The sequence below is a fragment of the Miscanthus floridulus genome, chromosome 9 (assembly GCF_019320115.1).
Source record: "Miscanthus floridulus cultivar M001 chromosome 9, ASM1932011v1, whole genome shotgun sequence".
Classification (NCBI taxonomy): domain Eukaryota; kingdom Viridiplantae; phylum Streptophyta; class Magnoliopsida; order Poales; family Poaceae; genus Miscanthus; species Miscanthus floridulus.
The window spans coordinates 94,359,306-94,431,394 of record NC_089588.1 but is presented as its reverse complement, the minus strand read 5'-3'; the positions used below and the strand labels follow the sequence as shown (position 1 = coordinate 94,431,394).

Here is a 72,089-nt window from a genome sequence, read left to right as displayed (position 1 = left end):
CACATTAGTTGCTAACAAAAGATGCGAAAGTAGGCAATGTTCTCTTTGGTGCACGAACTAGGATATTGCTAATTTCTTATTCATAACATAGAACCACTACCACAAAAATAATTTTAGGAGACAAGCCTTTTAATTTTCAGAGGCAGACAACAATTCTATGTGTCCCCTAAAATAGTTTGGCATTTTAAGCGCCATTTTACTCATTTATGGAGACAGTCCGCCTCCTAAAATCGATTAACAGTGGCGGGCCTCATAAGGCGTCCACCTTTGAAAATGGGAGTCATTTTTAGAGACGGATGCCTTATTAGTCCCGCCTCTGTTAGTGGATCCGGAGCCCAAGGCCCATCTTAATGTCTAGAATCGTGTCTGGGTATACAAAATGGCTAGTGTTTCTGCTCCACCAGCCTCTCCCACCTGCCCCATTTGTTTCTCCCACCCACCACCCCCAATCTCCCACCCGCCCCTTCTCCTCTTACTTCTGTTGCGTGGAGCACCACTCCCCCACCCCGCACTAGGATCGAGTGCCTCGAGGCCATCCCTGCTGGGATCCATCGACAGATTGTCATCCCAACAAGATTCGGTGCCTAAAGGTCATCCCCACCAAGATTCGGCGCCTGGAGGTCATCTTGGCCAGGATCCAGAGCATGGAGGCCCCCACTGTAGCCACAGCGCACCTCCGGTACCCCTCCTCTGGTCAGCGTGGAGTGCTGCCCCCAAGGCCCACATCGCACTCTCCAGCCACAGCGACTTCGACAGAGACGTGGCCAAAGTCTAGCAGCTCCCCATCATCGCTTCCTCCTCCAACCTGGGCGGCCATAGTGTGGATCTCGTGAGCGAACAAGAAGGCAAGGCAGGAGAAGCATGACGTGACATGGCCGGGTCTCGCTGTGATCTGGCCGGCTGTGGTGTTAGAGCAGCGGTGCTGGACAACGGAGGAGGCCGACGACGAGCGCTAGCGGTGGCTCCATAACACCAGGGTGATGGGCTCGGCAGCAGGCTCAGGAGTGTGCTCCGCGGCGGGCTCAGAAGTGGTGTTGTCGGCGGGGCCATTTTTTATTTTTTTTCTGATTTTTAGGGGTGGGTAATGGCCCGTCTCTGTTGTATGGGATTAACAGTAATGTTGGTATGGAGGCGGACAGTGCTGCTGCCTTCAGAAACTGATTTCGACCGTTTCTGATTTTGTTTATAGTAGTAGTGAACATTACATTTTCTTACACGCCAATAACAAGAGATAATAAATAGCATCCTGCATGTCTTCACTAATGAGACCAAATATATGCCATAGAGAACACGAAGCAAATGACAGGCAAACAATTAGTTGTTGACGATAATGATGAAGGATATATTTTACCTTCTTTCTCATGGCTTGTGCAACGCTGTAGGTAGATGTTTTGATTACGACATATTCAACATCGATGTAGTGCATAAGACCAATAATGATATCAAAAGTCTAACATTAAGTGCATGTCGGTAGAGCTCCTAGAGCAAACTCCTTCAGTGAGCAAACTCCTTCAGTGGTTGCAAGGTAGCTTTACCGGATGATAGTGTGCAAAGAAACCACTCGCGTAGCTAGTGCATTGGGACTGTTTCTTCTAATTCATTTATTCCAAATAGTTTGTCATACATTATCACGTTCAGCTTGGGGACTCGCGCATAAGGTGCCCTCCAACCTCCTCCCCGACCTTGGAAGGCTTCTGAAATTTGACTTATATTATGCATTTTTCATGAGGTGCCATAGACGAGTTAGGCGGACTTTATAAAATATTAGAGCCCACGACGTTTATAATAGCACACTGTATCCTTCTCCGATGTATAAATACATGGCCTTGGGATCCAAGACGCACTAGTAGAAAAAGGACTTGTAGTCTGGATGGGAAAGGGCTTTAGTCCCGGTTTTCCAACCAAGACTACGGATCAGGACTTTTAGTCCCCGTTCTCTGGAACCGGGAATAAAGGTCTCTGAGGCTAAAAACATAATTGGGGCACAAGCCTTCCCTACCCCTGTGACTCGAACCCAACACCTCATCCATTGCCTCGTGCGTAACTTTTCACTCAACCTACACAGCACAGGTGACTTCTGATGGAATGCTTTCCTTTTGAACTAACCCGTCGGAGGACATTTAATCCTAGTTGGTAACACTAACCGGGACTAAAAGGGTCAAGACCTTTAGTCCCGGTTGGTAACACCAACCGGGACTAATGTAGACCCTTTAGTCCTGGTTGGTCAACCTGGACTAAAGGTCCTCCGACGTTCATCAAACTTGGACCTGAGATTAATGCTCACATTAGTCCCGGGCCCAATTTTAGCCAGGAATAAAGGGTTGAACCGAAGGTCTTATTGACTTTGGATTGAGACCCAAATCACACAACAACATGGGCTAGCACGCCCTAGGTTGCAATCAACCTATCACACTCCGTAAGCAACTCTAGGGATCGATGAAACCGATCTAGAGATTGATTAGGCCGATCTAGAGCCCGTTCTTCGCTGCAAAAGCCTGCGAACACCTCCCGCGGGGATCCGTTGGGGAGTAGCACGCTTAGGATTGTTCTAGGGTCGGCAAGGCCACCTAGAACGCCGATGAATCTCGTGGGGAGATGCAACCAACAGCAGGAGGGATGCAAAAGGGTAAAAGTTGGGTAATAGATGCAAAAAAGATGATTGAGTGTTGGATCCTTCAATCGTCCATGATCGTCTGATATATATAGGGGGAGTGGTCTTATCCCAATATGAAACAAGTCCAAATCATAATCTCCACGTATTCTATGCCAAAACACGTCCAAAAACCAACTTGGTAGGTAATCAGTTCGGACTTGAACAGAGGAACCGGCCTAGCCGGGTCCCAAACCGACTAGGCCGGTTTTGTCGTGGCCCAGCCACCCCAACCAACAGCCAACGCAGGGGAACTAGCCTGGCTGGGTGCCAAACCGGCCAGGCTAGTTTGGTAAAGAGGCGCAAGGAGGCTGACTTGGCTAGGTCCCAAACCAGCCCGGCCGGTTTCATGGGCCAACACGGGGAAGCCCAGCCTTGGGCGCGTAGGGTGCAGGCCAGCCAGCCTGGCTGGCTTGAGGACTGGCCAAGCTGGTTCAACAGGGGTGGCGCCGCCCTTTCCCTTCTTTTGTTCTCCGGACCTCAATGCGATGATCCAAAACATGTTCTAGGACTCCTTCGTTATAAACATCATTGCAAAGCCCTTGGGTCATTTTTATTGTCAACATATGCCCCTCTATTTTTAGGTGAAGCTTTAGGTGAACTTGAAAACATAAGAAACTAAATCGTAACGATGTCCTACTCTTTGGCTATCTAGTGACTAAGGATGACGTATACATTGGCCATATTTCTTCTAAGGGCGATACATGTATCGACCATTGTTTGGACAACACTTTAGGCATCTTGCTAACAGTTGGAAAGTATTTTTTTCAAATACCTCCCGTTGATTGCTCTAGGGAGACGCTCACCTAGCAACATCTCTAGCATATATGAATTTGCAAACGCCAATTTGATCACTTGCAATGGACCCTCCTAGCTAGGGGACCACTTGCCAAACTTGTCGTCGTTCCAAGAGGTAGAAGAGTCTTCCACACTAAATCTCCAACTCGGAAGGATTTGCTTTTCATTTTCTTGTTATAAGCCTGAGCAACTCTAGCTTTATCCTTCTCAATCTCCTTCAAAGCTTGTATCCTCTTGTCAGTCACCTCATCGACATTATCCATCATAAGATCATGATACATAATAGCAGATAAATCATTTTGCGTTGCAAGTCTATATGCGTCCATGTTCACTTCGACAGGCAACATGTCCTCTTGACCATAAACAAGCTCAAAAAGGAGTAACTTTGGTAGCACCATGTCTAGAGATATGATGCGCCCATAGAGCCTTAGACAGGACCTTATGCCATCTTCTAGGATTGTCCTCAATCTTTTTCTTAATCAACTTGATCAAAGTCTTATTGCTCGATTAAGCTTGGCCATTAGCTTGAGCATAATAGGCAGATGAATTGAGCAACTTAATCTTATATAATTTGGCAAGATCTTTTACCCCCTTTGACACAAAAGAAGTTCCTTGATCTGTGGTTAATGTTTGAGGAATGCCGAATCTATGTATTATATGTTCAGTAATAAACTCAATCACCTCTCTATGTGTCATATTCTTCAAAGGAATCGCCTCAGTCCATTGCATACATTTATGTAAAAAAAGACAAAAAGAAGAAAGGATGCTTCAGCATACCCCATGTGCCCCGCTAGTAGAACCACCAACAGTGACCCTGTTTGCACGAGCCATTGTCTGCAGCTAAAAATAATTTTTTTTTGTTAGTAAAAAATCATACTGATTCAGAAATACAGCACCAGTAAAAGACATGTGTTATCGAAATACTACTCAGGAAAAATAACACAAAAACAAGATAGCAGCGAAAGCACTACTTGAAGGAGAAATTAGAACTGCTGGATGAACTATTGGTACAATTGTTCCATGGTACACCACGAACACCTTAAACATCCAAGATACAACATACCAAAAAAGAAACCTAAGTATCCTGGCAGCAGTAGATGTACAGGAAGTAAGCCCTAGACAAGTCAACAAAAAGCACACTTGATCATACAGATTAGTAGCTCAAGAAAGAAATGCTAAGTAATCAGGCAAACAAGATCATCCCTAATAGCCTTAGTTCAAGTATATGAGCAAGTCAATTTGAAGCAATTGAGCCTATCAGGAAAAAGTTCACGCTGATATGCGACAGATATATAAAAGCAATAAAAATGCAGCATCATAACAAACTTCCTCATGTAGAAAATTGCAACCTATGAGCATTTCGGTTATATAATTTCAGCCTATGTAGAAATTACATGACTGACTCTAATTGTTCTGCTAGAACCAGAACTATAAAACCACACGCATATAACAAACACTACCTCGGACCAAGGCTTCAGAGGCGGTTCAACACCCCTTCAGTGGCGGTTTTTGAACCGCCAGAACGAAAAAGGCATTGATGAGCCGGCAGAATCACTGCCGCTTTAGAAAAGCCGGCAGTGATCACAACTTTCACTGATGGTTGGCCTAAAAACCGGTTGGTTAATAAACCCAGCAGTGATCATAACTTTCACTGAGCCATCACTGCCGGTTGGTTAATAAACCCGGCAGTGCTGTTGGACTCAACACTGCCGGTTAGTTTTACAAACCGGCAAGTTTTACAAACCGGCAGTCTTTTGCCAGTGAGTACTGCCGGTTTTGAAAATGAACCAGTTGTGCTTTGTCTATCAACACTGCCTGTTTTTTAGTGAACCGGTTGTGTTTTAATTTGAGTATTTTGTTATTTAATAATTTATTTTATTATTTTCGTATTTTGTTATTTAATAATTTATTTTATTATTTTTGTATTTTGTTATTTAATAATTTATTTGAACCGGTTACGGTAATAATGTAGGCTACACTAACATACATAACATCACAAATCCATCAAGATTTACATTACAAACGTTACAGTTACAATGAAAAAGTACTTATCAAAGATGTCACAACAATATTACGTAGAACCCGCATTCGGCATTGCCCATCGGCTGTTCTAGGGTGTATTGCTGTTATGACCGGCATCCCCTATGCCAGGCGTAGGCCCAATAGTGGCTAGGGGGCCGGTCTGTTAAGGGGCTTAGAGGCCAATTTATTGCTTATTTGGTATTTTCTTAGAGATGGATATAGTTCCTTAATTATAGCATCTATAGGGAAGGATAAATACTTGTTATCGGGGATGATTGGAATTAAGAAGAAAGCAACAATTAAGTTGCTGGCTTCCCTTGGGAGTTAGCCGTCCCTGCCCTCTCCCTCGCGTGAACAGTACCTGCGTTACTGTAGTGCTGCGGAACTCTAGGGCTGCAGCAGCAGCCGCCGCTCTCACCGCCACGGCCCCTCACCGACGTCGAGAGTATAGACCACGTCCTCCCCTCTTCCACCCCTATAACCTGCGCAGCAACACCAGTAGGGCATCAAGCCCTATCAGTTGCGTTGACATATAATCAACCATGAATGAGGCCTTATCTATGCCCTCTTCCATTTCTCCCTTGACACTGTGACACGTTATAAAGTGTGAAAGGCGGCGACATCAGAACGCACTATGTGACTAGAAAGTAATATGTTATTGAATTCACTCACCTATTAAGCACTGCCAGTAGGGGGTCGATTAGAGAAAGTTCCCTTCTCTTCGAGTCCCACACCTCGATACGTGATTCTTGAATATCGATATCCACGAGGATGAAATGGGCGCTGCAATCACAAAGTCCTAGTTAATGAATAATCTTGAAGAAAGGAATAAGAAGCACAGAAATAAGGTCCAAGAACACATACCTGCAGTTGTAGGGTAGGAGCACAATAAATTTTCCATCTTGCAACAACTTTGTGAATATGTCTTTAAGTTGTTTGATCAGATGTCCCACGTCACTACCTTCATCGCCTCTGCAAGTTTTCTCGTTAACTAAACAAGCGTCCAAGAAGGCTATATCATGTACCTCCTTCCCTAAGCAATAGTCTGAAAACAGCCTGCATAAAGCATGGGATATGTTACAATGTCCAAGACATAGTTGACATAATATCCTGCAGATAGTGTACTTACAAAGTGAAGATCATCATAATTTGGGTGTCAAGGTTGCGCCTCTGGAAGAGCTGAAAGAAGGCCTCATATTCGACATGGTACAACCTTTCTTCTTCGTAATTAAAAACTGATCCGCGGGGGATAACAACTGCGACACTATTACTTCTCGTTTTACTACTATCAGTCATGTAAAATTTATGCAGACGACACATATATGTTGGCAAATCATTTAACTCAGCTCTGGTGGCCACCAATGTTTTGCCTAGTTCAAACTGGTATGCGACGGGTGCATTCTGAAATTCCTACTGGCCATGAAAGATACCCGAGGCTTCCTCAAAGGTTAAGCCCAATTCTTCGCACATCTTATTTATCTGTATCAGATTTATAGTTTCTTGTTCTATGGCTCTTTGTTTATTCTGCAAGTGTCTTGCTTGCCTTTGGAATTCGAAGGTAGATCGTATTCCTATTACTTTCAAAAATGAAAGTTGTGCCTCTTTGCTTGTGACCGGAGGCTCTTTCTTATCCATCAAATCTGTAATGCTCCTGCTCATCGTCTTCTTTCTTTTTTTTGAGCTGTTTTGGGAGCATTACCTACCGAAGTCGATGACCTCTTGTGCGTGGATGACGTTTATCTTGTTGCAGGATGAGATTGCACTTGTTTGGATTTTGGCGGGGGAAGAGGATACTTCTCCCTTCCATGGGCTAATGAAGAGGGAGGTAGAGGAGGAGTCTTCCCTTTTCGAGGGTGTGATGAAGTGGGAGGAGGAGGTGGTGGTCGTGGTCGTGAATATTGAGAGTCGTCTCCTCTGGGGGGAGATGGAGGCGGATAACCTCTGGGTGGACTGTGGCCTGTCAATTCTTCATCGTTATCCTCATCCGAAGATGGCTGGTCATCAAGCTTAATGAAGCGTTTGCGCCAGGCCACATGAGTCCCTTTGTTCTAAATAAGACAAGGTCTATCTTTCTCTACGGGACAATCGATGTGTACCTTGTTGTACCTCCTATCTCATATGGTATCACTAGAAACCCTGGCATACCCTGGTGGAATTGCGTGGCCATGAATGCTCCTGTCTGGGCAAGGCCATGCCTGGCCGATAGCCACCTTGATGGTTGTCCATTGCTTGCGGATGTACAGTTTGACATTAACGGCCTCGGTGATGTTGTCCACCGGATGAGGTGCATTCTCCTCCCCATCGTCAAGCGGGGTCGATCCGCAGCTACTGCGACCCCAGATCAATGGGCTCATGCTAGTTGGAATGGGTTGGACTTGTGTCGTCGGTCTCATTCCAGATAGAATTTGTTCGTACTGTGCCATTCGGTCTTCCATTTCCTTCAACCTTTGTTCGTATTGTGCTTGTACTGCTGCTTTGCTCCTCACGCGGCTCTGATATGAGGACTCTTCGTCCTCAAATGCTATTTTCCATGGAACAACACCGGCTCCTCTTGTGCGACCATGGTGTTCAGGGTTTCCGAGAGCTTGGGTAAGCACGTCCTTCTCACTGTCATACTATTGGGACCCTTGCCTCACCTCCTCAGTTATTGAGGACACCCTCTGGAGGAGACCACTCACTAATGAACTTGGGGCAGAAAGGGTGCCGTCATTGTTGTAGTGTGCCCCCCTCACGAGAAGGTATTGTACCGATCTAAGCTACCAGTCGTTAGTCTGAGGCATAACCCTGCGGCGCTTCCTAATGTAGCCTTGCGAGCCGAGCGGATGATGATATGTGGCCTTTAGCGAGTTCGCCTTATTCTTAGCGCTTGCGGATGTGGTAAAATGGTCACTTATACCTGAGTCGTGGTTATTTGTTGTTTATTATTGTAATAATATTCTCTAATTTTTTTATTTTTCTCCGCATACAGATTGCGCTATAGGACCTTACCTATGCTGCAGGTGGCTTATGGGCCGTTCTAGACAAAGCTACGGAGCAACTCGGGTACGATTGGGACTCCAGCAATAGAAACCTCAGCTAGCTCACTATAGAAGGACGCCAGTACTGCAAAAGGATTACTAACAGGGGCAGTGGTCGTTCAGTATGTTACATCTATGGCCGACCATTCTTTCGGTATTGTGAGGCACGAGAGAGTGCACTCATATGGGTATTAGACTTCATTGATACAAGCGGATACATAATTCGTGGCATCAATTACCATATATGGCTACAGAGGCATGTTAGTGTGCGTGGCCCAATCGATCCCGGTAGTGATTCTGATAGTAATTAATGTCTATTTAGCTAGGTTTTCAAGGTCGTAGTTTAATTGGGTTCTAATTTTAATATGTACGGCTTTGTGTGTTTAATTATTGTCATGCATGTAATTCATGTAACATTTGTTGGGCAACTAGAAATATACATTCCGGTATCGTATTGGTCTCAAAATTATTCTCAGGCTTGCATGTGCCACGTGTGAAGGAAACAAGTTTGGGATTTTCCAGAGATGGTTTGCTACTTTCTGAGGTTTAATTGAATTTTCGCGCGACGACACCTATTAATTATAGGTTGAATTGAGTCTACGCACAAAAAGATCCGGAATGGTGCCAAACTTTTACGCAGGCTCTAATGTGCCCTAGAGATAAGAATTTATGGAGGTGCATGAAAAAATCTATTGGGTCCAAGATGAAATTGGTGTCTCATTGAAAATATAATAAATAAAAAAATAATAAAAAAACATAAGATCCTATGTGGGGTCTTAATTTGGGTGTACATGCTTGCCAAAAAAATTTTAAGCCATTTTGACATAGGCGGAGTATACATGCTTCACAGAGGTACATTTGCCTTTTCATCGAACCATGACTATACACATAGGTTATCAATGTTTCTATGGTTCATAGGCATTCCAGTGTCATATTTGTCTCAAAATTATTCTTAGGCTTGCATATGCCACGTGTGAAGGAAACACCAAGTTTGGGATTTTTCGGAGATGGTTTGATACTTTCTGAGGTTTAATTGAATTTCCACGCGACAACACCGTTTAATTTTAGGTTGAACTGAGTCTACCCACGAAAAGATCCGGAATGGTGTCAAACTTTTAAACAAGCTCTAATGTGCCCTACGGATAAGAATTTTGTGGAGGTGGATGAAAAAAATCGATTGGGTCCAAGATAAAATTCACCCTCTTTTGTCTCATTTGGCACAGAGAAAAATATAATAAATAAAAAAATGATCAAAAAAACCTCAGATCCTATGTGGGGTCTTAATTTGGGTGTACATGCTTGTCAAAAAAAATTTAAGCCATTTTGAAATAGGCGGAGTATACATGCTTCATAGAGGTACATGTGCCCTTTCATCGAACCATGACTATACACATAGGTTATCAAGGTTTCTATGGTTCATAGGCATTCCGGTGTGTATTGGTCTCAAAATTATTCTTAGGCTTGCACATGCCACGTCTGAAGGAAACACCAAGTTTGAGATTTTTCGGAGATGGTTTGCTACTTTCTAAGGTTTAATTGAATTTCGCGCGACGACACCGTTTAATTAATAGGTTGAATTGAGTCTACCGATGAAAAGATCTGGAATGGTGCCAAACTTTTACACAGGCTCTAATGTGCCCTAGGGATAAGAATTTTGTGGAGGTGGATGAAAAATCTCTATAGGGACCAAGATGAAATTCACCCTCTTTTGTTTCATTAAGTACATAGAAAAATATAATAAATAAAAAAATGATTAGAAATACCTATGATCCTTTGTGAGATCTTAATTTGGGTGTACAAGCTTACCAAAAAAAATTTAAGCCATTTCGACATAGGAATACATATGCTTCTATTTATTCAATATATAAAAGAATTTTTTTAATATATATAAACATCACTGTCGGTTTCAAAAAATCGACAGTGATGAGAAGAAATCGACAATGATCCTAGTTATCACTGTCGGTTTATTTTGAAAATCAGCAGTGATATATAAAAAATGAAAAAAAATGTGCCAGCCCTCGGATTTGAGCTCGAGTCTCGGGCTGTAGAGTTCAAAGACTTAACTGCTGCGCTAGTATAGGATGTGTGCCAAGTTTTATTTATTTTTTCTTTTTGACCTTTAGACCGCTTAATAAATTATAAAATTAAACCAAAAAAATTGAGCCGCACGGGATTCAAATACGGGTATCGGGGGCTAAGTTGTGGGGTCTTAACCGTTGAGCTAGTAGGAGGTATTCGAAAGAAGTAGAAAAGATAACTTACTTATGCTGGAACCGCTACACGATAATCACTGTTGGTTTAAAGAATGGTCCGGCAGTGATACTTTTACATCACTGTCGGTTTAGACTTATAACCGGCAGTGATGTACCCCATGGTTTGCAAGGTAGGCCGGATGACTATAGTAGGCCCTCAAAGCTTTAGCTTCTGTGTTGTATTTTTTATGCAAATTACCAGGGTAGCGATTGACTTGAGCATAGCAATCTTTCTAGGTTTGATAAATCCCAGGCATGTGACCAACATACACTACATACCATGCCATGGTTGCCTATACATTTAAGTAAATTACACATGTGGTAAGTGGTAATGGTAACTCACTGAACAAGAGTTATTATTCAAGTTATATGGGCAAACTAAATCTATTTAATGTTCTTTATCCTTGACATGATAAAAAAGTTGCTGCTGCTGCCGAGCCAATTTTAAAAGTTGTTTTAACTTTTTTTCCTGGAACAAACATCTATAGATGTCTTTTTTTAAGCATGCTATACATTCCATCAAAATTAATTGACACTCTACCTATAGCGATTATACCTGTACACATTTGACAAGAATCCATCATTGCTTAAGTAAGAGCAGAAATTCTTATCTAACTCTTACACAAACAGAACACTCCCTACCATTACAAATAAGATGTCCACAGTCATTAACGTGTATCTTTGACTGCTAGTTTCCATTACTTGCAATAATTACAAAGTACAGAGATATCATAACATTATGCAACTACTATTCGAGATAGATATGCTCATATCATTGTCACATATTCAATCTAACTATGTCAAGAGGTGTTGATGATCAATGTTTAAATACTTAGACTGCACACAGCGTAAAAGGTCACTTAGCTGTGACTCGAGGGAATAACTTATTGCGACAACATGCAAATAACATCAATGGTTCTTAAATAGTTTAGGGCCATGATTACTAGGTCCTTAAAAAATTAGTAGGTAGCATAATCTCTTAAGGGAAAAACTATCTGGTTATGTAACAGCATGTACATACAAGGATAGCTAAACCAAGGAGTAACAGCATGTAACTCAATCGAATAGGAATCGGCTGCTATTGGGAAGACAACAACCGTGGGGCATTTCATCAAACACTTAGGTGGCAGTAAGCCACACACTCACCGTGGGGGTGGGAAAGCAGCTGTCCACGCGCTCCTAAAGGCCTCGGCGATGCTCTGGTGTGGGGCGATGGACGTTGCGGGGAGTGCTCCGGCGTGGGGTGGTGCACAGGCATCGACGTCGAAGAAGAGGAGCGTAGGGCTAGGAACGGTGGCGCGGGGGGCATTGGATGGGTGCTCCGACGTGGGGCGGTGCACGGGGGTCGGCATTGAAGAAGAGGAGAGCGTGGCTGGGAACGGCGGTGCGGGGGGCGGTGGACGGGTGCTCCGGCGTGGGGCGGTGCACGGGCGTCGGCGTCAAAGAAGAGGAGCGCGGGGCTAGGAACGGTTGGCGCAGGGTTGAAATTTGGATAATTTCAACCCGCGCTGGGCTTTTATACCAGACCTCATCACTGCCGGTTCTAATTATAAACCGATCGTGATGGGGGTACATCACTGCCAGTTATAAGTCTAAACAGACAGTGATGTATAAATATCACTGTCGGGCCATTCTTTAAACCGACAGTGATTGCCGTGTAGCGGTTCCAACATAAGTAAGTTATCTTTTCTACTTCTTTCGAATACCTCCTACTGGCTCAACGGTTAAGACCCCGCAACTTAGCCCTCGATACCTGTGTTCAAATCCTGGGCGGCTCAATTTTTTTGGTTTAATTTTATAATTTATTAAGCGGTCTAAAGGTCAAAAAGAAAAAATAAATAAAACTTGGCACACATCCTATACTAGCGCAGCGATTAAGTCTTTGAACTCTATAGCCCGAGACCCGAGCTCAAACCCGAGGGCTGGCATAATTTTTTTTCATTTTTTATATATCACTGCCGATTTTCAAAATAAACCGACAGTGATAACCAGGATCACTATCGGTTTCTTCTCATCATTGCCGGTTTTTTGAAACCGACAGTGATGTTTATATATATTAAAAAAATTCTTTTATATACTTAATAAATAGAAGCATATGTATTCCTATGTTGAAATGGCTTAAATTTTTTTTGGCAAGCTTGTACACCCAAATTAAGATCTCACAAAGGGTCGTAGGTATTTCTAATCATTTTTTTATTTATTATATTTTTTTGTGTGCTGAATGAGACAAAAGAGGGTGAATTTCATCTTGGTCCCTATAGATTTTTTCATCCACATCCACAAAATTTGTATCCCTAGGGCTCATTAGAGCCTGTGTAAAAGTTTGGCACCATTCCGGATCTTTTCATCGGTAGACTCAGTTCAACCTATAATTAAACGGTGTCGTCGTGCGGAAATTCAATTAAACCTCAGAAAGTAGCAAACCATCTCCGAAAAATCCTAAACTTGGTGTTTCCTTCACACGTGGCACGTGCAAGCCTAAGAATAATTTTGAGACCAATATGACACCGGAATGCCTATGAACCATAGAAACCTTGATAACCCATGTGTATAGTCATGGTTCGATGGAAGGGCACATATACCTCTGTGAAGCATGTATACTCCGCCTATTTCGAAATGGCTTGAATTTTTTTGACAATCATGTACACCCAAATTAAGACCCCACACAGGATCCGAGGTTTTTCTGATCATTGTTTTATTTATTATATTTTTCTCTATGCCAAATGAGACAAAAGATGATGAATTTTATCTTGGACCCAATAGATTTTTTTCATCCACCTCCACAAAATTCTTATCCCTAGGGCACATTAGAGCTTGTGTAAAAGTTTGGCATCATTCCAGATCTTTTGTGGGTAGACTCAGTTCAACCTATAATTAAATAGTGTCGTCGAGCGGAAATTCAATTAAACCTCAGAAAGTAGCAAACCATCTCCGAAAAATCCCAAACTTGGTGTTTCCTTCACACGTGGCACGTGCAAGCCTAAGAATAATTTTGAGACCAATACGACACCGGAATGCCTATGAACCACAGAAACATTGATAACCTATGTGTATAGTCATGGTTCAATGGAAAGACAAATGTACCTCTATGAAGCATGTATACTCCGCCTATGTTGAAATGGCATGAATTTTTTTTGGCAAGCATGTACACCCAAATTAAGACCCCACACAGGATATTAGGTTTTTTTATTATTATTTTATTTATTATATTTTTCTCTATGCCAAATGAGACACCAATTTCATCTTGGACCCAATAGATTTTTTCATCCACCTCCACAAATTCTTATCCCTAGGGCACATTAGAGCCTGCGTAAAAGTTTGACACCATTTCAGATCTTTTTGTGGGTAGACTCAGTTCAACCTATAATTAATAGGTGTCGTCGCACGAAAATTCAATTAAACCTCATAAAGTAGCAAACCATCTCTGGAGAATCTCAAACTTGGTGTTTCCTTCACACGTGGCGTATGCAAGCCTGAGAATAATTTTGAGACCAATACGACACCGGAATGTATATTTCTAGTTGCCCAACAAATGTTACACGAATTACATGCATGACAATAATTAAACACACAAAGCCGTACATTTTAAAATTAGAACCCAATTAAACTATGGCCTTGAAAACCTAGCTAAATAAACATTAATTACTATCGGAATCACTGCCGGGATCGATTGGGCCACGCACACTAACATGCCTCTATAGCCATATATGGTAATTGATGCCACATATTATGTATCTGCTTGTATCAATGAAGTCCAATGCCGTATGAGTGCACTCTCTCGTGCCTCATAATACCGAAAGAATGGTCGGCCATAGATGTAACCTACTGAATGACCACTGCCCCTATTAGTAATCCTTATGAAGTATTGGCGTCCTTCTATAGTGAGCTAGCCGAGGTTTCCATTGCTGAAGTCCTAATCGTACCTGAGTTGCTTCGTAGCTTGGTCTAGAACGGCCCATAAGCCACATGCAGCATAGGTAAGGTCCTATAGCGCAATCTGTATGCAGAGAAAAAGAAAAAAATTAGAGAATGTTATTACAATAATAAACAATAAATAACCACAACTCAGGTATAAGTGACCATTTTACCACATCTGCATGGTTGTAGCACGCAAACCATTTGCTTGCTTACCGGACGGGGATATCACCAGCAATTAAAGCAAGTGCCTTGAAGTGCGAGAAATTGGGCACATTATAGCAAATACGTCGAAGTGCCTCTAAACAGATGCGCATGGCACTTAATTGGGTGCTTATCACGTCCGGGCTCGGTATTCCCATCCCGTGGATATGGTTCCGATGATTTGAACCTCTCATAGGGATAAAAAAACTGAGTTCATACGTCCATAGCCGACTACTTGCATTAGAAGTCATGTTCTCGACGATGTCCGAGATAAAGAACCAGCTAAGTGCTATTCGTAGCCAATCTATTATGGATATAGTCTGTGACATATATGCATGCAACAATGATATTAAACTAATTACACTTATTTGTTAGCATAAAAAAACAAAAAATGTTGGAAAATATTTTATACAATAGCTGGAACAGGGAACCGTGGAATGGCCACATTAGGAGCGAATGGCTCATCGCCAGGGTGGAAACCTGGTTCTTGTGGTGTGGGAGGTCCGTTGTTCATACCAACTGATCGATAAAATGCACAAAAAAAATATGAACATAACATATATGCACAAAAAAATTCTTCCAAGTAAAATGTGGCAACATAATTAAATATAGATCGAATGCAAAGAATAAGAATATATATAAATATAGAATGCAAAGAAAAATGAATATAAATATAGATCAAATGAATATAGATAGAATATTGGAGAAGACAACATATCAATACCATTGAAAAATGCAGGAGCCATGACCAAATCACGTAGAGAGAGAGTGGATGTCTTGAAAACTGCGAGTGAAACATGAGAAATGAGACTAAGAGAGTTCGTGGGTGGGTGGGTGGGATCGATGTATGTGGCTGATAGTTTGTTTTATATAGGGGGCATGGACATCACTGTCAGTTTTTAAATAGAACCGACAGTGAAGGTGGCCTCGTGTGTGCACCATTTTGGTGGACTACGATGCATAACGATATCTGTGGTTTATTATGAGAGAAAAATATTGTATCATGGCTGATAAGGTCTGGCTGAAACCAACATGCATGGAGAGGCTAGCTCCTGGCCGAGGGCCATTTTATAGGGGCTAGCAGTCGTGGTACATTTTTATTTCTGAACTAAAGTTGTCGAGGTAGGTGGAAGCAGTGTTCTAACTATTGTGGTCATAGGAGTATTGTTGGCATGTGAGGAGCATCTACACATCACTGTTGGTTTTAATTTAAAAACCAATAGTGAATTAGGCCTTCTATGTCGGTTTGAGCAACCGACTGTGATAGAAGCTGTCGGTTTTAAAATCAAAACCGGCAGTGAAGTGCCTGCCGCCATCGTAGCCTTTTAGTAAAAAAAATATAAAAAAAATGACTATCGGTTTGGAGCCTACCATCGCAGCGCTATCACTGCCGGTTTTAAAACTAAAACCAGTAGTGAAGGGCCCTGCCACCATTGCAGCCTTTTAGTAAAAAAATATAAAAAAATCACAGTCTCATAGCCTTTTTATTAAAAATATAAAAAAATTCTGAGCCTAGGATTCGAACCCAGGTCTCGGGTTTCTTAGTTTGGAGCCTTGACCACTACGCTAGAATAGGGATTACATTAGAATTAGTTGTTCTTTTTCTTTTATCCTGTCGTAATGCACTACTAAATAATAAATGCAAAATCAAAAAAGTTTGGCTCGCCTGGGATTCGAGCGCGGGTCTCAGAGTATAGAGTGCGCGGCCTTAACCGCTGAGCTAGGATAGGGAGTTCGCTTAGTTTACTTTCCTTTATTTATTTATTAATAGAAATAATGCAGTTAGTTTATATTCTAAAATAACACAAAAATTTGTCTTGATTATTTAATTCTATGATAATTAATTAATGGTCTATAATTATCAAATAATAGTGTTTGTGAACATTATCTTGATATTTGATTACATAGTCAATAATTAAATTATAGAGATGCACATAAAATATAAATTAAATATTCAGTGCGATTTACTGATACTACATCTGTATAATGATTACATAGTTAACAATAATCTAACTATCTTTAGGTGCATCAACAATGAGGGCCTTATTGTGATCAATTCGTACGTAAGCATGTTCGTCACCCTCTTGAAGGATAGGTAGGGGTACGTTCGCCCGAATGGAGGCATTTCCTGATAGCCCCTGTAGTCTTCTTCGTCCGTTACTCCATCGACACCGACAATCTTCATTTTCCCTTTTAGGATGACTTTTAACCTTCCTTTTGTCTTGTTGTCCCTTGCATAGAAGACTTGCATAACATCTCTTACAAGGACAAATGGGTCGTCTCTGTATGTGGTCTTAGTGAGATCCTCGAGCTGAACCCACTAGCAGTGAAAAAGAGCTGCCTTCAATGGACCGTAGGCTAGCTCACATATCTCCTCTATGAAACCATAGTATGTTGTCTGCACGTTGCCGTTTTCATCGTGAGCATCAAAATGAACACCACAATTTTTGTATGTGCTCTTTATATCTTGCTTTTTTGTGTAAAATGTGAATCCATTGATCTTATACCCTTGGTACTTAAGATATGTACTCGAAGGTCCCTTGGCTAAGGCATCCAGTTGATTACCCAACTTTATTCCAAGCAAGCGACGTCGCAACCAGCTAACAAATTCCTCCTTGTGTTTTTTATCCAGCCAAGCCTGTCACCTGCTCGGATACAGTGTTTGTAGCGATTGCCTGTGCTTGTCAATGTATGGCATCACACTCTCGGCTTGCTGGAGAACAGCGAACTATGTTTGTCTGAAAGAAATAGGGTCGTCTACTGTAACAGATTTCTCCCCGATCGTTCTTTTGCCACGTAGTCTTCCTTCGTAATGAGATTCTAGAACTCTGACCCTTTTGATGTCCAAATAATATATGCAGAACTCAATGGCCTCCTCTGTTGATCATCCTTCAACCATGCCCCCTTCTGGCCTGAATCTGTTCCTAACATACCTCCTAAAAACTTTCATCAATCTTTCGAAAGGGAACATCTGATGCAGGTACATTGGGCCAAGGGCTCTAATTTGGTCAACAAAATGAATGAGCAGATGCAATGAGATATCAAAGTAAGTCAGCGGGAAATGCATCTTAAGCCTAACAAGAGTTTCAGCTATGTCCCGCTGCAGCTGCTCTAGCGTGGACACATCAATGACCTTTTTTGAGATCGCATTGAAGAACGAGCAAAACTTTATGATTGGGGCGTAGACCTTTGGGGGGAGGATACCACACAGGGCAACATGGAGCAGCTGAGTCATAATGACATGATAGTCATAGGCCATCATAGGGCCATAGTTGAAATTGAGTTCTCTCATGTCCAGTATCCTCTTCGGGTTCGCATAGTAGCCCGTCGGGACTTTGAGTTCATTGAAGAAAGAAATAAGCGCACGCTTTTCTTCCTTCTTCAATGTCCATGACACAACCAGAAGTTCGAACTGGCCATTCTCTAGCTCCACGGGATGCAGCTCCTTCCTGATTCCCAAGTATTGCATGTCCAGGCGTGTGGCTAGTGAATCCTTCGATGTCCCCTCGGTGTCCATCAAGGTGTTAAGAGTGTTAGCGCACACGTTTTTAGTGATGTGCATGGGATCAAGACAGTGGCATATACTCAGAAATGGCCAATAAGGTAGTTTCTAGAAAACCAATATTTTCTTCCAAACGCTCCCATCAGGCGCTGCTACTGCATTGTCCCCCTTCCCAAGGACAACCTCCAGTTTGTTGAGTTCTTGAAGTATCGCAGGCCTGTTTCGATATTTTGGAGCTAAGCGTTTCTCAATAGTACCATTGAAATCTTTTCTGTTCCTGCGGTACGGATGATCCTTAGGTAGGAACCTACAGTGTCCCATATAAACTATTTTTGAGTTATTTGTCAGATTTACTGCACCGGTGTCGTCCAAGCACTCGACACATCTAGTATAGCCTTTGTCTTCTCTCCGGACAACGAACCTCAACCTGGCAGGTCAGTGATTGTAGCAATAAGTACTCCTTTGATCGTGATATGTTCCTTTTTGTACTCATCCCAAACATCTGGCACACCCTTTTCAAACATCTCTACTAGTTCATCGATCACTGGTTCTAGAAACACATCAATGTCATTCTCAGGTTATCTTGGCCCTTGGATCAGTAGTAGCATCTGGATGTACGACCGCTTCATACAGACCCAAGGTGGAAGGTTGTATATACAGAGCGTTACTGGCCAGATGCTATGATTACTTCTAACCTAATCGAAAGGATTCATCCCATCTATGCTCAAAGCAAACCAAAGGTGCCTTACCTCTCCACCGATGTCCTTATAGAACATAGTATTGACTGTCCTCCTATCACGCTCATTGGCGGGGTGACTTATCATTGTATCTTTCTTACGCTCTTCGCCATGCTAGCGCAACAGCTTGGCTGACTTTGCACATGCAAATAGCCTATGCACTCGGGGAGCTATAGGGAAATACCAAACGACCTTTACAGGACCTCCTTTGGTCTTGGTACCCTCATCTGATGGCCCTTCCTTGTATCATGGAGCTTCACACTTGGGGCACTTCTCCAAGTCTTTGTATTTTTTCCACGGTACAATATGCAATCATTGGAACACGCGTGGATTTTTTCAACCTCGAGGCCGATGGGGCAGATCATTTGATTGGCCAAGTATGTCTTTTCTGGCAACTTATTTTTTTCTAGGAGCATTTTTCTTATTATACCTAATAACTGATCGAAGCCTTTATCGCTCAATCCGTTTGTCGATTTGAACTCTAACAGCATGATGTCGGCTTCCAGTTTGCTCATTGGACAATTCCTATACAATGGTGTTTTGCCATCTTGTCTCATTTTCTCTAGCTTTCTCAGTTGTCTTTCACTAGGGCATCCGATCTCTACATTACGTAGCAGCTGAGAAATGCCATCGTTATCCTTAGTGTCGTCAGCTAGCGTGTTCCTAAACACATTATTAACTGCGGCCATAGGTTCCATGTTGACACCGGGTTCCTCGTTAGCATCGTGGATGGCTACGTCAGGCATGTCCACATCATCATCGTTTCCCTGCAGAACATTCACACCAACCTCGCCATACATAGTCCATATCATATAGTTTGGCATAAACCCCCTGGTAATCAAGTGCGATCATATAGACTCAATTTGACGAAAGTTCCTATGATTCTTGCAATCTTTGCATGGGCAGAAGACAGGATTCCCATTCCCAGTATGAGCTTTGGCATCGGTGATAAACTGGCTGATGCCATGCATGTACCGCTTGTCCGTTCGGGACAGATACATCCACTCTCGATCCATCTCTGCACAAAAAAATACTAAGACGGTAATTACAAAGAATTAATAAGAAATCAAGCTTCATGAACAACAAATGTAGCTCGAAAGTACCATTTTTGGAAAACATTATTGTACACTAATTATTGAAAAATTGAAATTGGTAGCCCCGGCCCTATAAATTAAAAATCATAGTAAAAAACAATTATTACACAATATTGAAGAACAACTATTCTACTCTACTTCTAAGAACTAATTATAGCATTACATACTAACAATGATGATCTTGACCACCATGGAATAATTAGCTAGGAATTTAAATGTGTTCATAGACACCAACCTTTTGGATGATGGATTCACCACAATTTGAGCCTTGCACAAATGTCCAATTGAAAAAGTGCTCTCTAGAATGGAGAAAGAACTAGAATGAGAATCAAGCAATGTAGCCATCAAAACAAAGCTAATTAAGCAACAAAATCAAAGGAGTGGATGTTTGTTACTAACCTTAAAACAAAATGATCAAGCTATTCTTCAAAATCCAAGCACTAGCTTCATGGTGAAGAGCAGCCATAACAATGGAGGGAAGGGTCTGTCGGTGTGGGACCCATGGGATACCCCGCAAGAAAGGAAGAAGATCTAGTCTAACTAGGATTCTTCCCCTGTAATCTTAATAGTAGTATTATTCTGTAATCCTACTAGGAACTCTTATTGTAAACTGACTAGGATTCTGACCTCCTGACTATATAAAGGAGGGCAGGGATCCTAAGGAAGAGGATAATGGTACAACACAACACTTTACGATCAATCCAACTCAAAGGCTAACGCCGACTGGACGTAGGGCTATTACTCGATCACGGTCGAGGGCCCGAACCAGGATAAATCGACTATCTCTTGCGTTTACAGTCGAGTTCTGCATATCCCGAACAAACTGCCCCGGGTACCCGCATGGCAGGCTATCGGTGGTCAAACATCGACAGGGTCCAAACGCGCGCCTCTGTTCTCGGGATGGAAGAGAGGAGAAAGGAGAGGATGGCTGCAGCCTTTTTGTGTTGTAGGCTTATCACCATCGGTTCTTGGCTAGAATCGACAGTGATAGAGCCCAATCACTGTCGGCTCTTGGCTTAAACTGACAGTGATGAGTGCCCGCCAAAACACTGCCGGTTCAAGCAAAAAACCGGCAGTGATATGGTACTTCACTGCCGGTTTTAGCCCAGCACCAATCATTTTTTCATTTTCAAGCTCATAACCGGCAGTGAAGGTACATCACTGCCGGTTCTCACAAATCCGGCAGTGATGTGCAAATCTGGTGTAGTGGGGGTCAAGACTCGAATTTAAGACAAGATCTTGTTACTAGGTCACAAGGAGGTTGGGGCCTCCATTCCCACAAGATTCAACTGATTACAAGGTTGGATTACACAGATGACAAGTTTTTCAGTGTCTAGTTCATCTGTGGATCTCACTAGCACTCTAGGGGAGGGGAAACCTATCAAGGAGAAAATGAAACTGACTTGCCTAGACAGATAAGGCTGGTTGGTTCAGCCTCCCCCATATTTATAGGGCTATTATATATTCCCAACTTGCCCCCAGATATTTAGAGCTGAACCACTTAACCCCAAAGGCGTTATGGTCCAACTCAATATCGGTGCATCGAATGGCCACAGGCTCTTCATGACTTTACTTCGCCTCAACGTAGCCTTCGCGATAACACAATGTGCCAACTCCCTCCTCCTCAGAACCTTCGCTCGGGTTTAGAAACCCAAACCCAGAAACCGTGCGCTGGTGGTTTTGTGGCCCAAACCACCATACCCACTTGGAGAAGCGTATCCGCTACGCCTGCTCCACGCCTCGACACATGTCATCGTCGTCCTCGACCGTCCAGAGTTCAAGTCCTCTAGCGCTCCCCGCTTGACTTGGTCAACTGCCGCCTTGACTTGGTCAACATGGTCTCCTCCTCCATGTACACTTGTGCTTGTCGGTGACCCCAGGTGTCAGGCACCCACGGTCGGTCTTCCGGCCATCTTGGTCCCTCGGTCCAAACCTTACGTTCGTCATTCACCGCTTCCAGTCCAGCGGCATGGCATGCCTCTACTTGATCTTCTGCATGCCCATCGACCGCCGTCTCCGAGCTCCACACCTGTGCACCACAAGCCAAGAGACATGTTGCAGACCCAAACTCATGCCATGGTTTGTGAACACACTCGACCAAAGCCAATCATCTCCGACGATCACTCATCACAAACTCGATACACAAGTGCACATATCAACCTTGTGTTCACACCTATGCAGCTATCTACAATGCCCGTCCTACTAGTTTCTTAAACATCATACATTTAGTTCCACTCCCAGCGTAGGCGTCATAAATCTCGAACGCCGGGAACTGGTGCCTCTACTAGGCAGGCAAGCTTGAAACCAAGCAGCTAGCCCTGAGCCCTTGTATGGCTCTGCTTGGCTCCAGCTCGGCACTGTTGAACACTCGTGCCAGAGCCGTTTTTTATGGAACTACTACAGTCTGCCAAGCACGACGAGCGGAAAACTGGAGACGAAGACCGGACAAAGATGCCTAAGAGAGTAATGTACCTTGCTGACCGGCGAGCGCGGTTAGTACCTCGTGCACTTGCTGTGCTCCTTCGGTGAAGCAAAGTTACTTGTTCAGGGCACCAATTTTTATATATAAAAACCGAAGAACCAAAGCGCTTGGCTCGTGAACGTCGTGAATCAGAAACTCTATTTGGCCCCATTCGCTTCGCTGAAAAAACAAACCGAAACACTGTTCTGACTGATTTGTTGTGAGAGAAAAATACTGTTCCGACTGAAAAAACCAGCTGAAAAGACGAATTATAACAAAAGCGAACAGGCCCTGCTCGTCTCCACCTTGGCAGTCTCCGTGGCCATAAGCTGCGTCCTCTTCTGGAAGCAGCGGCAGCTGACGAGGCGCCGAGCGCTGCTACCACCCGGCCCAACGGGCTGGCCGGTGCTGGGCAACCTACCGCAGCTGGGCGGCAGCAAGCACCACCAGACACTGCACGAGCAGTTCCTCCGCGGCCACAACGCCAACTTCAGTTCCCGCCCGCCTAACTCCGGCGGTGAGCACATGGCATACAACTACCAGGACATGGTGTTCGTGCCCTGCGGCCCGCCGTGGCGCGCCAAGCGGAAGGTGTGCGCCATGAACCTCTTATGCCCAGGCGCGCGCGATCGCTTCTGCGCTGTGTGGGAGCGCGAGGCCGCGCTCATGGTGAGGTCGCTCGTGGTGGCATCAGCGTCACCGGTGGCAGTCCATGAGGCCGTGAACGTCTGCACGACGAACGCGCTGTCCCGGGCAGCCGTGGGGCAGCGGGTGTTCGCTGCCGCTGGTGATGACGAGGGCGCCAGGGAGTTCAAGGTGATCCTGCTCCAGGTCATGCAGGTGGGCGGGGTGTTCAACGTTGGGGACTTCGTCCCAGCGCTCCGGTGGCTGGATCCGCAGGGCGTGGTGGCCAAGATGAAGAAGCTGCACCGCCGGTTCGACGACATGATGAACAGGATCATTGCTGACAAGAAGGCTGCTGGTGTTAGGACGGCCAGTGAGGAAAGCAAGGACAAGGACCTGCCGAGCTCCCTGCTCGCGATGGTGCAGAACGACGCGCGGCCCTTCACCGGCGGCGAGGAGGATAGGATCACCGAAACCGACGCTAAGGTACTGATCTTGGTACGTTGTTCTCGTTTTGCCACCCACACAGGCCAACAATACCTAAAGGAAAATTTGAATATCTGTCGCAGCTATCTGAACCAGAGTATATAAAAAAGACATTTCAAATTTGCAACCGAAACGGGCCTTGATCGACGTCTAGAGAATCATGATATTTTGAGACGAAATGATTTACACAAAAAAAGGACAAACATAAGTGAGACAAAAATATGTACAAAACTTCCCTGGCAACATTGTCTTCGATAGGCCAATGCCTATGCACGCAGCAGACCAACCTACCTTTTTTATTTTTATAACTTCCTGATGTCAACATTATCTTCCCTAGGCCAGTCTAATACCCCAATGGATGCACATCCTAAGGTAATGACTACCTATCGTTCTTTTTATTTTGATCTGCCTGTTGACAGCATTATCTTCCCTAGGCCAGTCCAATATATACTCCAATGCTTGCAAATGCCAGGTAATCGCTACCTTCCATTTTTTTTTATTTTTAACTGCCTGATGACAACATTATCTTCCCTAGGCCAGTTCAATACTCCAATGCATGCACATCCCAGGTAACGCCTACCTATTTTTTATTTGTTTTTAACTGTCTGATGACAACATTGTCTTCCCTAGGCCAGGCCAATGCATGAAAATCCCAGGTAGTGGTTAACTACGAGTTCTTTTTATTTTTAGTCTTTTTTTCTCAAATATATATTATAAGCCAGGTCAGGAATAATTTGAGTGGACATTATTCCTGTGCCAGCTCTTGTGCAATCCTACATGCATGACTTACCCATGATATGTTTTCTACATAACTGCTCTAGCTGAGGTGCTCTTTAGTGTTAGAAAATAACATCGATCAACGGACAGGTTGCTACTTTGATGAGGGCTGTGCAGACCCAGCACTACCGGAAACACCTAAGTTGCCGAGTGTCCCCACCTTTGCCGTGGGCACGATTTCGGGCACTCGGCAAACATAGTGTTTGCCGAGTGTCCCAAAGACGACACTCGGCAAAAATAAAACTCACGGCATAACAGTTTATACCAAGTGCCTACACTCGGCACAAAATAGGCACACGGCAACATCATGTCCAGTAACACCGTTGATCTCCGTTATCCTATATGCCGAGTGCCAAAATACAACACTCGGCAAACACACATCGATACCGAGTATCACCTTTTGACACTCGGCAAACGGTGTTATATGCCGATTGTCAGAATCTTACACTTGGCAAACATTTTTTTTTGATTTTGACCCCCCAAACTTTTTGTACTGTTGTCTTACAATACCTGTTGCTCTCTGTTCAAGTAATGTACATTTCTGAGTTATTTTACTATATTTCATCAATTTATTTTAGTCAAATGAATTTTCGGTAATTTTTTGGATTTGAACTGCAAGTGCTTCGAATATCCGAAAAAAGTGAATAAAAAAATGATATTCTTTTCACTGAGTTTGTTTTGATACCGTATCCAAGGCCAGACCAGAAATCTCGAACATTGTGTTCGCGAAACATGAGCAGAAACACGTGGCGGAAACGTCTGAAAATTCTATAAAAAACAAACGAAGTCTGAAAATCATGAAATTCATCGAGTTGTCATGATATCATACGTGGAGGCTATGGTAAAAAATTGAGAGTGTTTCGGCAAAGTTGACATGTATGTTGCTTACAAATCGGATCATCTCCGGAGAAGTTTCTGAGATGTGAGAAAGATCCGGTAAGATGAGGAGACAATTTGAATGTCGATTTGGAGTTTCAATTCAAATTTTTTTTGTATATATAATAGAGAACAAAGATCGCTTCTTGTGAATTTTTGGCAATTTTTCGAAGCCATGTCGTAATTTTTATTCTTTCGTCGCAATTATCGAATTTTATATGCGTGATATACAAACACAGGAAATAATAGTCCAATTTTTGTACAAGCTTGAAATATACATTTGTGAGTGCACCTAACAAAGTGTAATGCAAGTTCATTTCATGAAATTAGTGAAACATGAAATAGAGGAAAGTAATTAAGTAGAGGAAAGAAAAGGGTAGCATGAAATATAGAAATAAGTTTGCCGAGTGCTGCATAGATGGCACTCGGCAAACTGATGGAATTTTTTAAGGGAGAACAGGGATTTTTAAGTAGTTTACCGAGTGCGCCATCGGCCGACACTCGGCAAACTGATGGAATTTTTTTTAAAAACGTTGCCGAGTGTCGTATCGGGCCGACACTCGGCAAACAGGCCGCAAAATAGATAGGCCGCGGGCCGGCTCTGGCCATTTCTCCATTCCTCCCCACTCCACTCCCTCCCCACTCGCGCCGCCGTCGACCTCCCTCCCCTCGCGCCGCCGTCGAGCTCCCCCCCACGCGCCCTCCTCCCTCCCCACTCCATCGTGCTCCCCACGCCCGCCGCCGTCGAGCTCCCCCCCACGCGCCCCCCTCCCTCCCCACTCCGCGGCCCCCTCCCTCCCCACCCCGCCCACCCACCCGGCCGTCGACCTCCCCCCCACCCGGCCGGTCTGCCACAGCCACCGGCTGGCCCACGCCCCTGTCCCCGCCGCGAAACCGAGCACGGGTGCGAGCACGCCCACGAAACCACCCTAGGGTTGTGGAGAGAACCTTGAGACTTCGCCGTCGCCGTAGGAGCCCACCGCAGGATCCCACCGCTTCCCCCATTCTCCGGTAAGCCCCATTGTATTCTCACTGCTTCTCATATTGTCCTGCTTAGACACCATCAGAGTGATTTCAAAAATAGTTGTTCATTTGAGGATGGAGATAGTTTATAAATTAGAGTTGATGGCTGATGAATGCTTGAATTGGTGTTAGCAGGTTGTCATGATTTGTGATTATTAGTCTGATTATGTTCCTACTGTCCTTGATATCCTTTTTTGAGTCAGATTTGCCTTTTGAAGTCTGATTGCTTAAAGTTTAATCTACAGTTGATTTGTAAATATCGTTTTGAAACCCAAAAGGGAGGAATGGACTAGATATTCCTCTTTTGAGCATGTCTTTCATTGTGTATGCGTGATCATGGGTGCGAGTCTTATGGTTGGCCAACTTTTGAAGGATGATTATTGGTAAATAAAGACAAAAATAAATACTCCCTCGCTCCCAGTCGAAATACAAAGTATCAAATGTTAAAAAAAATAAGGTATTTTGATCGTTCAACATTAACTATGCCTGTTTGCTTTTTTAAACCACATCCATGTATGACTTTTAGGTCCATCTTGAACAAAATGACTTCTATAATTGATAGCTGAAATCAATAACAAGTATGAATGTGTTTTAATTAAAAACTATGTGTTATTAGGAAATTAAACAACTTGACAACCAAACTAACTAGTGAGGAGTGAGTTAGTTTTTTAGCGAATATTATTTGATCCTACAGTTGCTCAGGTATCTCGTATTTCAGGATGAAAAGGAGTACTAGGTACTACGGTCTATTTGGATCTTGCTAACTTTAGCATCCTATAACATACATTAATACTCGATTCGTTTTAAATTATAAGTTATTCTAAATTTTATGAAGAGTCAAGCATCTCAAGTTTGATCTCTGAGAGTTGCTAAAATTAGTAGTAGAGCAGGTGCTAATTTTAAGTTTTTTTAGAAGCAGACGGGACCTTAAGTGGATCCAAGGAGGCCATCTATGCGATAGCCCAACACGTAACAGATTCGCAGGTGTGAGCCACAGCTGTTAACTAGTGCCTGACACCCCATATTTTGAAAATTTGTAGGCTGTTTTTTTCATTAGCATTCTTCCTAGTTGTAGCATGCCTATGAATATAGTCATATGTCTGTCTTTACAAAGCTCACTTGGTGGACTAGCAGCTGTTCTCTTGGCCAGTGTGTGTGTGTTGTTTATCTTAAAATAAAATCCTGTGGATTTTCCATTTGAGCTAGTTGTTGGTGACACACTACTGGTGCCATCCAATGAGGATAGATGCGCAAGGTCAATCCTGTTATAGATGTGGAGAAAAAGATGCTAACTAGATCATATCTTGGTGAAGTGAAGGAGAATAAAGCCATTTGAGGCTATAGTGCAGTTGCAGTTGCAATGCCAAGCATGAGATGACACCACTCAGGCTAAAGAGAGATCTGCTTTACTGCTAGCTGTTACAGCCTCACTTTCTCTTCTTGTGTGGTAAGGGTAGAAGCCAAAGCATGCTGTCACTTGCAAGCTGTGTGTGATGCCCAGCACCAGCAGTAGCATTAGTGGATTGAATAAGGGCAAAGGAAGAGAAGGGCTAGAGTCATGAATATATGGGAGAGACATTCCTGTAACTAACCACTTTGTTGTTACCAGGACCAAGATCTTTTCACTGAAAACTGAATTTTTCCTTTTCACTGAAGACTGAATCTTGATCATCTAGTTCCAAGTGTATATGCAACTATGCATGTATTATGCCTGCTAACTTTGATTGTTTTGCAAAAATTATGGGGGTGTACATATGCAAATGGACACAGCTCTGCCTTTCTAGAGTTCAATTCTCCTGATGCAAATTCAACATAGATAGTACTGGTGGCCGGTCGTTTTCTAGTATTTTATTTTGGAGTGAGTGAGGATGCCAGTATATTAATTATATTATAGCTACTACTTTGACCAATTGCTCTACTCACGCATTTCCTTGCTGTGCAGGCTGCAGCAGGTCCTCCCTTCTTCCGACCAGCAGCAACAACAAAAGGTTCAGATTTGAGCCGCCAGTCGCTGCAAGCCTCAACACCACCACCTGGCCCACTGCACTGGTATACACTGAGGCCATTGAAATTCTTCTGCAGTAATATTTTATTTATTTATTTATTTCCGCAGCATATTATATATAAACTACATTACTAAGTAGAAGTACGTGTAAAGGAGCATATATAGAGAGAGGTCTACATATGGTAGTGCAATCATCCCCTGGTGTTTCTTTTTTGGGTCTGAACAGTACATGTGACCTAGTCAGGTAGTATGTTTCTGTTGTAACCAAGAAAGTGCACCTCCATGAGACGTGAACTGCCCATCAATAATGAGCCATGTACAAACGTTGCTGGCTTTGCAGGATATATATATAGATATAGCCTAAGCTAAGTGCATTATAAAGTAAGAGATTGAAGATTTAATTTGCTGGTGCTGCGATCATGTTTGAAAACGGAAACGTATAGTAGAGAGTACGTATGTTTTTCTACCGTTTCAAGCTAGTCAATAATGCGCCGTAACAATGACGATCTATCGCTGCTAAAGTAGCCAATCGCATCATGAGGATTTATTAGTCTTGTATACGATTTCAGTAACCTAATGACGATGAACGAGGACGCAGTCTACTTTGTATGACACTAACTAGCTGATAGAAGGTAACTCTAGAATAGTGCTAGATCAAACAATTTTTAGTTTGACTGATAGAAGGTATATATATTACAAGATTGCCATGTCCGGCTGCTGACTGGGCTCAATTGGAAGCTGACAAGTGATGTGGTGGTCCATGATTGGATGAACATGCTGACTGGATAGGAGTTTTGGCTTACAGTGACTTAGGTCAAAGGCAAAGTCTAGCTTGCTGTCGGTGGTTAAATTCATACATGTTGATACTATTTCTTATAAATTCGGTTAAATATAAGATATTTTAAATTTGAACAGACTTATTCTTTTAGGGAGGACTGAAGCTCCTGGCTGTTTGTTGGTGTTCCGTGGACCTTGTAGCGGTTGAGGCTTCTCCTGTTTGCGGGACAGCGAGGTGAGGCATAAAACACCCCTCTTTTCTGTATCATGCATGTTTGTAGAGCACGTAACCCGGTTAGGCGTCTCCCGTTCGAAAGAGATACGGTTAGAAATATGCAGCTCTTTGCATGTCGATAACCGTATCTGTTTCGAATTGTCCACGTTTTTTGGACAGCCCTAGGATGCGTAGATGGGGTTAGTCTCCGTGGTCTACTCCGTTCCGAGGCAGAGTTTCGGCAGCATCTCCCTGTTGTTCTCCGGATACACAATCTCCCTACCGGGACGTGTATTTGGAGAACAACGGGGAGGTGCTGCCGAAATTCTATCTCTGATCGGAGTAGACCATGGAGACTAACCCCAGCTACGCATCCTCGGGTGGGATTAGGACCTATCCTGACCTATTAGATGGTAGGAACATCGTGTACATGCAATTGATTCTTAATGTCTCGCTGATATATATATATATATATATATATATATATATATATATATATATATATATATATATATAACTACTATCCTGTAGCTGGCTACAGAATAACTTATTCTGTAGCCACTTTGAGTTACGATAATTACTATGTTAATTTACGAGATTATAGTAACTCCTTACTAAGTGGTTTAATATAATATTATGGTAAATATCCCCGTGTGTTATAGTAACCCAACTATCGTAAATATGTATTGACATTACGGTAAATTAGTATATAAAATTATGGTAAATAGAGGTGAGTACAGAATAACTTATTCTGTAGCCGGCTACTGAATAGCCTATCCCTATATATATATATATATATATATATATATATATATATATATATATATATATATATATATGTCAGAGGATGGATGACCGTGAGTGGATGTACATGGGCTGCCCAAGTCAGCGTGCTTTGACTGATGAATGGATTGAGAAGACGGAGGCTTTCATAGATAGAGCATTTGCCCTAGTTCCAGGAGCGTCAGCCATTTGGTGTCCGTGCAGTAGATGTGCAAACAGGCGTCGGCAACCAAAGGATGTCATGTCTACTCATCTTTGCAAGAATGGATTCACGGCAGATTATACTCGGTGGATCTACCACGGTGAAGCCGATCGGATGAGAGAGGAGGTCGTGAGAGCACGCGTCGAAGATTTCAATGCTGATGCCGGGGTAGGTGACTGGCTAAATGACTTTCACAAAGCACACGTAGGTGAAGAAGGTGGGAAGGAGGAGCCAGAGGCAACCGCAAAGGCATATTATGACATGTTGTCTTCGGCACAGAAACCCCTTCACGGCCACACAAAGGTTTCTCAACTGGATGCCATTGGACGGGTAATGGCCTTAAAGGCTCAGTTTAGCATGAGTCAAGATTGTTACGATGCTACGTTGGCAGTTATTGGCAGCTTGCTTCCAGAAGCTCACATTATGCCAAAGAGCATGTACGAGTTGCAGAAACTCCTTCGTGCACTCAAGATGCCAAATGAGCAGATACATGCTTGTCCGAAGGGGTGCGTCCTATTTAGGAAAGGACACGAGAAAGCAAAGTACTGTCCAAAGTGTCAATCCTCTAGGTACCTGGAGGTAGAGTCTGGTGATGGTCAGAAGAGGCAGCTTGAGATCCCCATGAAGATCCTACGGTACCTTCCATTCTTACCGAGGATCCAACGGCTATACATGACCGAGGAAACCGTGAAACAGATGACGTGGCACAAAAATGGCACTCGATACAGTCCTAAGAAGATGGTACATCCATCCGATGGTGAAGCATAGACCCACTTTGATGGGATTCATCGTGAGAAAGCTCTTGAGGCTCATAATGTACGTGTTGTGCTAGCAACAGATGGGTTCAATCCTTATGGACTAATGGCTGCCCCATACACTTGCTGGCCAATCTTCGTTATCCCCCTCAATCTCCCCCCCCCCGGTGTCGTGTTTCAACGACAGAATATATTCTTGTCATTGATAATTCCTGGGCACCCGGGGAGTAAGATGGGTGTGTTCATGGAGCCTCTGATTGATGAGCTGGTCCGTGCTTGGGAGCAAGGGGTGTGGACATATGACCGAGCTACGAAGAGAAACTTCAGAATGCATGTCTGGTACCACTACTCCCTGCACGACTTCTTGGCGTATGGGAACTTCTGCGCCTGGTGTGTTCACGGGAGGTTCCCATGCTCATTATGCAAGATAGCTGTGGAGTTCATTTGGTTGAAGAAGGGTGGCAAGTATTCTTCGTTCAACAAGCATCAACAGTTCCTCCCTGTTGAGCATGCATTCAGACGAGACATCAAGAACTTTACGAAAGGTGTGGTAGTGACAGACCCCGCACCGCAGATCATGATGGGTGCTGAGGTTTGTGCTCAGATAGATGCTCTCATCCTCAACCCACAAGGCGATGGTTTTGTGGGATATGGTCGTCAACATATGTGGACTCATAAGTCAGGCTTGGAGAGACTCCCCTATTATGATGACCTCCTTCTTCCACATAACATTGATGTGATGCACACTGAAAAGAATGTGGCCAAGGCACTTTGGGGAACACTCATGGACACTGAAAAGTCAAAGGACAACGTTAAGGCTAGAGTGGACCTAGCAATGTTATGCGATAGACCAAAGCAAGAAATGAAGCCTCCTAGAGGCGGCAAGACATGGAGCAAGCCTAAGGCCAATTTTGTCTTGACTAGGCCCCAAAGGAGGCAAGTTCTTGAATGGATGCAAACGTTGATGTTCCCTGATGGGTATGCAGCGAATCTGAGGAGGGGAGTGAACGTATCTACTCTGCGAGTCAAAGGGATGAAGAGCCATGACTTCCACATATGGATTGAGCGGCTTCTTCCAGCGATGGTTCGTGGCTATGTCCCTGAGCATGTCTGGCTAGTGTTGGCAGAGTTGAGCTATTTCTTCCGCCAGCTTTATGCCAAGGAGTTGTCTCAAAAAGTGGTTGAGGACTTGGAAAGAATGGCGCCAGTGCTTCTCTGTAAGTTGGAGAAGATATTTCCACCCGGCTTCTTTGTTCTGATGCAGCATTTGATCTTGCACCTCCCGTATGAGGCACGAATGGGGGGCCCATGCAGGGCCGTTGGTGCTATCCAATCGAGAGATGTCTAAAGGTTGTTCGAAGTAAATGTAAGAATAAAGGCAAAATTGAGGCTTCCGTTGCAGAGGCATACATTCTAGAGGAGGTGTCAAACTTTACAACAAGTTACTATAGTGACAACCTTCCCAGCATGCATAATCCACCCCCTCGCTACAATGCGGGCGAAAATGAATCAAACCTCAGCCTTTTCTGAGGGCAGCTTGGAAGTGCAAGTGATTGGAAACCCAAGACATTGAGACATGAAGAGTGGCGCACTATCATGCACTATGTGTTGACCAACCTTCCTGAAGTGGAGCTGTACATGCAGTAAGTTCACAACGAACTTGTTAAATATGCTGTCACTATTCGGTATCCAACTCTCTTGTTTCTCTTTGTTATAGGGAATTTCTTGATCACTACTGGCATCTATCAAGGGAACCTACCCTGCAGGAATGTGATACCCTTCTTAAACAGGGTGCGGGAAATGGAATGCCCGATTTCATTTCTTGGTTCGTACAGAAGGTATTGTCCAACTTTGCTTGTACTTAGTTTGACATTACAAGTTGCTCGTACTTAGTTTAACGATATATCCTGCTTGAGCTTGCAGGGCCAAACCGATGAGTCTATGGATCCCGAGTTAGTACAGGTGTCCAGTGGCTTTCTGTATAGGGTCAGGTCATTTGCCGCTTATGACATGAATGGATATCGCTTTCACACGACAGCACATGAGGAAAGTCAGCCCAATTGAAGAACCACAAATACCGGAGTTCTTACGCCCGGCACTGATGGGGCCGATTATTATGGGAGAATCGAAGAAATCTATAAAGTCAAATTTCATGGTTCCAAACCCCTTAAGCCTGTCATATTCAAATGTCATTGGTTTGATCCTGCAGTAACGAGATGGACCCCTAATCTTGGGCTGGTCGAAATTCGTCAGGATTCCGTCTATCTAGGGGAAGATGTCTATGTTGTTGCTCAACAGGCGACGCAAGTTTATTATCTGCCATACGCGTGCCCAAACGACGACTGTCTTAAGGGTTGGTATATTGTGTAGAAGACATCGCCACATGGTAGACTACCTCTCCCAAATGATCAAGATTACAACTTAGACGGGGAGTTCTATCAAGAGGAGGGGCTAGAAGGGAGTTTTGAGATAGACTTAACCGGTGCGATCGAAATGGAAGTAGATAATGAAAGGGTTGATGAAGAGGACGACGGAGATGAGGTGGAAAATGTGCAAGACCTAGAATTACTTGAGCGAGTGCGTATAGGCAATGCCGATGATGACAACATTGGTCCTTCGGATAGTGTTGATTATTTCGACATGTGTGATAGTGATGATGAGAGTTATGATCCGGTTGATCCCGATCATGATGCCTATTTCTAATACAAGTAATGCTATCATTTTCTAATTATGTTTTGTTTATTTTGCATTTCTTTTTTAGGTTGTCCTGTTTATATGTGCTTATTGGTTTACTCTTTTTAATTGCAGGTGATTGACAAAAGATGGTGGGCGGTATGAGGTCCATCGGGTCATTTTATCGGAGCTCGGTGTCCGCTCCAGCTGAGGAGGCTCCTGCAGCTGAGGAGCCACCGCGGAGGCGTAGGGGTCGGCCAAAAGGCCAGGGTTGGCCGAGAGGCCAGGGTCGGCAGGTGCGTGCAGCGACTCGACCGCCGTCGCCTGTACCTCCCTCGCCTCAGGAGGAGGCGGAGGAGGAGCAGCACGAGCACGAGGAGCAGGCCGAGCAGGAGGAGGGCGAGCACGAGGAGGAGAGCGAGCACGAGGAGGAGGAGGGCGAGCACGAGGAGCCCTTGGCGGGGGGTTCCTCTTCTTCTGCTTCGAAGATCTGGTTGCGAGGCCCTTCACGCCTCCCGGAACAGGCTCTACCTTTCACGAAACGGCCGGTGATTCGCCCCAATGGGCCAAGGTAAGTATCTTAAGATGTTATCGCTACTTCATTTGATATGTTTAACATGGCAAAATACAAACTAATATTTTTTCGTTAATCACTTGGACAGGGGATGGAAGGTTGTGGCTGCAGGTGATCACAAATGCCTTCCCGGTGGAATCCTGGGCCTTCTGTGTAGGGAACACTTCCCTGGCCTGGTGGCCTGGGCAGGAGGGGTGGAGCCGGCCTACACGTTCGAGCACTACGCCTCTGCCCCCGATGCACGAGATCGGGAAGGCAAGAAATTCGACAACAAGGCGCAGCAGGTTGTGAAAGAGCTGTGGGTAAGCCTTCCCCGCACTATCTTGCTCAATACATCGCATTCCTATCACATCCTTGAAATAATGACTACATACATAATGTTTATATGCAGGATTACTACAGATGTGACGAGGGATACGAGGAGAGGGCCGAGAGGCACACTCACAAAGCCTGCTACAAGCTCGTGAAGGACATGCACTACGAGGCACGTATCCTGGCTATACAGCAATACAAAGTTGTCTTCGAGGAAGTGAAGATCGACAAAGACCTCTCAAGAACCTTGACGCTGACCAAAGAGCAATACATGCTGGTAAATACTGTTTCTTCCTAAGATTAAGTACACTTACTGTGTTCTTATATGACAAATGCATGTTGACGTGTAGGTGCCTCCAATTTGGGTGGCCGGTAAAGGCGAGTGCTGGAGGAAAATGGTGGACATGTGGTGCTCCCCGGAGTGGTCGGAGACACACGCCGCTTGTCGGGAGCGGCGTTTGATGATGACAGGTGCACCACACCATTAGGGGAACCTTACCCTTGCCGAGTACGCGGAGAGATGGGTACGTGACTTCATTTATGTATTCCAACGCTTGCTTCTGCATAGTTTCTAATGATCTTACTGTTTGTTTCACAGTCGGCGTCACATGGTGGCGCACCTTGCTCCCAGGTGAAGGCATGGGCTATGGCCCACAAGGGCAAGGCGACGTCCGCCGTTGACTTCAACCCGGAGGACCCCCCCTCGGCGTACAGCAATCCCTCCATCCAAAGCCGTCTCACCGAGTACACAACGGCGGCCAAGGCGGTCCATGGGCCAGAGTACGATCCGAGCACCCAGGATTTCGAAGGTGACCTTGTCATGAGGGTGGGAGGAGGCAAGAAGCATGACAGGTACTGGCTTGGCGACAGCATCGTCGACACGGCCACTACCCCCACTCTCTCCCAGATTCGAGCAAGCGACACGGGCCAGAGGCCGCCCATATGCCCACGGCCGACCGGTACACAGCACGCCATGCAGACTTTGTAGGTTATTACTCTTTTATTCGTCGTTCATTGTTTCTTACATACCTTTGACTTCCATTGTAACAGTGGGGTGAAATTTTGTAGGCCGAGCTTGAAGAAGAGAGGAGGCAGAGAATAGCGTTGGAGGCGAAGATTGACGCTGATCGGCAGAGGCAGGAGCACATGTTTCAGTGGATGCACCATCTCGGCGCGAAGATGGGTGAACCTCTGCCACAAGCGCTATTCCTTCCTCCTCGTCCTCCTAAAGACACTCCTGTGAGTACATCTATCCCCAGTGCCGATTAGTCTTTAGCAATGGGTGTTAAGTTTTTGAACATGGAGAATGGCGGTGGTAGCCGACCTGCACTATAAGGACTTGTTTGGATCAATTTTACATTACTAGAATCTGAACTATGAATGAGATTATAATAATCTAGATTATGAATTATGATAATCTAGCTAGGTTGTTTGTATCCTTGGGGTTTATTATAGGTTCTGGATTACAAAATTTGTAAGAAACAACAATGTGAGAAAAAAAAAGAATAAAGCTAGACTGACTGGAATATATAGAAGGAAAGAAAAAAATACCCGTAACCGGCCGGTCATACCGTATACGGCCTATCATATAAGTCGTTTCTCGTCTTCATAATTGCCTCTTGGCCTCGGCCGCTAGTTTAAATTTACACTTGAATTTGCAGTTTGCTTGCCTGAACAAAACTCTCTGATGCATTGAACCACACTTCGCAGTGGTTGACTTGAGATTAGCGTCATATATCAATATATATCTGGCATTCTTATAGTAAATGTTTTTCTTATAAATATTTGTGTGCAACTTGAGAATACTTTAGAGAAGCACCACCAAAATCTATGGCACTCATATAAATTTTTTTAGAAGGAGCAAAAGAGGCACTCAGAGTTGGAAAAATGAATCAGTCAAAAAGACTGACGCTGACATCGCCTCAGGTGAAAAGCAGCACATGCTATGACTGAAACGTAGCACAAGTGGTATATATGAACCACATCCAAAGTGACTATTAAAAGAATTGAATAGGGCATACTTACCATCAAATAAACGACCCTAAGCGTGTGTCTGGCAGTAGTAGTAGAATAAAGAGGGGAGGAGGACCTGGGCCACGTTTGAATGGAGCCAACAAGAGAGCCAGCAGTGGAAATAGTAGAATAAAGAGGGGAGGAGGACCTGGGGCTGCTGCCACTGCTGACTGTAGAGTGGACTGGCAGTAGTAGTAGTATTGCTGCTGCTACAGGCTACAGCATTGAGCAGCGGCAGCTGCCGACTGATCGAACAAGAACCAGCTTCCTCGCAGCCTGTTCCACGAGCTTATTCAGAGCTACTCCGTACTTTTTAAGTTATGAAACAGTGTTTTTGCCTCGCTAACGTTTCAGCCTAAACGTACCCGCACCAAAAGGACCCAACATATACAAAGTGACTATTAAAAGAATTGAATAGGGCATACTTACCATCAAATAAACGACCCTAAGCTATATATGTCTCAACAATTCCTTTTGCAGCTATCAAGTAATCTTATCTATTCTTTGTGCAGGGTCAATCGGCGGCATCAAACGATGTACCTCATGACCCACCGCAGCAGTCGCCGTGGTCTAATTGGTGATTTGCTTCTTTTCATGTGTTGAACTTATTCCTAGTGTTGCACTTATGCTTGTAATGCACTTGTGGTGGATACTTTAAACTCGAACCTTATGTTGGTATTGTGGTATGACATTTGTGTACCATTGTGGATTATTGTGACATATGTGATGTGGTGTGTGGAGATGATATATATATGTGATATATGTGCTGTGAAACATATCTGTGCTGTGAAACATATCTGTGCTGTGATATATATATATGTGCTGTGAAATGTAATGCAAAAACAAAAAAAAATCAGATTTCTGAGGCTTTGCCGAGTGTTATGACCAAGACACTCGGCAAAGAAACACAATTTGCCGAGTGTTATCACCAAGAAACTCGGCGAAAAGCTATTTTTAAAAAAACCAAATACTGTTTGAAAAATGTTTGCCGAGTGTCTTACAGTGCCACACTCGGCATATGTTTATTATTTGCCGAGAGCAACACTCGGCGAAAAGGATTTTTAAAAAACCCAAATATTGTTTGAAAAATGTTTGCCGAGTGTCTTACAGTGCCACACTCGGCATATGTTTATTAGTTGCCGAGAGCAACACTCGGCGAAAAGGATTTTTAAAAACCCAAATACTGTTTGAAAAATGTTTGCCGAGTATCTTACAGTGCCACACTCGGCATATGTTTATCATTTGCCGAGCGCAGCACTCGGCGAAAAGGAATTCTAAAAACCAAAAACTATTTTTAAAAAACTAGTTGCCGAGTGCCTTGCCGTTTGACACTCGGCGAAGTAACTGTTAACGGCGGGTCCGGCGTTACGACCGTTTACTTTCGCCTAGAGCTAAACTGCACACGGCAAAATGTTTGCCGAGTGCCCAATAAATGGCACTTGGCAAAGTTGGCTTTGCCGGTACTATTTATGGCGAGTGCTATTCGCCGAGTGTGGCACTCGGCGAACAATTTGCCGAGTGTTTTATGTAGTTTGCCGAGTGTTTTGGGCACTCAGCAAACTCAAGGAGTCCGGTAGTGCAGCAAGGATGGCAAAAAGCCGTGCTTTGAAGGAGAATATTTTTGGTTCGTTTGGTTCTGCTCTGCTACACAGCAATGAAGTAGCTTTTTTTCACTTAAGCTCCACGAGCAGCTCCAGTTATTGAACGTTATGTAAAACAGTGTCTGGTCAAGCACACAAACAGTGAAATGTCCATAATACCCTTTCTTTACGTTTCTTCCTTTTTCTCTCCTTTTTTATCCTTATCTGCTAACTTAGAGTCACGAAGTCTCATCCGCTTGCTCCCGAGGCCTCTAACTTTGTTCATCTTAAGCCACGTGGTGCGTCTCAATTCGGGGCACTGACCTGTGATAGCCAAGGAGCACCGATGCAACCATGCCCAGCCGCTCAACGCACCGGGCCGGGAGCCCGGCCGCTCCAATCCACAGGACAGACCATGGTGGCGGCGGGCTCCAATGCACCGGCAGCCATGCAACGGAGCCACGACAGTCGTGCGCCCCTGTTGGCTTTGCGCCCTCGCGGTCTGGTGCTCCACAACACAGGCGCTTTTCGGAAAAGAGGGCGCACACATAGTTGAGGAGCTGGGGGAAGCTTTTTTTTTTGGGCTTCCTGGTCTTGTTTTGCTCCAGAGAGCGTAGATCGAGGAAGGAGGGGTGCCAAGTGGAGGTGTTTGGGACCGTTTTGCTGCTGCGGAGGCAAGCGCGCTACCAAACAGTGCCTGATCTTCTCTAAGTCATATACATTTTGCCACAACATTGATGGCGCAAAACCACAGCACAAATCCATGAAATCTACAAATAATTTAATTTGATGGATATTTCACTACTGCAGAATAGAGCTACGCAGGTGGCCAAAAAAAGTTTCTAGAGGCTGCACAAGCAGCCTACCTCTACAAATTCTAATCACATTCTTACATAAACAAAATACCTCATTTCATGGCTTGTGCTTTAGGCTATACTTAACATATACACATAACTCGTATGGATGCATTCGTACACTTATTGAGCACTACGTATATGCATGCATAGCATGTATATATATAGTCAACAATTTTATGAACACAAAATTATATGCATATGCATAGCTAGCTTGTCAACCAAACTTATTTTAACACAATCTTATCTGCACACATACTTATAAGAGTAACTATGAAGACAAAACTATTACACACATGTAGAACTAGCGGGCGACATACATAGAAAAAATCATCTGCATGCATACTCATTTTGTTTCCTTGTTGTTGCCTGGCTCCTTGACACACACGCATGGCGTGGCACGCAGAATCTGATCGTGGCGGGGACCGACACGACATCGACCATAGTGGAGTGGTCGCTCGCCGAGCTGATCCGCCACCCTGCTCGATCTGCCCCGGCAAGCACAGGACGAGCTGGACGCTGTGGTCGGTCGCGACAGACTCGTCTCAGAGTCGGACCTCCCACGCCTCACATTCCTCAACGCAGCCATCAAGGAGACGCTCCGGCTGCACCCAACGACGCCACTCTCTGTCCCCCGCATGGCCGCTGACGAGTGCGAGGTCGCCGCCTACCGCATCCCCCGGGGCGCCCAGCTGCTGGTGAACCTGTGGGGGCATCGGCCGCGACTCGGAGGTCTGGCCGGATCCTCTGGAGTTCCGCCCGGCCAGGTTCTTGCCCGGTGGCTCGCACGCGGACGTGGACGTCAAGGGCGGCGACTTCGGGCTCATCCCCTTCGGCGCGGGCCGGAGGATCTGCGCTGGGCTCAGCTGGGGGGTGAGGATGTTCACGCTCGCTAGTGCTACCCTGCTGCACGCGTTTGATTGGGAGGTACCGGCAGGGCAGACGGCCGAGAAGCTGGATATGGAGGCGGCCTTCACACTGACGCTGCAGCGGACGGCTCCTTTAGTGCTCCGGCTGGTGCCTAGGCTACTCCCATCGGCATATACTATATGAGGATTTATATGAAGATGAATGCATGGAATCGCATAAGATATAACAATATATAATGCTCAGCTCCAATACCACATCGCAGTGGAATGTGCACGTACGTGTATGTATTTTTTTTTACGCGATTTTTATTAGACGGGGAAAGATAAAAGAGGTTTTCGTACAAAACAGCTCCAATACAACATCCGTTTTTTTTTTTTTTTTGCTAAATTAAAGGAAGCAGAACTGCTATACTGTTCGGTTCACTTGTAGTTGTACTACTTTAGCTGATAGGGTAATATATTTTCCTATGTGTTTTGTCAAGACCAACATGGAAATTTGTATTTCTCCGTCGGTTATACCTTGTTGTGTGCATGGCTGGCGGCATCAAGTGCTCAACAACATGTATCAAGATTCCTCTGTCGAGATTATGCCTTAGGTGAACAGTCGCTGGGCTAGGGACAGAGCCCTACCACCATCGAGGACGGCGAGCGAGCTATGGCATGTGAAGCTCCATATGCATCGCATGAGCGGAGACCGGCTCTTTGCCGAGTGCCACGTGGTTTGCCGAGTGTTTTTTTTCGGGCACTCGGCAAAGACGCCTTTGCCGAGTGTTTTTTTTGACACTCGGCAAAGAGGCTCTTTGCCGAGTGTTTTTTTAACACTCGGCAAAGAGTCTCTTTGCCGAGTGTTTTTTTTACACTCGGCAAAGAGCTTCTTTGCCGAGCGTTTTTTTTTGACACTTGGCAAAGAGCTTATTTGCCGAGTGTTATTTTTTTTGACACTCGGCAAAGAAAATTTCAAAGCACATTTTGAAGCAGTAAATTAATTCAAATCAAAAAGTTTTCAACTACAAAGTTGTATAACTCATCAAGATGTACAATGTTTGTTTTGGTCTTTTATTCATACAACAAAGTGAAAATAAATTTGTTCACAAATCTAACATATCTCTCTGGTAGTTTATGAAACTACAATAGAGATATATAAGAATTGTGAACAATGTTAGAACGACCATGTCGGATGAACAGATGACCAAACAACCAAAATAAACTTTGTAGATCTCAAAAAGTTATGAAACTTTGTAATTGGCAACTTTTTGATTTGAAAACATTTTGTCATGCAAAACTGTGTTTGAATTTCAAAATTTTAAAATTCAAATTTTGTAAACGACCTCGGATGGAAAACCTTCCTAAACTAAAAGTGTAGATCTCAAAAAGTTATGAAACTTTGTAGTTGGCAACTTTTTAATTTGAAAATATTTTGTCATGCAAAACTGTGTTTGAATTTCAAAATTTTAAAATTCAAATTTTGTAAACGATCTCGGATGGAAAAACTTCCTAAACTAAAAGTGTAGATCTCGAAAAGTTATGAAACATTGTAGTTGACAACTTTTTGATTTGAAAACATTTTGTCATGCAAAACTGTGTTTGAATTTCAAAATTTTAAAATTCAAATTTTGTAAACAATCTCGGATGGAAAAACTTCCTAAACTAAAAGTGTAGATCTCGAAAAGTTATGAAACTTTGTAGTTTACAACTTTTTGATTTGAAAACATCTTGTCATGCAAAACTGTGTTTGAATTTCAAAATTTTAAAATTAAAATTTTGTAAACGACCTCGGATGAAAAAACTTCCTAAACTAAAAGTGTAGATCTTGAAAAGTTATGAAACTTTGTAGTTTACAACTTTTTTATTTGAATTCGTTTAGGGCCTCAAACATGTAATTTACACTTGGTTTAGTATAATATATTGGGAACTAAAACGGAATCCAGACACAAGTGAGAGTGTGATGTAGTGGTAGAGGAGGTATGTGCACAGCGGGAGGTCTCGGGTTTGAATCGCGTCGGCCGCGTAGCCATGAAATTCACGCGAAAAATGTCGGAGATGGGTGGGGGCTGGCCGGTGGGGGCCTCCATCGATAAAAAAAATTCCATTTTTTTGGTAAAAATCCCATTTTTTCGGGTTTTTTTCGGTTTCAACTTTGCCGAGTGTCGGTCACTCAGCAAAGGCTTTGCCGAGTGCCCAATAAAAGACACTCGGCAAAGTTGGCTTTGCCGTCCCTGTTTTTGACGAGTGCTGTTCGCCGAGTGTTACACTCGGCGAACCATTTGCCGAGCGTTTTATGTATTTTGCCGAGTGTTTCGGACACTCGGCAAACTACAGGAGTCCGGTAGTGGTGAATGGGCAGGGCAATGCCACTACTACAAAAACAATTTTTAGCAACAGGTTTCTCAGGGGTGGCTCCACACCAACCGCCCCTACAGTGGACGTGCTCGGGACCCACGAGACCAGCCGCCCTTACAAATGGCATAGTAGGGACGGTTGGTGATACGAGCCGCGCCTACAAAAGGGTCTATTTGTAGGGGTGGCTCACTCACCAGTCGCCCCTACTGTTAGATTTGTAAGGGTGGGTCAATCACCAGCCGCCCCTATAAATGTCCATTGTATAAATGGTTGCAGCCCCCTTCTTTCTCCTCGGGTCGCTCACTCCAACCCGTGAAAAAAGATAGGGAGGTCTTGGGCACCTCCCAAAAATTGCTCTCCTAAGGGGGGAAGGTTTTGGTGTCAAATCCTTTAGTGGAGATGTTGTAGAAGGTAAGAAAATGATATTTCACATTTTTTTTGAAGTTTTAATGGTTGGTCAGTGAGTAATTAGTGTTTTACTTTTCTCTCTCTTCTATGGTACTTGAGCTACTTATAAAGCGAATTAGACCCAAGTTTTGAATGTACTAGGGTAAATTAGGTAGGGGAACAAAATCATACCCTTATTTTGTCCATGTTTCTTGATTTTAGTGAACACTTAGTTAGTTTTATGGATGTTTCATGTGCATGTAGATCTAGATCTAGGGTTTGTTTTTTTTATTAATTTTGTTTTTGTAAATTTATGTTTGATGAAATTGGACTAGGGTTTGCATGAAAGACATTGGGTAAAATATAATTGTTACTAACTGTTGTCTTTGAAATTGTTTATTGTAATCAACAAATATGTATTTTAATTATTTATGGATAAATGGGCATTAATTAATTTTCCTCTACCATAGTGTGTTTGTATGCTTCATGTAATTATATTTGATTTATATTCATATATATCTGAAGTATATACAATTATTCTCAAGTAATTATTAATTTGATTCATTTTTATATATATCTGAATAAGTAGTCTTTTAATATTTATTTTGTTGTTGTTGTTGTAAAAGATGGAGTACATGAACTCTTGGATATATGGTTCGTTATGGTTCAAGGCAGGTTTCCGTGAAGAGGTGAATAAATTTATTGAAGCCGCATAGAAGCATGCAACGACGTCGACAGAGAATAAGGATACAATTATTTATCTCTGTAAAGATTGCAAGAACCGTATGGCATAGACAGATATGACTATCATCAGATCATATTTGATTATACGAGGATTTGTTGAGGACTACACAGTGTGGATTTATTATGGTGAAACGGTTATTGTTAACGACGAGGATGAGGAGGAATACGACGACAAAACCCTAGAATCCCTGTCCTAATATTCAGCAGAGCTTGATGCACGAATGGATCCCGAGTTTGGCAATGGACAAGGTGGTGATGCTGGTGGTTGGGATGGTAATGATGAAGGTGGTGCCAATAATGATGGTGGAGCACGTGTTGGGGATAAAGATGATTTAGAGGACATGATTCGAGCCCTTGTACCAAAGATTTTACTAAAGAGCCCGAAAGGTTTAGAAAATTTAGAAAGGGTGACAAAAGCATCGAAGGAGACTGTGCGTGGTGTTGAAAAGGGTTGTCCGACACATTGGACATTACTATGTTTTGTGCTTGAGCTACTCATCCCGAAGGCTAAGAACGTCTGGTCAAACTGTAGTTTCAGTGATCTATTACGTCTCCTGTCATGTGTGCTGCCACAACCAAACTCAATTCCCGCCAACACATACCAAGCGAAGGTCATAAATCCATCGACGATGGGGTTGAAAAAAATCCATGCATGCCGCTATTCACAAACTTTCCTAAGAAGATCAGTGTTGTGGAAAAGAACATGCCCAAAGACATATTGCCATGGGAATGAAAAGGTGTCAAGGGAAAAGTCGTTACAACGGGCTAGCTAGTTGTTGAACGTGGAGTGTTTGTGTAAGTATGTGTGTTTATAAGACTTCATTTATGCATGTGTGTGAGACTATATATTTATATATGTGTGTGAGACTATAGATTTATGTATGTGTGTGAGACTACATTTATGCTTGTGTGTGAGACTACCCTTTGTAACATCTAGATGAACCTATTGCAACATCCGCTCTATTACTACTAAAACAGTTGTAACATACAGACACTTGAAACAGGCACTTATTACTACTGCAACATGTTCGGACTACTATTGAAATACTTAAAACAAGCACTTAACACTTTATGAAATGAAGAAATGACCAAAATATAAGTTGGAGATCTTAACGAGTTATACAACTTTGGTATTCATCACCTTTACAACTGAAATCATTTAATGGCTGAAAATTAGGTTTGAAGTTGTCATTTTCTGAAATTCAAGATTTGAATTGTTCAAAATTAGTGACAAAGATAGATGACTAGACTAAAATGATAGAGCATGATTTTAGAAAATTTTAGGAAAAAAAACCATCACATTTGGAGTTAGTATGAGGGACAAAAACTAGTTACAAGCATCAGCCACAGATTAAAAAGAGAAATCATACTTGTTCATCATTGATCATTATGAACAGTTGTGGTTTTTGTTTTAATCTCTAGGTAAAATTTGTAACTAGTCTTTCTCCCTCATACGAACTCCAAATATGATGATTTTTTCCTAAAATTTTCTAAAATTATGCTCTATCAACTTACTGTATTGATTTGGTAATCATTTTCATTTGATAAAGTTTGAGCAATTCAAATTTACAAATTTTAAAAAATGACAAGTTCTAACAATATTTTGAAACACCAAATGATTTCAGCTGAAAAAGTGATGAATACCAAAGTTGTATAACTTATCAAGATCTATAACTTTTATTTTGGTAATTTCTTCATCTGACAAAGTGATAGTAAACATTGTTCATAAATCAACATGTCTCCCGTATAGTTCATGAAACTATAAGTCATATTTGAATTTGTTTACAATGTTTACTAATACTTTGTCACATGTAGATAGCGATGAGTGCAACAACTTTTATGTTCACGACTTTTATAGTTGAAATCATTTAATGCTTCAAAATCTTGTTTGAAAGTTGTCATTTACTGAAATTTAAAATTTCAACATTTCAAATTTGATCAAATGAATAGATGACCAAAATAAAAGTTGTAGATAGTGATGTGTTCAACAACTTTTATGTTCATGACTTTCTTATTGGAAATCATTTAAGATTTCAAATCTTATTTGAAGTTGACATTTATTGAAATTCAAAATTTGAACTGTTCAAATTTGGTCAAATAAAAAGATGACCAAAATATAAGTTGTAGATCTTGATGAGTTATACGACTTTGGTATTCACCCCCTTTACAACTAAAATCATTTAGTGGTTGAAAATCAGGTTTGAAGTTGTTATTTTCTGAAATTCAAAATTTGAATAGTCCAAAATTAGTGACAAAGATAGATGATCATACTAAAATGATAGAGCATGATTTTAGAAAATTTTATGAAAAAACCATCACATTTGGAGTTAGTATGAGGGAGAAAAACTAGTTACAAGCTTCAGCCACAGATTAAAAAGAGAAATCACACTTGTTCATCGTTGATCATCATGAACAGTTGTGCTTTTTGTTTTTAATCTCTAGGTAAAATTTGTAACTAGTCTTTCTCCCTCATACGAACTCCAAATGTGATGATTTTTTTCCTAAACTTTTATAAAATAATGCTCTATCAAGTTACTGTGTTGATTTGGTCATTATTTTATTTGACAAAGTTTGAGCAATTTAAATTTACAAATTTTAAAAAATGACAAGTTCTAACAATATTTTGAAACACGAAATGATTTCAGCTGAAAAAGTGATGACTACCAAAGTTGTATAACTCATCAAGATCTATAATTTTTATTTTGGTCATTTCTTCATCTGACAAAGTGATAGTAAACATTGTTCACAAATCAACATGTCTCTCGTATAGTTCATGAAACTATGAGTTATATTTGAATTTATGAACAATGTTTACTAATACTTTGTCACACGAAGAAGTGACCAAAATAAAAGTTGTAGATAGTGATCAGTACAACAACTTTTATGTTCGCGACTTTTATAGTTGAAATCATTTAATGTTTCAAAATATTGTTTGAAAGTTGTCATTTATTGAAATTTAAAATTTCAACTATTCAAATTTGGTCAAATGAAAAGATGACCTAAATAAAAGTTATAGATAGTGATGAGTTCAACAACTTTTATGTTCATGACTTTCTTATTAGAAATTATTTAAGATTTTAAAAATCTTATTTGAAGTTGACATTTATTGAAATTCAAAATTTAAACTGTTCAAATTTGGTCAAATGAAAAGATGACCAAAATATAAGTTGGAGATCTTGACGAGTTATATAACTTTGGTATTCATCACCTTTACAGCTGAAATTATTTAATGGTTGAAAATCAGGTTTGAAGTTGTCATTTTCTGAAATTCAAAATTTGAATTGTCCAAAATTAGTGACAAAGATAGATGACCATACTAAAATGATAGAGTATGATTTTAGAAAATTTTATGAAAAAAACCATCACATTTGGAGTTAGTATGAGGGAGAAAAACTAGTTACAAGCTTCAACCACAAATTAAAAAGAGAAATCACATTTGTTCATCATTGATCACCATGAACAGTTGTGATTTTTTTTAATCTTTGGGTAAAATTTGTAACTAGTCTTTCTCCCTCATACGAACTCCAAATGTGATGATTTTTTTTTCTAAAATTTTCTAAAATCATGCCCTATCAAGTTACTGTGCTGATTTGGTCATTCTTTTTATTTAACAAAGTTTGAGCAATTCAAATATACAAAATTTAAAAAATGGCAAGTTATAACAAGATTTTGAAACACCAAATGATTTCAGATGAAAAAGTGATGAATAGCAAAGTTGTATAATTTATTAAGATCTACAACTTTTATTTTGGTTATTTCTTCATCTGACAAAGTGATAGTCAACATTGTTCAAAAATCAACATGTCTCTCGTATAGTTCATGAAACTATGAGTCATATTTGAATTTGTGAACAATATTTACTAATACTTTGTCACATGAAGAAGTGATCAAAATAAAAGTTGTAGATAGTGTTGAGTGCAATAACTTTTATGTTTACGACTTTTATAGTTGAAATCATTTAAGGTTTCAAGATCTTATTTGAAGTTGCCATTTATTAAAATTCAAACTTTCAACTATTCAAATTTGGTCAAATGAAAAGATGATCAAAATAAAAGTTGTAGATAGTGATGTGTTCAACAACTTTTATGTTCATGACTTTCTTATTTGAAACCATTTAAGGTTTCAAAATCTTATTTGAAGTTGACATTTATTGAAATTCAAAATTTAAACTGTTCAAATTTGCTCAAATGAAAAGATAACCAAAATATAAGTTGTACATCTTGATGAGTTCTACAACTTTGATATTTACAAAATTTTCATTTGAGGTCATTTAGTGTCCTATAATTCTATTAGTTGTTTTGAAATTCAAATTTTAAATTTTTAAAATATTATTTTTGTAAAGAAGAAAATATAAAATTATATCTATATATATAATAAAATTGTTTATATATATATATATTTATATATGTAGAATAATAAACAAACTAATATATAAATTTACATTTTCTTTATATATGAATGAATTACACAATTAGTAACTAAAATAAATTAAAAAATATTTGTAGGCGCGGCTAACTCAGGAGCCACCCCTACAAATGCCCTCCAATATATAAGCCAGTGCCCTGAAAATATTATAAGTTAGGGCACAATTCTTCCTTTCAGACGTTGTTAGGCTACCGAACCCGTCACCGCCCACCATCATGCGTGCTTCCTCTCACCATGCCCGCCACCATGCGCTTTGGCAGTCCTCCCCCGAGCTTCCTTGTCTCCGTCTTCCTTGGCTCCGTTCGCCGCTGGGACCCGCTGCGGAACCCTAGTCGTGGGCGACGTCGTTCCCCCCGGCGGCTAGGGTTTCTGTCGTCGTGCGCTCGCCGGCACAACGTCTCCACTGTCGCCACACTCATTGTTTCGCTGTGCCTCGCCGCCCCTCCGCACCCTCCCTGCTGGCAGCCCCAGTGGTCTCCTCCTCCCGCCGCAGATCCGCAGACGCGCCGTTGCCCGGGGCTGGCGAGTCCAACGTGGTGCAGTTCACGCTCGAGCACGACCTTGGCGGCGGCAAGGGCTTCGTCCCATCTAGAACCTTCTCGACCCGCCTCATGACCCTCGCCCACAACACGCAAGTGGGTTCCGGTCTCTCTTTGGTTGCTATCTCGGTTGTTTGGTTGGTTTGCCTATATGGTTGGCCTGCTTACGCTCTGATCAATGGATCTGGGATGGCTAGCTCTTAGCTAGTTTTGGATCATGATTTCAGCGGCCTTATAATTATGTAGATGTTATGCTCCTGTTAGCTTGGTGGAGCTATTTGTCGGTTGAGGTAGTGAATCATTTGCTTTGGATTTTTATGAGAAGTTTGAGTTAGGGTGTCTATATTAAAATGTGATGTATTCTCTTACATCACAAATAGAAATTGGCGAGATAGCATTACTGGACATGCCTTTTTAAGTAGTTATGGCAAGTTGCAGTCCAAACAAATCATGTGCTCCACTTTCTAAGTCATTTATAGCTGCTGTATAGATCTTGCTAGGAATGAATTGCAGTGCTACTACTATTGTTTTGTCTGACAGTGTGCCCAGCTACTAGTAGTCATGCCGGTGTGCAATCTGCATCTATTCAAACTTGTAGCAAACCTCACTTTTGTTGAAATGTGATAGTGATGGAAAATAGCAAGTTTTGTGGGGTCCAAATTTCTCTGCTATTGGATCACTGTCACATTTCAAACCTAGTAATTTAAGATGGGTACGAGGGAGAAGAGGAGTCGAAAAATACTCAGTAAGGATATACCTTTGTAATTTAAGCATTGATGTGTCATGGCGATGCAAACTGAATTTGCTCTACTTTGTGGCCTAATACAGGAGAATTGCCTGTACAATTGCAATGTCTTCGATATTGTTAATTACGTTTGTTTTGCTCTACTCTCTAGTACTTTAGTAAGATAATGGTTTGTTTTTATTCTCTACTATAGGTTGATTAGTAAAAACATGTCTACTCATTATACATGATATTAGAATCAAACCCCTATTCTTCCCTAGAATGGTTTGCTTTGGCTATTTTCTCACATGTCTTCGATATTGTTAATTACATTTGTTTTAATGCCTTTTTCCTCAGTATTTATTCATAAATGATGTGTGAGCTTTATAATTGTTTTCATGTACTGGTGTTTGATCATGCCACTGTTTGCTTTGGCAAGCAAATAAACACACAGCTGGATGTGGTTGTGTGTGATCATGCCACTGTTTTTTATTGTAGTCTTTGTGTTATCTCTTAAGTTGGTCTCGTAGATTTTATTGAAATTTTTCCATTAGCTTATAGTTATTAGTGGTTTTGTTTTAGTAGTCTTTTTTTTGTTCAGTTTCATTCATTTCCATTTTTGATGTGGCTATGTGTGTTGACTGTGCTTTCATTTGTACAAGTGTGAACTATTTCAATTTTTTTGTTGAATCTCAGTTTAGTTAATAACTTGAGCCATGATGTGTCCTACGCACATTGCATCTCCATACAATAGGCTTATTGTGTACTGCAAAGGCCATCACCTCTGTCTCCATTTGATTTCGTTGAAGGACCTGCTTGATAGGGTCTTGTTTGTCCTTTTATTTCAGTTTTTGAGAACATGGCTATTTTATTGATTTATTTGTTCCATTTGTTTGTTATGCCATGAGACCATGGTTGTGCTTCCTTGATTCTTAAGCAAGCAATGGAGGTAGTGAAGAGGATGGAGGGATGGAGGGAGTGATAGAGAGAGCATAGCATAGCAGATCAGAGTGTGGTTAATCTATTTCAGTAAATGCTTAAGTTTTCTATTTCAATATTTGTTTGTCTTGTCTTTGGTTAAGTTTTGTTTCTTCTTCTTTTGATCAGTTTCAGTTTTATGTATTTTGAGTTTCAGTGTTTCAATTTTTCTTGGATCGATTGAGTTCTCCGTTCTCCAAGCTTCTTCTTATTTTAGTGTTTCAGATTTCCAGGAACAATCTAGTTCTCTGTTTTGATTTTCAGTTTCTCAGTCCATAGCAGCTCAACTCTATGTTTTTTTGCAGACTAGTGGTAGCAGTTTGTTCTGTTGGATTGCATTTTCTCTTTGCAGTTTGCTCAGCTGGATTGCATTTTTCAGGTGAGATTCCTGTGTGGTTTGTTGCTACACGTGAGGAGGTGGACTATTTGATTAGATCTGGTTGTTGATTGTTGCAATTTCATTCATTTTTTATTATTTTATTTTTCTATAAAATTTGGTTGTAATTATTTTCCATTATTTACCAGATTTTGATCTAGTTTCAGAAACCTACATGTCATGTAATGATTGGATGAAAATCTGGTTGATCAACAGAAATAAAATCATGCGAAAGGTTTGTAGGCACTCTTTTTTGCTAGAAAATTTTATATATGTATAGTGTATATACGTGTATGTGTAGGAAAAACCATCTCGATGGCCCAACAAGGCCAGTGGGCATTTGGTCCAGTTTGTCCCACACCACTGTTTATTTATTCATAAAATGCAGTTTGATGCATACCAATTTGTCACAAAATTGGATTGTTGATTTTCAAGTACATGGTAGTGGTTCCTTTGGTGAAATGGGTCTTGTTTTGATTTAGCACTAGCAGGTTGACCGCAATTTGCTATGGCTAGTTAAATATTGAGACGGTCTTTGGGTTTGTTTCCACATCTAAGTTAATGGAAAATAGCAAACTTCTCTGCTATTGGATCACTATCACTATTCTTCTCTCTATGTTTGTTAACAGTGAGCATATATATGTTTATTAAGCAGCTGTTGTTTGGTGGATCTGCAGGGGTCTTCCAACAATGTGGCAGCAATCAGCTATTTTTTGGCTATTTTTGCCATCAGCTACTGCTCTATGTTTGCTAAACAGCTGTTGCTTTTTTTTGCCAAATTTCCCCTCTCCTCTCCTCTCCTTTGTTTTGCCAATGATGAAATTGTCCAAGTCCATACATTATATGGAATATGAGCTGATGATCAAGAACTTGTGAGGAACTTGGCATCATTATCAGCCGCCCCTACATTACCTTCTCCTCTCTTCTCTGTTATGACGCCTTGATGCTCCAAGTTCAAGATCAAATGATGATTGACATGTTTTTGAGGCCTGTACTATAGCTACTACTCGTTTTTTTGATATATTATTGTTTTATAGGACTACTTTGGTTTACAGACCTTTTTTATTTCTTATACCTTCTCGCGTACCTAAAGCACACTTTCTTGCATCTATTAGAACAAAGCGTGAAATAATGTCGCGGACACCAAACAGTGCAACCCAGTGCCCCGAGCATGATGAGCAGCCAACCTATGAGGAGCAAGCACTAGAGGACTAGCTTACTCAGGAGCAGTTCGATAACAAGTTAGAAAAGGATCTAGAAGTGATGCTTACTCAGGAGCAGTGTGACGAGGAGGAAGGGGGAGCAGAAGGAAGAGCAGGAGAGGCTGCTGAAGGCGAAGAAGAAGAGGATGATGATGATAAGGACTCAGAAGAGGGATATGTAAGTCCTGAGGATCCTTTCCCATGTGAAGCCAGAAGGAGGCCAACGGAGGAAGATTTAGATAAGGATTTTGACCCGAACGAGGAGGTAGGGATAAAGCCTTAGCTTGTAAATTTTGCTAAAGCTTTCGCTGTGTTACCTCTGCTAAAACTTTGACCTATCGAATATACAGGTCCCTGCAGAAACTCAGAAAAGACGACGTCGACGTCCGTGACATCTCGCTAGACAAGACAAAGTAGAGGAAAGGAGAGCAGAGGCAAAAGCCACAGAGATAGACATTGAGGCCTCTGCTCCACAACCTCAAGACACAACCACGAACATGACTACCAAGCCAAAAAGGAAACGAGGGGATAGAAAAGAAAATCAATATCCAGATAAGCCATGCTATGTGATAACAGAGGTCGGGCCAGCAGGGGAGATCCTTGAGCCAAAGGAATTCAGAGGACGATTCCGTAATGCTATTGGGGCCCTAGTAAGAGATAAATTGAACCCAGCAATCCCTAAATGAAAAGAGGTACCAGAGAAAAAAAGGATGAACTATGGGATAAGCAGTTGAAGCTCAATTTTAGATTTCCGAAGGGTAAGCACAAACTGTTAAAAAATGCTTTCAAGATCATGGGAGAGTCATTCCGATGTTGGAGGTCGGAGCTCAACAAGAAGTATATCCAAAAGGGATTAACTCCCTTCAATGAGTTCGGCAACATAACTCCTAGTCAATGTGAGGAGCTCGTGGCTTAGAAGACTTCACCGGAGGCATTGGAGCTCAGTGCCCGTAACACCGAGCTGGCAAAGAGGAACAAACACCACCATCATCTAGGCCCGGTGGCTACTATGCCAAGGAAGAGCAGTTTAGGAAGATGGACGAAGAGGCCACAGCTGTTGGGAATATCGATGTGAAGAATTTGAAGGTACACTCAAGGAATTGGATATATGTGAGGAGTACAGAATCATCCGGTGGTAATCTTAAGTTTGATAAGCCGGAGACCCAAGAGGTAGTATCAAGGATACTGAAATATGTTGAAGACAAGGGGAAGGGCTCATTCAATCCTTCTAGATAGAGGGACGAGCTTAGCCTTGGCTTGGGAAACAACGAGCACACAGGACGCACCAGGGGGCTAGGGAAAAGGACGACCTGGAAGCACAGATTCGAAGAGGACAGGCACATGTACAAGAAACATGGCATAGACCGGGTGGCTAAGCTTGAGCTCCAAGTGAAGGCTCTAGTTGCGAAGGCGCTGGAGGAGCAAGGACTATCTATGGAGCCATGCACATTAATGATGCCTCCGGGAGAAATAGCATTAGTTGGTAGCCATCCGAAAGTTCCTAGCAGCCAAGGTTCCACTGTAGCCACAACCCCCATCGATCGCATACGGGAACCAACTAGTTGCACCTTGGTGTTTCTCAGCGACCGGCAATACATTGTGATGGAGGTGGCAATGGGTGTGGCACATGCTCCCGGTGGCTTACACCACAATAATAAGATACCGTCGGACTATACTAGGGTCAAGGTGCATACCATGAAGCCTGAGTTCATGCAGTGGAGGATAGACTACGCAACTCCCGAGGGGCTGGTGTTACTCGGAAATGTAATGAGGCAGTTCATCCTCTGGCACAAACAGAACATTATATTGACTGCTTCTTCGCCACCTCCCCGTCTCTCAAATTTGGAGCGAGTTGTTGAGGATGGGGAGATATTTTCACCGTCTCGTGACCACCACATTCCTGAAATGACACATTCTTCCCGCCTCCTAGCAAGCTTGTGCCTAATAAGCCACAACCTTCTCCAGCTCGTACCGAACAAGTGCATGATGAGATGCCATAGTCTTCTCAACAAGCACAGCCGATACATGAACAATGAGTGCCTCCTGAAGAAGGTGACGCACAAGAAGATGAGGACGTGCCTAAATGGGAACTTCGAAAGAAGCATCCAATCACCATAAGGCCAATTTATGTTCTGATGAAAGACATCTCGTCGGTGCACAAGTGGTATGCCCATGACCAGTTCAAGCCTAAGAACCAAATTAAAAAAGTCCCATCACAGGCTTCTAAGGAGGCCGTCACTAGCAAACTCCACCAAATAGCAAAGCAGTATCCAAATGTTGATGCCATCAAATGGTCAAAGGAATGTCCGAAAACATATGAAAGAGGCAAGCCCTTCCTACCAAACTAAGATATTCAGTGCCTACCACTTGGAATGAGAAGGTTCCATGATTGGTACTTGCATGTTCTCCTAATGAGCATAGACCTCGTACAAGCATGCTTTTCCACCGGCACATTTGGAAGCCCAGCCGGGAAAATTATCTTTGACTTCAATGACATGTAGGCATGCTTTCACCTTGGAGCAATGGAAATGAATCTAATTCGCATGTGGTGCCTGTAAGTCCTTATCCTCCTGATATGATATGAATGTAATCTTTTAATTTTTTGTAACTAATCCACGTCGTGATTTGTAGAATGCAAGTGCACATTGTAAAACAAATGCCAAGTGTGAAAGCCGGGTATATAGACCCTCAAGCTATAGCACAAACAAATTTTAATTACCCTAGATAGTGGAAACTACATGACAAAGAGCTAGCTGCTGGAAAGACCCTTCAGGAGAAAGAGGACATCCGTGCGAAGAAACTAAGGCAAGAGTCCCTTAAGGTTTCGGCATACATTCCCTGGCTTTTAAAAATCTCCAACAACACTCTACTATATGGCTACCATACAACTTCGAGTAAGTTCAACTCTATACTTAAAGCTTTGTTCGATATATTTCATTCGATGCAAAAGATCTTATCTAGTTCTATGATTAAATCCATGCAGCAACCACTGTATTTGTATAGGCGTCGATGTCGGGAGGAGCATGGCATGGGTCTTTGATTCAATAGATAGGGACTAGGTGACATACAAAGACTTCATATCGATTCTCAAGACGTATACATATTGATAATCCTCATTGGCTTATATGTTTGCATACATACTTGTAACGTTAACTTTTGGATACTAACAAGTTGTATTTGCTAAAATAATTCGAATAGGGCATTTAGGTTCTATGTCACTAAACATCATGGAAGGCATGATCCAGTAAGGAAGCAAAGGCTGGCTATAAAAACACTATGTGCGGTAAGTGTAACTTACTTCTTCAGTACTCCATTACATGGTTGTCAAAAGCATTACTTAACATTTCCATATGCAAAACATATAGTGCCCCAAGCAGAAGCCTGGGAGTGTACATTGTGGATACTATGTATATTCTATGATAAGTAACACCGGTGCCTATAGGAGACACCCCTTAAGGGTAAGTTTGAACCTCTTCACCCGTAGTATAAAAACTTCGCGCATGGTATGAAATACTAAACCGAAACTTGTTCTCTTGTAGTGCAAAGAAGAGAAAGAAATGAAAAGAGACCCATACAAGGATGAATAACTCTTAGAGCTCGTCGGCGACCTTTACAACTTCATATTAGACCAGATTGTACACATCAAAGGCACCGAGATTCTGACTTAGGTAGAAATCCTCAGTACCAACACCTTCGTGAGACTGAAAGGCTAGCTCTAGGCCATTGATAACATTATGTATGGAATTTGACATTGGTCTTACCTTGTAAATTATGTTTATTTAATGATGGATTGTATATATTCTTGTGAATTGGAATTGTAATTATAGTTTATATACTACTCTTGTGCTTGTGGTTAGATTGGAATTATATATGGTCTGGTCAGATTTGAATTATAGATGCATATATATATATATATATATATATATATATATATATATATATATATATGTTCTGGTCGAATTTGAATTGTAAATTTGAATTTTTTGATGGAAAAATGTATTGTAGGGGCGGTTCTAGACAGAATCACCCCTACAAACATGTATTATAGGGGCGACTGGTACTACAGCCGTCTCTATAAATCGATTTTATAGAGACGGCTAGTGTTACTAGCCACCCCTATAAATCAATTTGTAGGGGTGGCTGATAACACCAGCCGCCCCTACAAATTGATTTGTAGGGGCGGTCTGGGAACCGCCCCTACAAATGCATGATTTGTAGCCACGCTTTGGTAGGGGCGGCTGGCTAAACCGCTCCTACAAATCATCTGGAGCCGCTCCTACAAAAGGTTTATGTAGTACTACAAAAGGTTTATGTAGTAGTGTGCAGCGCCGCCGAGCAAGGCCGAGCCTATTGGGGGTGCTGTTCAGCCCTAGACGTCCATCTTCTACTTTTGATAGCCAGGCGATCCTAGGCATGAGCCTCACGACGGCCACGATAGAGCGCGATAGCTGGGGACGTTGCGAACTATGCTGGCAGAAGCCCGGTGGCGGTACGACATGGTGCATTGTTGCCGAGCGGGGCAAGGCATGGTCACTCGACTGGAGCGATAATGATTCATTTCCTTCTACATGCATTTGATGTTTCAGTTCCTTTAGATGCATTTAATTGTTTTGGTAGAGGAATCAATAGTGCGCTGTGGTAGAGGAACCGATGGTACAATATATTTTTCTGCCTGTGTGGTTGGTGCGCAAGAAGGAACAGTGGGTCCAAAGAAAAATGGTGATGTCACTTAAGGAGTTGCTAGGAAAATAAGCTAATGGGGATCTCCTATTTGGCTATAGAAGATAGAAGATAGAAGATATAGATGTAGATGTAGATGTAGGTATGGATATGGATATGGATATAAATATAGATATGAATTTGGATATAAATATAGATATTAATATAGATAGTGGCAACCGTGGGTATTTTGTTGATAATTTAGGGGGTTTGTATGATTTATTTTCCATTATAGCATACTTGGGTAATTAATATACAAATTTAGGTGGTTATTTTAAGTTATCTTTAATAATGGCAGAGATGTGTAATTTTTTATAATCTATAATAGATTCAATGGCTGTTATAATAGATGATGATTACAATGTATCAATGTGTAATTATAATTTAAGAATCTCTAGGGTTTCTCTCTTTTTCTAACGCATATGGTGAGAATTAACGTAGTGCGCGAGTTAGATCCTCCAATTTTTAGATGCAAGATTAGGAGGTTACCTTATATATTTTTCATAATAACAAAGGTATGTATTTCTTTTATAAATAATATATCTAATGGCTATTATCATCGATGATGATTAGAATCTATGAAATTAAAGGCCAGGTATTTATGATTATTGTGAGAATATTCAGGATTATCTTTTTTTTAATGCGCCTGGTAAGAATAGTGGTGCCTCCGTGGAAGCCTCCAATTAATAATAGTAAGATTCGGACTTTAAATCTGGTTTTAGTTGACTGTCAATCTTTTCTTACATGCAAGATAGCAAGTCCATCTGTTACATATCTATATAGAATTATTGCTATATATACTATTTTCTAACCAACTTCAGCTTGCCATCGCCAGCCGCAGTCGTCGTCGTCCCCGCCGCATCAAGTGTGGGTGCAGCAGCAAAGAGCGACGTGAAAATAGCTCGTGCACCTGAAACTGGTGAGCTTGGAGTGGAATTCGTCTCTGCATTTTTGCTCGCACGGAGCGTCCTGGCATCTTGGGTACATCTGAAAGCAATCCTCTGTAGTATCACCAAAATAAAACTCAATGGATCAGCAGACGTGCATGCATGTTAACCAATTCAATTGAACAACGGAAGAATTTACTCTCTCACTATATTTGTATATGTACATATATACCTGCTGCCCAGGTGGGTGACATGAGGGTGCAAGACGTGACCACGAGAAGGATGCAAAATGGCAGCAGCTATGGAGTGCACCGCCCTCATCGTATCAACCCTCGAAAGTACTATTCCTCTGTTTTGTGATGCAAATGGCCTGATGCTCTTGTGCTCGTTTATATAGAGGGAAATTGTTAGTGTAAATGCCACATTAATGCTAGCATATCTCAAAGCCAGGATATGGTATATAGTGTGCGTATCCAACTCGCCAGGGAGATATATAAAGGAATATATAAAATTTTATATAGGAAATACATGAAAAATATATTAGAAAACTGGGGCGTATATCGGCCGGGGCCATTTTCTGCAGGCGGTTCTTTGCTTCATAACATGATCCGCTACTTACAGACCTCCGTCACTGTAGTGTCCATTGCTCATAGGACTTATTTGCTTTGGTAAAATTTTGAGTGTGAACAGGGAACACTTTATAATCGCAGAATTTAAATTTAGAACAGTGTTTATATGGTACAAATTACTGACTGTATAGAGTACTATTGGCAGCATATTGCAAGAACTACCCCTCCAATCCGTCTAGATAACATATAGTTTTCACACAACAGGATTCAGGTTCTTTGCCGAGTGCCTGAGGCATTCAGCAAAGGCCAAATTGCATTCGGCAAAGAACACACGAAAAAAAATTGATCGGCAAAGCCCTCTTTGCCGAGTGTCTTTTATCGGGCACTCGGCAAAGGCTTTGTCGAGAGCCCCGTGGGCACTCAGCAAAGAAAAGCGACCGTCACAGCGCCGGCCCCGTTGACGGTCGTTTTGCCGAGTGCCAACCCTGCAGGCACTCGGCAAATTTTTTTTATTTTTTTATAAATTCTTTGCCTAGTGCCCTCTATCCGGCCCTTAGCAAAGATGTTTTAATTTTTTTTTCTAAAATTCTTTTGCCGAGTGCCCCCTGGTCGGCGCTCGGCAAAGTTTGATTTTTTTTTAAAATTTTTTTGTCGAGTGCCCTCTGATCGGCACTCGGCAAAGTTTGAATTTTTTTTTAAAAAAATCTTTGCCGAGTGCACTCGGTAAAGCTGAAAAAATGGTTTTCCGAGCGTCCATTTTTCCAGCTTTGCTGAGTGCTATGACCATGGCACTCGGCAACGGGGTCCTTTGTCGAGTGCAACACTCGGCAAAGTGTCCCAAAATGACAATTTTTAATTTTTTTATATTCCATCATGACAAATAAATTCATAGAAACATATATCGCATATATCTCATTCATCACATATATATCTCATCCATCACATATATATCTCATCCATCCACACATCCATCCGCACATATCATATCCATCACAATATATATCACATATATAATAATAAGTGCTTAAATCCATCCAAATAAATCCACAAGTCCATCACAAGTCTATCAAAGTCCACAAGTGCATCACAAGTATATCACAAGTCCATCATCAAGTGAACAACAAATGAAAAAATACAACGTGCACTCATCTAGGCCACTGCGACTGTGGTGAAGGCCCAGCTCCATCATTCAGAGGTGCATGAGGTGGATTATTCGAACCACCGTCAGATGAAGACTACACAAAGGAGAAAAGATTGCATGTGAGACAAGATTATTTGGATAGCTAATCTAGGAAGGTAGAGGCCATACAAGCAAAGCACAAGCGAAAGTAAAAAACTTTCATACTCACAGGAGTAGCTGCAGCTGCAGGACGCGGAGGCGGAGGTGGAACCAACAGCCCAGCTAGTAGAGAGAAGCCCACACGTTGCCCAAGCCCTTGTAGGAACTCCGTAATGTCCGTCAGCCTCTGCGCCTGGGCCTGCCGCTCGGCCCGCTTAGCCTCTAGCTGGGCCGCCATCCTCTGCTACCTGGCTTCCAACTCCTGACGTTGCCTCATTTCTTATTCCAGTCGGGCCTGCAATATTTCACTCCAATGTTTCAGTAATGCAAAGCTAATTAAGGTGTGTAAAGATCAATGTATGACGAGTAAAATAGGAATAACCTCGAGTGCGTTGACCTGTTGCTGTGCAGTGGTGCCGTGTACGAATGGCCGGGCTCTCGCTCGTGCTCCGTGCTCGGATCTGGGAGAGAGAGGGAGTAGAGGTCGTGTCGATGATGTCATCGCCAAGCCAAAACCACCCATGCTTCTTGCCTTGCCCCGCCCTCATGACGACCTCTCCATCGAAGTCCTGGGTGCTCGTATCGTGGTCTGACCCATAGAGCGACCTCGCCACCTCAGTGTACTCACTGATACGGGAATGGACGCTCGGGTTCGTGTATGCCTCAGGCGGGTCCTCTAGGTTGAAGGAGACGTCGTACGTCGCCTTGCCCTTGTGGGCCATACACCATGCCTAGAAGTCCGAGCAAGCCTGGCCACTATGTGACGCTGACTGCGAGAAAGACAGCGCGATGATTAAAAATCAGGTAGAACTGAGCGTTATAATAGATAAATGAATTCGCGTACCCATGCTTGTTTGTATCTAGTGAGGCTACGGCTGCCTTGATGGTGTGTTGGACCTTGCATCTGCAAACGACGGTCCTGAGCATCTCTGTGCATCTTGAGGTACTCCTCCATGAACCACCTCTCCACCATCGTCGCCCAGCACTCGGGATATGCTTGGCACCACCAGAGAATCATCTACACGTCATCAAGTATTGGACATATAAGAAGATCAAATTCAACCAACTTAATCTCAAAACAAATCAATATTGATGTTCTTCATTTACCTCAAGGTACTGCTCTCGGGTCAGCTGCATCTCTCTTGCATCTTTCTTGGTTTTCCTCTCTCCAAGCTTCGACCCGTAGTAGGTTACGATGGCCTGCATGCGCACCTCGTGATGCATGTCGGTGACGAGTTTTTTACAGGCTTTGGTAGTCACCTGCTCCGCCCTGGCCTCAAATCCCTCCTCGCATCTGTAATAAGTCTACATACAAAAGCGATGTATCCATTCATTATTTCAAGAAAAGTCCAATGAATGCGATGTATTGAGCAATGTTGGGCGAGGGAGACTTACCTAAAACTCTGCCTTCACCCGCGCCGCCTTGTTGGGGTACTCCGCATCGAGGGCGACAGCGTAGTGGTCAAACAAGTAGGCTAGCTCTGTCTTTGATGCGTACATGACAATACCGGGCAAGTGTTTCCTGCACAGAAGACCCAGGATGCCATTGACTAGCCGTGCGCTACCACCCGACACAACCACCCAGTTCCTGCACAAGTGATTAAGAAAAATTATTAGTTTTTTTTCATCATATCATATGAAGTAGTGGTGATAACATATAAAGTTACTTACTTTTGCCCTTTGGGGTGAATCACTGGGCGTTGGTGAGGAAGTGGAACCTGTGGGAGGCTCGTGGGACCTCCCAAGTAGACACTCGAAGAGGAGTCGGAGGAAGCGGAACTTGTGCCTGCCGCCTCCCCCTCCTCCTCCTCCTCGTCCGTCTGCCGAACTAGCTCCTCGTTCGACTCGTCCACGGGCGCCACCTCCTCCTCAAGCGGCGTGGGAGGAGATGGCCCCCTCCTGCGGCTGGCGGTCCTCCTCCTCCTCCTCTTGTCCGATCCCTCCGCCACCCCCTCCGTCTCCTCCTACAGCCAGCGTGGTCTTTGGTAAATCGAGTTCACGGACCTATGACGGTCGCCCGCCATCTTTGTTCAATCACCTGCAATAAAAAAGAAAAACAAGACGTAATTAGAAATAGGTGCAAAAATGAACAAAACATAATTAGAAAAAAACATAGTAATACATGTATTAGAAATATATGCAAAAATGAACAAAACATAATTACAAAAAACATAGTATTACATGTATTAGAAATAATCTTCATGATTGAGATTAGCTGGATCATAGGTCTCATCATCACTATCAACATTGTCCAACTCATCAACACTATTCGAAGGAGGAATATTGTCTTCATTGTCATTGCCTAAATATAATCGCTCAAGCATTTGTATGTCCTTTAGATTTCGCACCTCGTCTCCAGCGTCCTCGTCGTCATCCCTTTCATTGTCTACTTCCATTCCTATCTCTTCGATTAAGTCTATGTCAAACCTCCCTTGTAGCCCCTCTTCTTGATAGAATTCTCCATCATATGTGTTTGGGTTGAAGTTGTAATCTTCATCGTTTGGGACAAGAAGTTTACTGTGTTGCGATACCTTGTGCACAATAGACCAACACTTAGGATGCTCGGCGTCTTTGCACGCGTATGACGTATAATAAACCTTGACGGCCTGTTGAGCCACAATGTAGACATCTTTTCCTGGATAGATGGAATCCTATCGAATCTCGACTAGCCCAAGCTTAGGGGTCCATCTTGTTACTCCAGGATGAAACCAGTGGCATTTGAATATGACAGGAGTAAGAGGTTTGGAACCATAGAATGATAGTTCGTAGATTTCTTCAATTCTTCCATAATAGTCGAGTCTATCAATGTCGGGCGTAACAACTCCTTTGTTTGTGATTTTTTGATTAGGCTGACTCTGCTCGTAGCTTACTGTGTGAAAATGGTATCCATTCACGTCATAACCGGTAAATGACTTGACCCTAACGGCACAGCCGTTTGCAACTTGTCTCAGCTCATCACTTATAGGCACATCAGTTTGGGCTTTCTGTTTGAACCAACAAATGAAATCAGGGCTCTTTGGTCCTGCACCCTATGAAAGAAGGGTATCATTTTCTTGTGGGGTAGGTTACCTTGATCCATGCCAGGATTAACGAAGAAATTCCCTGTACCAACGAGAAACAAGGGGGTTGGACGAAGAAACAAGGACATACGGTGAAATGAAACAAGTTCGTTCAGAACTTACCCAATGAACGGTTGCACCTCGACAAGGTTGGTCAACACATATAGCATGATACTATGCCACTCTTCATTTTTCAATTGCTTAGTGGTCGATGCACTTGCGCTTCTAAGTTGCCCTTGGAAAAGGCTGAGGTTCGATTCATTTTCGCCAGCATTGTAACAAGGGGGTGGATTATAAACGCTATGAAGGTTCTCAGTGTAGTATTTCTCTATGAAGTTCGACACCTCCTCTAGAATGTATGCCTCTGCAATGGAAGCCTCAATTTTGGCTTTATTTCTATATTTTTTGTGAAGAGTCTTCAGACATCTCTCGATTAGATAGCACCAACGGTTCTACATGCCCCCCCCATCCGTGCCTCATACGGGAGGTGCACAATCAAATGCTGCATCGGCAAGAAGCAGCCGGGTGGAAAGATCTTCTCCAACTTATAGAGCAACACGGGTGCCGCTTTTTCCAAGTCATCAATGATGGTCTGAGAGAGCTCCTTGGCACAAAGCTGGCGAAATAAGTAGCTCAACTCTGCCAGCACTTGCCAAACATGCTCCGGGACATAGCCTCGAACCATCGTCGGAAGAAGCCGCTCAATCCATATGCGGTAGTCATGACTCTTCATCTCGTTGACTCGCAAAGTGCCTAAGTTCACTCCCCTCTTTAGATTCGCTGCATACCCATCAGGGAACATTAACGTCTTGATCCATTCAAGTACTTCCCTCCTTTGGTCCTTTTTCAAGACGAAATCAGCCTTAGGCCTTCTCTAGGTCTTGCCACGACTAGGAGGCTGCATCTCTTGATTTGGTCTATCGCACAACGTTGCCAGGTCCACTCTAGCCTTAGGGTTGTCCTTAGACTTTTCAGTGTCCATGAGTGTTGCCCAAAGTGCCTCGGCGACATTCTTTTCAGTGTGCATTACATCAATGTTATGTGGCAGAAGAAGGTCATCGAAATAGGGGAGCCTCGTCATGCCCGAGATATGAGTCCACATATGTTGCTCACCATATCCCACAAAACCACCTTCTTCATTGGGCATGAGAGCATCTATCTGAGCATGAACCTCGGCACCAGCCACCAGCCACGGTGCAGGGTTTGTCACTTTGACACCTTTCATAAAGTTCTTGATGTCTTGTCTGAATGGATGGTCAAGAGGTAGGAATTGACGATGTCTGTCGAACGACGAATACTTGCCACCCTTCTGCAACCAAATGAACCTCACACCTTCCTTGCATATTGGGCATGGGAACTTCCCGTGAACACACCAGGCGCAGAATATCCCATACGCTAGGAAGTCATGCAGGGAGTAGTGGTACCAAATGTGCATTTTGAAGGTTGTCTTTGTAGCTCGATCGTATGTCCATACCCCTTCGTCCCAAGCACAGACCAATTCATCAAACACGGGCTCCATGAACACACCCATATTACTCCCTGGGTGTCCAGGAATTATCAACTATAAGAATATGTTATGTCATTGAAAGGAGACACCGGGGGGGGGAGATTAACGGGGATAACGAAGACGGGCCAACATGTGTATGTGGCAGCCATCATTCCATAAGGATTGAACCCATCTGTTGCTAGCACGACACGTACATTATGAGCCTCATCTGCTTTGTCACGATGTTTGTCATTAAAGTGGATCTAAGCTTCACCATCGGATGGATGTACCATCTTGTTAGGATTGTATCGTTTGTCATTTTTGTGCCATGTCATCTATTTTGCGGATTCCTCGGTCATGTATAGCCATTGGATCCTCGATAGGAATGGAAGGTACCGTAGGATTTTCACGGGGATCGTAAGTTGCCTCTTTTGGCCATCATTAGAGTCTACCTCCAGGTACCTGGAGGATTTACACTTTGGATAGAACTTTGCATGCTCGTGTTCTTTCCTAAATAGGACGCACCCCTTCAGACAAGCATGTATCTGCTCATATGGCATCTTAAGTGCACGAAGGAGTTTATGTGACTCGTACATGCTCTTTGGCAGAATGTGGCCCTCGGGAAGTAGGATGCCAATCACGGCCAACATCTTATCGAAGCCTTCTCGACTCAAGTTTAACTCGGACTTCAACCCCACTAAGCGTCCAATGGCATCCAATTGAGGCACCATTGACCGATCGTGAAGGGGTTTCTATGCTGAGTCCATCATGTCATAGAACGCCTATGCGGCTGCCTCCATCTCGTCCTTCTCACGTCCCTCATTGAACTATCCTTGGTGAAAGTCATCTAACATGTCTGCTACCCCCGCATGAGCATCAAAAGCCTCCACCCGTGGTCTCACCACCTCCTCTCTCATACGATGGGCTTCACCATGGTGGACCCACCGGGTGTAGTCCAGCATAAATCCATTCTTCACAAGATGTTTACCCATTTCCACCTTGTTTACCCTTCTCTTGTTTCCACATTTACTGCAGGGACACAAAACTAGGCAATGTCCTTTAGCAGCCTTGCCAAATGCACTGTTCAAGAAAGCATCGGTCTTGTTCATCCATTTCATGGTGTAATCACTCTGACTTCTCCAGCCCATGTACATCCACTAACGGTCATCCATCCTCTAACATATGTATCAGCGAGTAATGTAACCATCAATTGCATCTACATGGTGTTCCTACTGTCTAATAGGTGAGGATAGGTCCTAATCCCACCCACGGATGCATAGATGAGGTTAGTTTCCATGCTCTACTCCTATGTGAGACAGAATTTCGGCAGCACCTCCCCGCTGTTCTCAAGATACACGTCCTGCCAAAGAAGAGTGTGTATTCGGAGAACAACAAGAAGGTAATGCCGAAACTCTATCTCGGACTGGAGCAGACTATGGAAACTAACCCATCTACGCATTCGCGGGCTGTCCAAAAAACGTGGAAAATCTGAAACAGATACGGTCATAGATATGCAAAGATCTGCATACCTCCAACCGTATCTCTTTCGAACGGGAGACGCCTAATTAGGTTACGTGATCTACGACCATGATACGGAAAGAGGGATTATACCTAGGGTGGCGGTGGAGTCAGGCTAGCGGGGCCATGGCGGGTCGGTGCAGTGGTGAGGCGACGCGGTGCAGGCAGACCGGCGCGGCGATGGGAACTCCGACTCGGCTCCGACGGGCTCTTCTCTATTAAAATGGAACAAAAATTTTTCATTTAAAAAAAATCAGCAGAACCTCCCCTGCACGGTGAGGTTTCCAAAACCTGCAAAAAACAACGGCATGATGGCCGACAAGCACATGTCTCAAGAGAAGCCATGTAGTTTGTATATCAATCCATGCAGAAGAATATATCCAAGTAGTACCACTACTTCTACTTCTACTTCCACTATTGCTACTACTACTACCACTAGTTCTACTACTACTATCACTACTTCTAATACTACTACTACCACTAGCACTACTACTACAACTAATACTACTACAACTATCACTACCACGACAACAAGAGAGAGGGCATACCTGACGGGCACCGGGGGTAGGGGCAGGCGGCATCGGGGTCGTGTTCGGGGTCGCCGGAGTTGGGAACGGGGTCGGGCACGGGCGGCGTCGGGGCGGGCGGTCCACGGTGCGCGGCTAGGGGCAGGGCCAGCTCCTACTCCTCCTCCTCCTTCTCCTCCTCCTCCTGCTCCTCCCCTCCTCCCCTCCTCCTCCTCCTCCTCCTCCCCCTCCTTCTCCTCCTCCTCCCCTCCTCCACCCGTCGGCGTTGGTGGGCGCATGGCGGCCTGGCGTCGCAGTGGCACGGGCACGCGGGCGGCCGGGCGGCGTGGGCGGTGGCGGGCGGCGTGGGCTGTGGCGGGCGGTGGCGGGAGGCGTGGGTGGGCGGCGCGGGCGGTGGCGGGCGGCGCGTGCATGTGAGGGGTGTGTGGGCTGGCCCAGCCGGCGGGGTTAAATCCCCCTTTGCCGAGTGCCCCCGATCTGGCACTCGGCAAAGGTTTTTTAAATTTTTTTAACCGCCTCTTTGCCGAGTGTCACCTGGCCTAGCACTCGGCAAAGAAGTTTTTTTTAAAAAAAATTCTTTGCCGAGTGTCCTAGATCTGGCACTCGGCAAAGTATTTTTTTTGGAAAATTCTTTGCGGAGTGCCCCTGACATGGCGCTCGGCAAAGATTCAATATTTTTTAAATCTCGTTGCCGAGTGCCCACTGATTCGGCACTCGGCAAAGATAGGAATTTAAAAAATTACTTTTTTTGAAATGTCTTCTAAAAAAATTCAAAAATCCTCTGTGCCGAGCGCCTTATTCTTGGCACTCGACAAAGTTTTTTTTGTTTTTAGCCTCCAAATCTTTTGTGCAACCCTTTTAAAGTACCAGGAACTCCTCGTTAGAATTTGAAGATTTTTTGTGGCTTTTTGATATATTTAGTTACTTTATTTTGTTTACTTGAATTTTTTCAAAAAATATAAATTTGAACTGCACGTGGTACGAATAATGAAATTTAATGATTCAAAAATTATAGTCATGTTACTGAGTGTAGTGTGAGGCCGTATCTAGAAACGGACCCAAAATTTCGGACATCTTGTTCACGAAACATGACCGCGAACTTGCGTGCAAAGTATTTTTAAATTCTATAAAAAGCAAACAAAGTCCAAAAATCATGAAACTTGTTGAGATGTCGTGATATCGTATGTGGAGGCTATGATAAAAATTTTAGAAGATTTCATGCAAGTTGTCATATACGATGCTTACAAACCAGGACGGTTTGTAAGCATCGTACGTGACAACGTGCACGCAATCTTCTGAAATTTTTATCACAGTCTCCACATATGATATTATGACATCTCAACAAGTTTTATGATTTTTGGACTTCGTTTGCTTTTTATAGAATTTAAAAACACTTTGCACACAAGTTAGCGGTCATGTTTCGTGAACAAGATGTCCGAAATTTTGGGTCCGTTCCTGTATACACCTCGCACTACAGTCAGTAACATGACTATCATTTTTTGAATCATTAAATTCCATTATTCGTACCACGTGCAGTTCAAATTTATATTTTTCGAAAAAAATCAACTAAACGAAATAAAGTAACTAAATATATCAAAAAGCCACAAAAAATCTTCAAATTCTAACGAGGAGTTTCTGATACTTTAAAAGGGCTGCACAAAAAATTTGGAGGCAAAAAACAAAAAAAAACTTTGCCGAGCGCCGGGACATGGCACTCGGCAAAGGGGGTCTTTGCCGAGTGCCAAGAATAAGGCGCTCGGCAAAGAGGATTTTTGAATTTTTTTTAGAAATTTCCTCTTTGCCGAGTGCCTTTCACAGGGGCACTCGGTGAAAACATTTAAAAAAAATATTGAATCTTTGCCGAGCGCCGTGTCAGGGGCACTCGATAAAGTATTTTCCAAAAAAAAAATCTTTACCGAGTGCCTAACAGCAGGCACTCGGCAAAGAAGGACGTGGCCGAACACCGTTACGCGGGGCAGCCTATGCCGAGTGCCGCGATTTTGCCAAGGGCCTGGCACTCGACAAATAAGTCCTTTGCCGAGTGTCATTTTTTGCCGAGTGCCTGGCACTCGGCAAAGAACTCTTTGCTGAGTGCAATTCTTTGCCGAGTGCAGCACTCGGCAAAGAAGGTCTTTGTCGAGTGCCCGATTTTTAACACTCGGCAAAGCAGTTTGCACTCGGCAAAGGCCGTGTTTCCCGTCGTGCCAGGAGTACACCCAAAATCTCTAACCAGTTACACACATACGAAACGAAAAAGAAGCGAGCTCGACCACTTGCTTGATCACAGACAGGTTGTGCCACTCCTGATTTGTCTGTGTACACTGACAACACATGCAGTGTGGGTACACACAATACAGGCGTGGCCATGGACGCCCTGGACTGCTTGTAGATGCATGGAGACGATGTTTTCAATCACATGGCAATGTTGGTAGCATTTCTCCTGCACAACAAAAGAAAAAGACATGCTGTAGAAGTAGAATGATTTGCACCAATAAGAGACTATACTCAGAACTGCTACGGCCAGAAAACATGCATGCATTCTGCGAACAACTCATGACACGAATGGGCTAACAGCAGAAGAAGATGCATTCGGTGGAAGAACAAAGGAGGATTGATTGAGTACATACATTGATTCCCTCCAGTTAGGGACACGTCAAATCCAATCCAATCAATCAGGCGAGCCATTCTTGATAGCAGGTAGTAGTATGAATGGAAGGGCAGTTGGGGTGGACATCCGCAGCTTGTACGTAACACACCTCCATGGGCATCCTGAGGCAGAGGATACCCTGGGCATGCACACGATGTTTTTGCCACCTGCAAACAAAAGAACACCCCGCCGTAGATTAATTTGCTCAAATTAGAGACTACATATCAGAACTGCTACTCAAAACAAGAACGAATGCAGACATACAGTACGTGAACAACTCATGTGTCGAAGATGCATATATGCAGGAGAAGAAAGGAGGAGTACGCACATGCATCCAAGACAGGGACACGCCGAACCCAATCCAATCGGTTTCTATAGTTCCCATATTGAATATGCCTTGATATCATTGGAAGGGTGGTTGGGGTGGACATCCGCCTCGTGCCTCATCTTCTCTTTCACTTCCTTTATTACCACCTCCTCTTCGCCATTGCTCTCTTCCACTTCCATTACCACCTCCTCTTCGCCGCTGCTCTCTTCCACTTCCACTACCACCTCCTCTTCGCCGCTGCTCTCTTCCACTTCCACTTCCACTACCACCTCCTCTTCGCCTCTGCTCTCTTCCTTTCGACAGTTGTGACGAACAGACACACTTTGAAGAGACGGTAGATGACCCAAGGCCTGGTCATCAGTAGTGAATTCACCTTCAGCGAAAGCCTCTGTGCGGATACAGAAACTGAAATTTTCAAGCATGCGCATAGCTCCTCGTGGGAACATAGACGGCACCATCAGAAAACCATAGAATCTGCAGTCTCTTGCACATGGGAAGGCATTAGGGCCAACCATGAACCTTTCCAGCACTTGTATGTCATCATCATCATCATGAAACACACTCACTTCCAGAAAACAAAGAGCCCGCAGCATCCCGAGGACATGGATGTCCTCCGTTCGCACCTGAGCCACTGTAATTTTCAGGCAGGATAGGAGGAGAAGCGATCCAGGATTAATCCATGTTGGCAACAGACTAGTTTGATCAATACGAAGATAGGACAGGTTGCCTAGGGACAACAGCGAGCCTTCAAGATTCATCACTCCGGCGTCTGAGTCTACTCCCATTTTTTCGATTTTTTCCAGTTTGACTAGGGACTCCACTAAAGCTTTGCAAATGCCCTCATCACATCTTGTTTCGTTGCCCAATTCTAGCTCAACAGAAAGGATCCTCAGCTGCGTCAAATGGCCTAGCTCTTCCGCAATGTGCGCAGAATCAATAATTGCATTCAGTAGCACTTCTAAGGTTGTTAGATTCCTCAATCCATTTGGCAGACGTATAAGATTAAGATCCAGGAACATCAGTCGTCATAGCCCAACAATACTCGATGGCAATTTTCTAAAGTTCCCCACAAGTTCAACGTCTGCAAAAGCTGTAGCTTCCCTATCTCTAATGGGAGCTCACCAGCATAAGCAGAATTTCTTAGCCCCAGATACCTTAGGTGAAATAAATTCTTGACAAAACTCAAACTTGGAAGGTCCCTAAGGTTGCAGTCTTCTAGATCCAGTACACGAAGAAGAGAATAACATGAAAAGGATGTCATTGAATTAATTATAACACCATTGAAGATAGAAAGTGACCTTAGTTTTGACATGTCCATCGTAGGCCAAGTAGTATTTTGGAGGGACAACCTGTGTACCTTGCTTCCCGAAAAATGTGTGTTTTGCTTGGCATCACCTTGTATTGTTGCAACAAAACTCTCTTCTCTTGATATGGAACAAATGAGATCAAGGACCATATCATGAACTTGACAAGACTCAAGCATAAAACCTTGCTTATGACCCTTTGGCTACCTGGATTAGGCCTCTATTTATAAGCTCATAAAAGTAACTCACTCCAAGCTCAAATAAACTTTGCCCCCCTTCTCTAGGTGAAAGAAAATCTTCAGCTATCCACCTCCATATCAGCCGGTTACTCCAGATTTCGTAGTCTTCTGGAAATATACTTAAATATAATAAACAGGTCTTTAGATGAGCTGGTAGATCATAGTAGCTGAGAGATAATATCTTTCTCATATCTTCCATCTCATGATTCTTTGCAACTCCCAAACCTATAGAGTCACACAAGTCATACCACCCTTTTATTTTTCCTAACTTATTTGCTAATAAACCTGATGTGGTAATGATAGCTAATGGCACACCTCCACATTTCTTAATTATTTTTTCAGATACTTCCACAAATTGTTTGGGACACTTGTCTTCAGAGCCAAATATTCTTCCGTAGAATAAGACTTTAGAACTCTCGTGTGGAAGGGGCTCCATGTTATAAGAACAACCAACTTTCTCAGCAACATCATGCTTCCGGGTAGTTATGACTATTTTGCTTCCCAAGCTGTTGTTGTTTAGAGCACATCTTATTATGTTCCATGATGGTACATCCCATATGTCATCAATAACAATGAAATACCTATATGCATAGAAATGAAGGAGTCATATTTATAGTTACATGAAAAATATATAATAACTCATTCAAGATGACAAAAAGAGTTGATGGAGGAAAAACATTGGAAAATTCAATCCGGGGATTAGATATTAAGAACAAAAAGAAATGAAAACTAAAATATTTAATTGTAATAGATACAATCAGTTTTTGTTCAAAAAAAATAGATTCAATCAGTAGGTTATAGATTTCTCAAATGATTGTTCAACTTGCAAATCTTAATTGAAAGGCTCTCAGTAAGAATATGACTACCTCTTATCCTTGAGGAATTCCCGAAGTTCATTAATTAGCTGCCTTTCATCAAATATATTTAAATTGATTTCCTTCGTATAATGCCACTTGTCAAGACCAATGAGAATGTCCATTAACACTTTCTTCAAATCTGGACTCTGGCCGACAGGAACAAAAGCTTTGGAACGGACATCATCTGTCAGATTCTCATACACAGCTCTAGCAAGAGTAGTTTTGCCTAACCCTCCAAACCCAACAATAGAAACTATCTTGGTCTCCATGTCTTCCCCATCTGTCAGCATTTTTATGACCTTATCCCTTGGCTCTTCGATGCCAACGAGCTGTGACACTTTTGTTTAGAGAGCCGAGAGGCGTGGATCAATACTTGTTGTGGCAGCAGGCTTGGCAACAACATCATCGACCCTGTACCTGGCACGACGCTCGGCCACTTCCTGAAGTTGCTTCCTCATGTCTTCGATGGCACAAGAAATTTCTCGGCGAGCTTTGCCCTTGCTGAACAGGTCTCCCATCTTCTTCATGGCGCGCTTGAGCCTGCTCGGATCAGCCTGCTCTTGGCCGTCGACACGAACGATGAAGGTGTCGACTATATCTTCCATGTCGTAGGATGCTTCCCGGACCTCCCGCGCCCAGACCTTGCCCTGCTCATCGAGCTGGTCCCATGGCACTGCCGCCACCTTGTGGAGGGCGACATGCATGCTCTCAAGCTCTCGGGACATGGACTGGACTTGTTTCTTGACGCCCTTCTGGAGCTTGTACTCGTCCTTGAGCAGCTCCAGCAGCTTGGAGGGGAGCAAGCCCAACGCACCGGAGACCAGGTCCATACTCACGGGCTCTCAAGATTAATCAATCACTCTTCTTGTAATCTGATTGGCTGCAGAGTAGTAGTGTGTTATGGCC

General features: G+C 42.9%; 2 pseudogenes; one reads left to right on the top strand and one right to left on the bottom strand.

The window, feature by feature from the left end:
* Window positions 1-11,951: 11,951 nt before the first annotated feature.
* LOC136480318 (flavonoid 3'-monooxygenase CYP75B4-like) lies at window positions 11,952-40,233 on the top strand (annotated as a pseudogene).
* A 29,623-nt stretch (window positions 40,234-69,856) lies between these two features.
* The window catches only part of LOC136482410 (disease resistance protein RGA5-like), a 2,248-nt pseudogene continuing 15 nt past the window's right edge, over window positions 69,857-72,089 (bottom strand).